Source organism: Phoca vitulina, unplaced genomic scaffold (genome assembly GCF_004348235.1).
Source record: "Phoca vitulina isolate PV1807 unplaced genomic scaffold, GSC_HSeal_1.0 scaffold3, whole genome shotgun sequence".
In the NCBI taxonomy this organism is placed as follows: Eukaryota; Metazoa; Chordata; class Mammalia; order Carnivora; family Phocidae; genus Phoca; species Phoca vitulina.
In genome coordinates, this window is record NW_022589706.1 from 38,431,058 (window position 1) to 38,503,146 (window position 72,089).

The 72,089-nt window shown below is 40.8% G+C and overlaps 1 protein-coding gene across 1 annotated transcript; it reads right to left on the reverse strand.

The window, feature by feature from the left end:
* Nucleotides 1–7,394: 7,394 nt before the first annotated feature.
* KDR (kinase insert domain receptor) lies at nucleotides 7,395–51,209 on the reverse strand. The gene is made up of 30 exons (XM_032400387.1): nucleotides 50,858–51,209; nucleotides 46,614–46,707; nucleotides 44,071–44,267; nucleotides 40,981–41,111; nucleotides 40,579–40,747; nucleotides 39,854–39,993; nucleotides 39,034–39,211; nucleotides 37,505–37,619; nucleotides 37,251–37,414; nucleotides 35,269–35,422; nucleotides 34,228–34,351; nucleotides 33,619–33,727; nucleotides 32,427–32,768; nucleotides 30,158–30,304; nucleotides 29,687–29,818; nucleotides 27,081–27,187; nucleotides 26,516–26,651; nucleotides 26,041–26,145; nucleotides 24,615–24,728; nucleotides 23,951–24,039; nucleotides 23,227–23,380; nucleotides 21,220–21,317; nucleotides 18,925–19,047; nucleotides 18,662–18,773; nucleotides 18,221–18,320; nucleotides 17,713–17,818; nucleotides 16,305–16,456; nucleotides 11,442–11,541; nucleotides 10,847–10,932; nucleotides 7,395–9,084 (listed from the first exon to the last, which is right to left on the reverse strand). Exons 1-30 carry the CDS (start codon nucleotides 50,922–50,924, stop codon nucleotides 8,862–8,864), a joined length of 4,068 nt encoding a protein of 1,355 aa, XP_032256278.1. The 5' UTR covers nucleotides 50,925–51,209; the 3' UTR covers nucleotides 7,395–8,861.
* Between the last annotated feature and the right edge of the window lie 20,880 nt (nucleotides 51,210–72,089).

The window sequence follows — 72,089 nt, forward strand, 5'->3', positions numbered from 1 at the left end:
GAAACCTTGGTTATCACCCCTTGAAAAAAGAAAGGTAGATATAGTACATTCATTTTCATTGATTCAGAACAATAGGTGAGGCATTTGTCTAGTGCTTATTATGTGCCAGGCACTGAACTAAGTGCTTTATGTCTATTATTTGATTCAATCTTTACAGTAAGCTTATGAGATACGCAGTGTTATTATCTCTATTTTATGAATGAAGAAACTAAGACTGTATTACTCGAGAGCGCAGCTTCTTGATCTCTGATGCGCTACGCTGAAACGGAAGTTGGAGGTCACCTTGTTCAACTGGTGTTCTGATTCCTTAACTCCTTACAACTTCTTAACCCCTCTCCAACAACCCTATAGCACAGAACACTCTCTACTTACTCCAAGGAAGGGAGAATCCATGAGGCACAAAGGAAAGGGCATGTGATTGGGAATCAGATAACACAGGGTCTGCTACTCTCATGGTTTCTGTCCACTGACTGAATTTTCCCTTTGGGAAGACAAAAGAAAGTCAGAGTACTTTCCATGGAAGCCCCTTCATATATTAAAAGAGAGCCCTTGCATATTCCTTAAATCTTTTCCAGTCTGTTTCCAGTTTCCCAACCATTCTTTATGTAAGATTATCCTGGTAACCTTCCTCTGGGTACGCTACCACTTGTCAAGTTACCCTTAAATGTGGTTACAAGAATGGAGAGTCAGAATCCAAGTGGGTCTGACCAGCGTGGAGACAGTAAAACAATTCCCCCCATTGGTATCTACATGTTTACCTAGTTACACAGCTTAAAATTTTCCTCACCTCTTTGGAAACCCCAACATACCCTGAAAACACAGTCAACAAAAACCCCTACATTTTTTTTGCCCCTGCTGGTGCCTAGCAGAGCAAACCAAAATGTCAAAAATCAATTTGCAGAGAGCCAGTTGGCTGAAATTCTATTCACCAAACGACTGATATAGTGAACCTACTATTGTCAGGCACTGTCGTAGGCATTGGACATAAACCAGTGAACCAAAGAGACAAAAATGTCTGTCCTGATGGAGCTAACATCCTTAATATAATGGAATTGTGCCAGCCGCTTTTGAGTTCTTCTGGTTCCTTTGAATGTCATTTCAACAATGCCTCAACTGGCATATAAGCCTAAATTTGGCATTTCTAGCAACTGGAAAGAAAAATTCATCATTTCATATTGATGTGATTAGCTTGGATCCCTTCACAGAATTTTCATATTAATGGCAATATATAATATAATCTTATGCTGAATTGATGAATGTGAATGAATCCTTGAAAACAATTAAATGTACAATACAAATTGTTGTAAACTTTATAAATAATGCTTAAAGATTTGCATTTATTGGTAAATTTAACTTGATGAGTTAATCATTGGGCAAATTGACTTTTAGCAAATTGGTCATTGTCCAACTGATTTTGGCAAACTGACACTTATTAACCAATTTAAAGCTGTTGACCAGCCACTGTGCCCCATCCCAAAATTGTGCAGAAAAATCAAATTGATTTATTTGACTCAGCATTTGAATTCTGACCAGTGAGGTCTTTCTGAATCCAGACTCTATCACATTACAGTCTTCCCAGGCACATGTCAACCAGCAATTTGTTCCTCATGCTATGAGAGTCCTTATGCAAGTTTTAAAATCTAAAGCACAATGTAGACCATTAAGTTCCATTGGAACTCCATCCAGTTTGTCAATGGTAAATTAAAAATCTTTGAGAAATGTCATTCAACAAGTTTTAAATCTAACTTACCTATCACCAGCATCATCATAAGAATGTAATAATGACTACCTTTATTGAATGCTTTCCACCTACCAGGTAGTATGGTAGGTGCTTTGCACACGTATCTCTTTTAATTCTCATCCAGATGAGGAAAGCAAGACTAAAGAGGTTAAGTAACTCACCCAAGACCATACAGCTAGTAAATAACACACTGTCTTTCCTCTGGTGGTTAGATGTTTATTGCACCACTAAGCTTGTATGTTTAGTCATTGTCTAGTGGATTTATCTTATAGATAAAGCTGCCTGAAAGATGGAAATATTGGAGCCAACACATATTAACTAAGACACTTAAAGGTACCAGGCCACCTTAATATGTACCTTTCATTTGGTTAGTTGATTTATCAGAGGATGAGTCAGCTCACTGCCTTCCATCAAGACAGAAGATTCCATCCTGGTTCCTATCTCAAGTATGAATATGTGCCCAAAGTGTAAGTAGACTGGATTTAATCCTGGCACCACTTTACCTGCTGGGGCTTCACATCTTAACTGCTGATTTTCAACTGTGACATGGTGTTAATGGCACCTAACACAAGGGTCCACGGCAAGAATTCAATGAGATGATATCTGAGGAATGCATAGCTCAATGCCTGGCATATGGTAGATGATCAAGGTTAGTCCTCTGCTCTTCCAGCTACTCAGGTCTGAGTGACGGCAGAGCTACTTGAAACATCTATCACCACGAAATAGAGAAACAGAGTGAAAGTTAAATCCATAATATATATTTATCTAAAAATTCTATTCTGTCATGATTAAACTTGCTCTAAGATACATGTCATCCAAAATTAATGCCCACTGGTACTTAAAGTTCACATTACTAACTAATTCTGTAAGATCTGACTCAGGAATGGTTGCTGGCATGACATCCTCGTGTCTTGCTCCTCAAAGAAGCAAAAGCTCTCCTCGGGTACAAACAACTTCAAGAATAAAAGGTGGGCAGAACACTGAAATTCACTGATGAATAAGGGTGATAAGAGAAGAATGGGGATTTTTTTTCTCTCTTCATGACAGATCCTCAAGGCAATTTGCCAACCATACTACACAGGAGAGAGGGGGGAAAGGCACAACAACATACCATGATCTATTCACGATGATTGAATAAAAGAAAGTTCACTTCTATTGACTTCAAGCACAGGCTACTTAAAAGATTCTCAGTGTAATTTATACAGGAGTACACTTTGATCTGTGAAACAGATGTACTTATGAAATGTTGCATGGTACCTGATAATATTTTGAAATACCCAAAAAGAAGTCATTATATAAAAAAATCCCTACTGAAGAATTCCTAATAAAACTAATAACAATGATGGAATTTATTCTTTCTGTACTTTGGATTTTCATCCTCTGGAAAAGTTTAAAATGTAGACCAGTAGTATAAAGGACAACACAATGTTACTTACAATAAAACCAAAGGTGCCCTCTGTGTTGGCATAGCAGGCCTGCCAACTTGGAATTCTGGAGCACTATCAGAATCTCATCTTGCTTTACGAGCCAAATGCAAATTTTGCAACATGAGGTGAACCAGACAAATATAAGCGTAATTTCATCAACCCTCTGTGAGATGGCTTCTTACCCGGTTTTTCTAATGAGCACCCTGACTCTAAAGTCAGGTTAAGTCCCCCCATGGTGAAATCTATGGGTTTTTGAACTCAGATCTTTGTTCAAGAATGACTGAATATACAATGAGCCAATAATGGGAACTATGAATCAATTTAAGGTGAGATCATAAGGATATACAGAGAGTTCTGGAATAAGATTGGAGTGCCTCCTCTCTATGGTTCTGTTGATAACTCTTAACCCGTGCGGCTAAGGGAATAGTTAGGACCACTGCCTGCCAAGGTGACCAGCACATCATAAATGCCTACCAAACACTCGTTGAAACCATCAGTGAGGATCTTTTTGTGAATCCTAGTCTGGCTTGCCACCTGGTCTACCTTGTGATGCCTACATCTTTCTTCAAGGTCCTTATTATTCATTACATGAATTAATATTAATAAACTTTTAAAAAGAGTATCTGGCACATTGTAAGTTTTTTATAAGTACAGTCAAATATAAACAAATAAAATATTACTTGCTTTAAAAGTTTTTTAGTTTTAAAAGTTTTAAAAGTTTTAGTAAGGGCTGAACCTTGATACCTGATTTCTGTGGAAGGCCTTGCTTTCCTCCAACACATGCTTCAGGATATTGTCTGCCAATTTTCTTGTCAATGAGGGGGATGAAGGTGAGATGTTGTTGCTCACCTTATATCTAGCCTGAATTCCCTACTTTGCATCTGGGTTTTCATTTCCATTCATGTTCTCTCTGTGGCAATGAATGGAATGTTTTCAATCCCCTTCATCAGGATAAGGCATTTCAGCCTAAGAGATGCCCTGTGCATAGTGGCAGGTAATAGTAGCTCAGAGGGCACTTGATGAGTCATTTCATGCCCCACATCCTGTGAGCTGCACTCGGGCTCAGTCAGGCAGTGAGAGTCCCTTTAACACTGAAGAACCCAACCCACGTTCCTAAAGTTATTCTCCCTAAATGTCACTTCCTGAAGAAGGGAGAGGACAAACACAGCAAAGAATAGAAAATACTGGAGCAAAGTCCAGTTTTCTTATTCCCTGCCCTTTTTCTACTGCAATATATCCAAAAGTGGAGCTTCAAACAAGTAAGGTATGAGGGTACGCTGTCACTGCTATTGGTAAGTACGTTTGTTATTGGTAAGCATACTGATCATAGGTTTTAAGTCCTTGGAATAAACCAGTGAAGCTGAAATAAAAAATTAAACCACAGATTTTCATTCTTTTATTTCTAAACAAAAACACTGGAGTGAAACTACTGAATTTAATGTTGTTTTTACAGGTGTCAAGATGATACATATAGGTCGTACATAGTGTTGTAAAGAAAATAAAATCCAAGGTGTAATTTGATTCTTCTCACTAACATTTGCTTGATATCAATCACAGTTTACTGTTATAGTTGCCTTACCCATAGTCTTCATTAGACTTTTTTTTTTTTTTCTCTCAGAGCCCTTATCTCTGAGCAGACCTCAGCTGGGGCTGGTATGTTCTACTATTTTAGCTCCAGAGCTTCAGGCCAACTTAGCTGTTGAATTTCTCTCTGGGTTGCTCGTCCTAGATTCCTCACTTCTCTCCATTCTCATCAAAATCAGAGTAAATAACTTTATTTTACCTTTTTAATTTCTTTATCACCTAGGAGCATTCTGTAATTTATCCCCCCAAAAATGGACTTCAAACTGCTTTCAGGGCACCTGAGTAGCTTAGTCGGTTAAGCGTCTGACTCTTGATCTCAGCTCAGGTCTTGATCTCACGGTTGTGAGTTCGAATTCCGCGTTGGGCTCCACACTGGGTATGGAGCCTGCTTTAAAAAAAAAAAAAAAAAAAAAAACTGCTTTCAAGAAGACTGCCCAGATTTTCACTTAGACGTAAGTGAAAATTTGGGCAGATTAGAGCCCCCTGTACCTGAGAAAGCATAGACATGGTATGCACTGCCCCTACAGGGAAAGAGAATGCAAATGTGCAAAGGTGTATATGAAAACCCAGTCTCTGAAAGGCTTTAGCCTCCGGAGTTTGCCTACATTTTATCATCTTAGAGGTTAATATGTGAGTGAGAGGTAGAAAGAAAGACATGGTAGGGGGAAATAGGAAAATAGGGTTAACTACAAAGTTGTGGGTTTGAGATTTTTTACTTTTCTACTTTTCTTTCATTGAAGAGGACAAATGAATGTGTCTTGGTAGGAAAACTTAGTGGGGTAATGAGTTTAAATCCCCCACAGCTCTCTCTGTCCCGTGATGATGGAGGAGAAAGGCTGCAGTGGGTGGGGTCGAAGGGTGCAGGGCAGAGGAAGGTTAGTGGAAAGAGAAATGGAAGGTGAAGGGCCAGAGGAGTTTGAAAGGAGGCAGAAGGACAAAGCAAGTAAAGGGAGAGAATGAGGGAGGCCAGGAGCCAAGGGGTGGGGGTGGCCGCACCTAAAATACACCAAATGTCTCCAATTAAAGCTCTGAAAATAAGACCATGCAGGAAGCACTTTCAAAAGCCACAAAGTTCTCTTCAATTCAAGGGCAAATGAAGAGAGAAAAGTAGTTAAGAACGAGGAGCACGGAAGACAGAAGAGAGAGGAAGGAGAGAGCCAAACCTCACCTCCTAATCATTCTGCCTGAGGTGCTAAAAGCATTTCTTTATGAAGTGTGAAGTTTCAGCTGAATCCAAATTCCCAGCATTGGAGACAGTGTCAGGGGCCGCTTATTAGAAACAAAATCTCTTTTTCCTAAACTGAAGAAAATTCTGTTTTTCTATGAGGGCGTCTCTATCTTGAACCACCTAGACTCTTCTTTCATTCATTTACTGGATGCCACCATCATAACAGGAAAAGACAAGGCCAGCCTGACAGATAGTGTTAACAACGTCTGTCAGAGACCCTAACCCACTAATCCTGGCCAAGAGCCCACATCTGTAAGCGCTGCCCCAGGAATCACACATGCCCATGGCTACCCTCTCCTCCATCATAAAATTGTACAGAATGTCTCAGTGAGATGATAGGGTTTGAAAATGGCACAATGCGTATTTCCCCAACCACGGAGGCAAAGAGGTATATTTCATCAAGAGTACTGCTGTGATCGACAACTAGTTGAAGAAAACAAAGCCGGATTCCTGCCTCACTCTGTATGCATTTAAGTGTAGCAGAAGAAGAACATTTAGAACTTATTTTAGAACTGAGAAGACCTTCTCCACTAAGATTTAAAAACCCAGAAGCCATCAAAAATGATAGGTACATTTGAGGGGTACTGGGGTGGCTTAGTTGGTTGAGCGTCCGACTCTTGATTTTGGCTCAGGTCATGATGTTGGGGTTGTGACGGATCAAACCCCATTTCGGGCTCCGCACTCAGCACGGAGATTCTCTCTCTCTCCCTCTCCTTTTGCCCCTCTCCCCTACTCACGAGCTCTAAAAATAAATAAATAAAATCTTTTAAAAAAATGATAGGTATATTTGACTGTATAAATATTGCAACACTTGTATAAAAAAATACCACAAAGAGTGGGGCCACTCATGGGTGCCAGTGATTTTTAGTAATCACTGAATTCGGGTAAAAGTAATCACTCAAAATGGCTGACATTGCAAGTATAGAGTTATCATTGAGAACTGCAAGTACGCTCCGGACTTCCCTGCGGTGCCTGGGTCTGGCCACCTGTCTGGGGATCTCTCACCCTCTGATTTTCATGGTTGGCAATGGTAACAGGCACAAATACTGTTAGAGTACTTCTGTGTCTCAGTCCATGGTTTAAGAATCTTAAAAGTGCACAGAATATAATGAGAGTTCACATGTGTATGAATTATTTGTGTAACAAAAAAAAAAAGGAAGGGGAGAAGCAACTACACCTCAAGCCAGAAGTACTTTCCATCGTAACAGTCGTGGTAATATTATACCGTTGTATTTTGTTTTTTTACTAAGCATACATGTACTGGTTTAAAAAGTATAAACTACTTTATGAAAATATCCTTTATAAGAAGAATAAGGAAACAATTAAAAATGAAAAACCACGTAGCAATTATGTCTGAATGCCCCTTCTCCACCTTAGGAGAGAAATGATAAGAACAGAAATGCAACCTTGCAAAGGGACTCGTTTAAGTTTTTCAATTTTTTTTTTAATAAAATGGCGTCAATTGCTGAAAGCATTATGGCCTTTGTTATGCTACATAATACTGGTATAAAATGTGAATAGTACAAAGTTCATCATATATAATATAAGGTTTTAATATATTACATTTGTTTCTACATAAACAGACTATAAATATATGTGCCATAGCATGTTTTACAGTCATGGTTCCCAGCATCTCACACTATGGTACCAAACGAAAAATACATTTTCTTTTTTAAAAAGGAAAGAACAAGGGCAGAAACCAGTAGAAATAGCTTGATGTGTTAAAAGTCTAAATAATACAATAGATGTTGTTAAAACTTTGGCTATACAATTTTGAAATCTGGCTAATAGTCATTCAGAGAGTGAACAAACCAAATCAGCTCTTACTAGAGTGTAGAGGCCAAATTACTAAAATACTGTCTGATTGGGGTGAAAAGAGGGTGAAGGTTCAGGGAGGGGAGAAGGAACAAAGGAGTCAAATCCTTCCTGAAGCTTTGACACCACAGCTTGATACGGAACCTACTGCATTCAGGCTCAGACATAGATCACATCAGGACAGATAAGGGGGTATTCATCCAGAAGAAACCAGAAGCTGGTTTATATAGTCAAAACTCTTCAACACGACAGGGAGCCTCCGTCTGAGTGTCCTTTCTTTATGGGGTTCTGAATAAAGGATCGGCCTGGGAGACTAGGAGCCAGAGCTGCAGCATTTCCTTCCTGGGGCTTGGCCAGGAGACACGTAAGAGTCCGGAAGGAACTCTCATTAGGTGTCGGAAACAGCCCAAGGAGCTCTCATTTAGCCCAACTGGGAAGAGCACGCAACCTTCTAAAACCAGTAACCTCATCTGAAGCCTTTACATTTCCTAACAGACCCCATGCCCACCTCCACCAGAGCCAACACAATGCATCTGCAGGCTCCAGAATGCTCTCAAAGCAAGCCAACATCTTCCTTTCTGTCAATCCAAACCCCACACATAAGACTTGGCTCAGGACCCATATCCCAAACCAAGCTTCTTAGATGGACTCAGCCCTACAGGTCTTTCCCGTCTTCAACACCTAAAGCACTTGCATTGCCTGGTTTATCTTCTGGTTTTACAGGGAGGTGTCAACTCCCCAGATGCTGCCACTGCATGGAGGATGCAGCCATTTCTTGAACTTCTTTTGTCATAACCCATGGGGAGCCCCACAATAAGGGGCATCATACATGCTTTCTAAATGCATAAACAGAAGGTCAACACCGGGACAAAACACAAACACATTCTTGAGTCACAAACATCTTCTCAGGAAATGCCTACGGGACTGGCTCCCTGCAGTCTGAGGTCCTTTTTTTGAAATGAAAATCAAATGTGGCTACTTCCTAGTGATGGAAAGAACAACACTTGAAAATCTGAGCAGCACCTCTCATGTGATTTCCAGGAGTGGGGGACGTGGGTGCCTCCTTTTAAACAGGAGGAGAGCTCAATGTGGGCCCAGAGTCAGGCTGGAGCATCTGGGCTGCACTGCCAACTTGTGGTCCAATCTCCACCAGCTTTAACAGTTCGGCCTCCTCGCTGGAGTACACAGTGGTGTCCGTGTCATCGGAGTGATACCCAGACTGGTAGCCACTCGTTTGGTTAGAGCCTTCGGATGCCACAGACTCCTTGCTTTTGCTGGGCATCAGTCCACTGTGGAAGAAATGGCAACCAAATGAGTTGGTGGAGAGAAAGCAGTTCTTTCCCCTCTTACCCTAACCCTGTTCCCGACCCCGTGTGGGCTGTAATCTCGCTGGAGACACCAGCCCCTATCTCTCCCACTTGTTAATCAACGTATCAGGTTTACTCAGACAATGTCTATTTTCAGGTACTAGCATGAGCTAGTGGTTTCAGATAAGTCCTCTTATTCAGGTCCAAGTCTTTCATGCCCGTGATGAGATGAAAGGCAGTTCTCCTGAGTTATGTAAAGGCTCCAACCAACGGAGCATTTTTATGGCATTGAAGATTGACAGGTTTGTATACAATGATATGGGGCTGTGACGATGTGAAAGGAAATTGGGATGTTCTGAGAGTCCACTTCTGCTTTCCTCCCAGTGTTGATTAGGGATTACAAGGCATCTGTACGGTGTTAATAAAGTTCTTGAGCAACTTTAAACTTGAATAAGTTGAAGCGTGTGTATGCCATCAAGCCAGAGTGTCAAAAACTGCTTTTTACTCATCAAAACCACATTCTTTGGAAGGACTGAGGACCTGGATCACTCAGCAGCAACTAGAAAATGTTTTCAGTGTTTCAATGGAATCATGACAGACCATAATCATGTCAAAGCCTAAAAGTGTAGGCTGTGTTGATCTAAAAGCTTCAGGATTTACATTTTCTCAAGCCACTCTGAGGTGTGGGTTTTCCCCCCTTAATACGTGTTTTACCAAATTATTTGTGTTAAAAACTACAAAAAGGATCTCATTGACTCTGTGTCCATATGTGGTTTAAAAGTTATTTCAAATGACTAGAAGTGCAATTTTTCTTTCAATCCAACAAATGAGTTGAGTGTCTCAAACAATAGCATGGTACCTGGCACATAGCCACCGCTGAACAAATATATTTTAAATCAATGAATGAAACATATAATTGACTCTAACAATTTCTCACTTTGGACCTAAAGCAAACAGTAAAATTGCACAATGGCTCGTTTCAATTTTCTTTTTCTTTACAGGAACATCCCTTAATAACCCATGGGTGTTCCCATTTTATACAACAGTTAGATTATAAGTACATCAAAGTCTTCTCAATTCTCACCTAGAGTGAGTTCACTAAGCAAATAAATAACTGCTCACTATCTCACTATTTTTATAGAGATTTTCATTTATATGTTAGGTTAAAAGCAGGTACATCTATTCAAAACAACTACAAATTCCTACAGAACCACATGGGGGAAATCATATTCAAAACCAAATTTAGTATTTTTCCCACAACTAAGCCAATAATAATAATAAGCCAAATAATTCAGCCAGTAATATTTAAGTATCTCAAACAAGTAGATATTGGTTTATTTATGCATCATACTTCTAAAGACAGATGTGCTCATTTATGTACAGGTTTGAAAATTCTTCAGAGTCCACAAAGATTTTAATCATCTCAATTTGAGGGATTACATCCAAAGAACTTTGTTATTTAGCCAGTACCATACAAACCACTGACCATATAAACATAAAAATTCCCGGGTATTCAAAAATTCTCATTAAAACTGACCAAATTCCCTAATTAATTTCAGATTCTTTTTCAGATGTGCCATATAATTTATTTGTTTGATTAGTTTCAGTTATCTATTAATTCAGTTGATGTGAATTTGCCTAAGCAACAGACACAAAAAGGGAAAACTGCATCTACATTGAAAGTCCTACGTTCCTTCCAAAAATTCCTGTTGAGATTTGTCTTTTCTCTTTGGCTGAGCCTTACCTAAAAGATGGCGCTAATTTGGTTCTGTCTTCCAAGGTTTTCAGCTCTTCTGATGCAAGGACCATACCACTGTCCGTCTGGTTGTCCTTTTTAAGAAATAAGGAGATGGCACTGTTGATTGAGTGTGCACACTGACCAACTATTCAATTAAATTGATTCCTTAACCCATCTATCAGACAATATGCTCCAGTGTTCCACAGAGGGAGGTAAAGATAGCAGAGCCAGAAACTGTACCAGCTACAAGAAGAAACAACTGCTTCCTAGTAGTAAACTCAGGCCTGGAAGAAAAGTATTTAGGAAGAAGCAGCTGAGGAGACCTGTTGCCATCCCTTTTTTCACAGTGATACTATTTACACTTGAGTGGAATTGGGCATGAAGCTAGACTATCTGGAACCTTGGACCAGGGGCTGTCTTTACGGAAAATCCAGTGGCGGGGGGGAGGGGAAGGGACTGATCAGTTCCATCTCCATAATGACCCCATGACACATACCTTTATAATGAGGCTCCAAGACTCTAATGCTTAGGCTAATATTTATCTAGCTAATGTTTCATCCTTTGTGTTATTTTTAAGACTATTTTTAAGAGATGTACTTACATCTGGGATTACTTTTACTTCTGGTTCTTCCAACGGGATATCTTCAAATGTTTTTACACTCACGGGCCGGCTCTTTCGCTTACTGTTCTGCAGATACTGGCTGCAAAAGAACCAATATTTATATTTGGGGGGTGGTATATTTGGCTGCAGAGACCAAAAGTGATACCTAAGTTCATTATCTTTCAACCACAAGTTTAATAGCAACCTTCAAAACATCCTTTGGAAAAGGAAAAACAAATCAAAACAAAAATCTTTCCCTGCTAGCACAGAGTGAAGGCTCCATTTCCTGTGAGGGCCTATTTAAAAGTATAATCTAAGTGAGGGGCCTCGATTAGCTCCTGTTCTTTTGAATCCTACTTCTGAGGGCCGGGGCTGGACTAAAGACAACAACAGCAAACTAAGTGATCAGCCGCCTTCTGCATGGTTTCCTGATTGCCTGAGATTCCTCCCCTGGGCTCTTGACATATTACAGAGCATTGAACATCTTTCTGGCCACCTCCAGAAAAGTTTTTCTAGATAATGCCCTCAGAGCAACCATTCAGTGAAAGATGGGCAGAGGAAGCACCTGGGGATCTCACTGGATCTCACCTGGGTTCTGTAAAAGACACTGAACTCAGCAGGATCTGGAGACAACCTCCTCCTTCTGCATGTAATAGAGGCTAAGGGTGTGTGTGTTGGGCCGGGGGGGGGGGGGGGGGGGGCGCGCTGAGTCTCACAATCCCCTATGTTCAGCCCACAGAATTGCTGGTCTTGGGAAAAGGCAGTGGTTCAAGAGTCATGAGATGTTTCATCTATTTCAAAGTCTACCGCTGACTACAAACTTGGGAAAGTCATGAATATTTCTATGCTTCTGTTGTCCTGTCTTTAAAATGTGTTGGCAATAACTTTCCCTCCCTCACTCACAGAGCTATGTGGAGGATGAATGAGGTGGGTGGCAAGTGTTCTTAGAAAGAATGATTCTCTATCAGCCAAAGCTTGTTTTCCTCCTTTGAATTCCAAAGGGTACCATTTTCCTTCAGGAGTTCAAAGAATAGGACTTGTCAGACAACATATCACCTGTTTCCTGGGGGCGCTCCTTCCCTGCCATGTGGCTTTGGGTGAGTCTGATTCTGTTAAAAGCACCAACAGCCCAAGTGGAAAGAAAGGAAGTCCTTTTCACAGCAAGGGACAGCAAATTCACTCTCCACGCTTATCCCAGCATACTTCCCCCAATAGGCAGGCTTCTGGACATGTTACATATTCCTGTGTTTTCTATGACCAAGTGGAGTGAAGACACACTTGAGCCAGAGGAGAAAGGAAATCGAGTCTCCTTCCCCTGGACCCAGGAGGCTGGTTCCTCTCCGTACAGAGAGGAGAGAACGAGGCTCACCAGTGACATCCTCACTCAGGAAGCTCCACAAGAAAGAGGACAGGATATATAAGGAGACAGAGAAAAACCCACTTCTCCTGAGTCCGGTCCCTAATGGTACGACAGTTAATCATTCATTGATTCACTCACTCACTCAGGAACCCTTTCCTGAGACTCCACGCCATGCCAAGCACTGTGCTAAATGTTCCTCAACTGCTCTCTCACAGCATCTTCATAAATGGTATCTGTGAGGGGTGGGTGCTATTATCCCAACTTCAGAAGAGGAACTTGTCCAAAATCACAGAACTAGACTATCTGGGTTATGAGCAGCCACGGAAGGATTTGAAGCATGAGATTGACAAAGTCAGATGAACCCTTTAGAAAGATGGCTCTGGTAGAGGAAGGTGAAAACAGGCAGTGAGACCAATTAGGGGGCTCTTTTCCATGTCTCTAGAAGAAAGAAGGGCAGCCTGCCCAAGAGAAGTGATGCCCACAGAGGGTGCAGAAGTAGATCGATTCCAGAGATATGTGGCATATAGAATCAACTAGAGGGGATGAGCTTGGGCAATAATACAGCTGCCTCAGAAAAAAACAGTTGAGGAAGCTAAGACTTAAGGAGGAAATGGCTAGGACTGTGATTCGAAATTGGCCTTCAGATTTAAAGCCCATTGTTTTGCTTTGTTTTGCTACCCTACTCCACACTGACTCCCTTGGAAAAGTATCAGGAAGGAAAACGTAGAAGAGAACAATGGATATGATAGTTCAAGTCTTTATGAAGGACCTACTATGTGCACAGCACTGCTCTCTCCCACACAGGCACTGACCGTGTGGTGGGACCAGTGCGGGGGAGAAGACGGACAGGTGGAGAAAGGACAGTTTCACTTCAAGCATTCTGATATCACAGCCAAATTCAGGAACATCTAGCCAGGAGGCTGTCCCAGACATCAATCCACAAGGAGCACTTCATCATCACCAGCAATTAACCAAAATGAAGAAAAATGGTATGTGCCAAAACCTTTCTCTGGGAGAGAAAAGAAATCTTTGATAAGCTGCTTGGAGTGGGAGGTGAAACTCCCCAGGGGCAAATGATGGAGCAACCACAGATGGTCCCCAAACTGCCCTCAAAGAAAGATGAGTCCAATTAATATGTGTTTTCTTGCAGAAAGCATGCAAACTTGGGGCCAGAGCTGACCCACAGGGGAAATTAGAGACAAAGCGAAGTCTAGACACTAGTGGTCCATCCTGTTCACCCTTCCCCCACACACCTCTCGGCCTCTTTGCTAAATAAATGTTGAAGAAATATTTTTCAATAATTTAAAGGGGCAACAAATCATGAGGTTGGTACCCACAGTGATGTCTCTGTCCAGCTCTATTTATAATGCGATGAGACTGAAAACTATAAAGACGAAGCAAATGAGAAAGCCTCCTCAGCTTTTCTACCTGACTGGAAATGGGAAAAAGAATAGAACAAGTCTGCTGAAAAGTACCCCAGCCTCATCTCTGGTCTCCCCAGGGAAGCAGAACCAAACGAGAGCCTCAAAACCAGGTGTGCCGTGTGCAGATGCCTCAACGCTGCGCTTCTTTCAACCCAGATGATTAAAATGTGACTGCGGAGTCTTGTTTTGATAAAAGGAAAAAGGGTGGCAGAGGTGAAAAGGGGGGTGCAGACAAAAGATTCCGATTTCCATTTTATTTTTCAAATGATGGCTGGATAAAAGAGAAACTGGACTGGAAAGACCAATTCGAAAATCGCAGACAGAAAATAGGAGCCAGGCCTATGTTCAGAGTGTGGTATCACATTTGTCCATGCTTCTGGGGATAAATGTTAGCAGCCCTGATTTAGATCCAGCATCGCATTTGGCACTTCCATTACACAAACATGACTTCATCGACTCTCAGCACCATATGCAAAGCGTCCAAGCAAGCCAAGAGGCTGCCGCTCGGGTCCTCACTCCACCTGGTCACACAAAACCCAAGGAATAGAGTTCACGATCAAATGGCTTTCTGATAAAGAAGGCAGCGCTGTTGTAGGAATAATTACCACACCAGAAGGCCAGCCGAGCTTGAACTAGAGGTTTTTAAACATGAGAGTGGCACTTTGGGCTTCCAGTTCATTCACCTTTCTCTTTGAGGGTCCCTCTTTGCTGGGGCAGAAAACAGGACATAGAGAGAGAGATCGGAGAAACTGGATTCATCCTAGGGATGTGATTTTAAGCAGCTTGCTTAGTAGCTATCACATATCGAGGGCTCCCTAAGTGCCCGGCACATAGAAATATGTTACACCATGCAATTCTCAAAAGAATCATTTTTGAACACCAGTGTCTTCACCTGGGTCAGGATGAAGATGCGCGCCAGGTCACTAAGAGGGAGACTTAGTGGCCCAGCCCATTCTATCTGACTCTAAAATCTGGATCTTTAACCATAGTTGTTTATTTCCACCAGGTGACTGCTCTGAGCCTCACGTTCAACATCCCCATCAAGAAGGATAAGAGTTTCTCCCTTGCGTAACTCTGCGAGGTATCATGTAGGCAAAATCTGATAACAGGAGGAAAAGTTCTTTGAAAAAATGCTAAAAGTTCTCAACACAAATGTAACCGGCAGCTTACGCGTTGGCTTCTACCCACTCCGGCAGTGTTGCTGCCACCCCATGTGATTCCCCAGAACAAGCTGTCCAGGGGGCCTCCTTGCCCACGACCTGGCGGCCGGGCTAACCTAGAGCCCCATGCCCCCCCTTCAGTCACGGCACACTCACGAGTGCAGGCTGGACCCTGCAGTCGGGCGGCGGGGGGGGGGGGGGGAGGGGGGGCAGTCACAGGAGGAAAACACCCGAAAGAGTGGGGGGAGGGGAACAAAGGCTTAGTAAAAGGCAATTTTAATATCATATTGTAGACACTGTATCAACTCTTTCCTCAGGCACAGGTGCTGGGAGAGAGAAAAAAGAAAGCTGCCTTCAGAACCCCTTTACAAATCAGGAGAGGACCGCAGCGCATGTGTTTTAAGTAAGTCCAGAAGTCCCATTATGCAAATGAAATGCTGAAAATCAGACTAGGGAGGGGCTTCTGAAGATGTGCTGCCCAGTCCAATTCAGGACACATCCCCATGGCACACTGCATCCTGGCCAGGGACACATGTGTGTTCTCATATATGCATAAAACTCTTCCTTCCTGAATCTTTCCTAAGCCATTTAATTCACATTAATAAAAGAGTACATGGGGATAATTTAAATACAGATGTCTATATAAAATTGGTCTCTTTTTCTGGAGATTAACAAACTGCGGCATTCCAGCTATTTGCAGCTGCAGGGCTTAGAATTCTAAAGAAACAGCTATGGCAGCAATGTGGAGCACAGATGGGAACAGCTCACCTACCCCAGCCCTCTTCAGGGAGCGCTTCCCTTGACAGCAGTCTCCGGGCTAAGGTTCAATGTGGAAGTGAGATGCAGCCTTCCTTCCACCCCCTCCCCAAATGACCTTGAAGTGCCCCCGTCCCCTGGGGATGCTGACCATATACAGTACCTGATCCCTGCTGTGTTGTCGTAATGGAATTTGGGGTCACACACTTCCTCTTCCTCCATACAGGAAACAGGTGAGGTAGGCAGGGAGAGTCCAGAGTCCTCTTCCATGCTCAAAGTCTCTGATATCGGGAGAACAATGTAGTCTTTGCCATCCTGAAACAACAAACACGGAGTTCTATTGCTATGGCTCCGGCCCCTCAAGAGCCTTTTCATGAGAAACAAAGGCCATGGGGTCTGTCGCTTTCATATCTGAGTGCAGAACTTAAACACAACATTAAAAATGGTTTGTCAAAAACAAAAGGGCCCTTGAGAGGGATATGTATGTATGAAAGTAAGTTAAAGGAGTTAATATAAAAACCAGAGGAGTAAGGGGACCGCAGGGAACTGTGGTCACGAGGAAGACAAAGCAGGCTGTGGCCCGTGATGTGGCAACAGAACACGGACGGCTGAGGAATCATTTCTTCACAAAGCCCCACCTACAAGAGCCAGGTCTTTTAAAGGGTACGTCACCCAGTGTCAGCTTCTACACGTCCAGGCAATGGAAAAGCTGATGCCAGTCTAGAGAAAAGCAATAAATGTGCAGGAAAATGGGTCTTCTGAGAAAAGGTCGCACAATTTAACATTACTTCATCAAGAGAAAGAGAGAAAGGGCAATGTGATACCTTTAAATGTTTGAAAGGCTTACTGATAAAAACAGATTTGACCCATTGTTCCCCACCTGTTCCAAAGAAAAGCAGGAGGAAATTGGCTTCCATTCATGGTATTAAGAGGCGCTTGACTGGAGATTAAATAACTTTCTAATGGTAAAGGTTACAATTCTAAAATCCTCCAGTGGAAGTTATGGGGGTCTGGGATTTTACTGAGGAAAAAGCCATCTATTTTGCAGGGTTCAGATATGGTTTTGCCTATACAGTGTATTAAAAATTCCTTGAAATTCTGTTCATTGTTGATATTCTGTGGACCAACTCAGTTTTATTTTTTTATTTTTTTAAAGATTTTATTTATTTCTTTGAGAGAGAGAGAGATAGCGAGAGAGGGAATACAAGCAGAGGGACTGGGAGAGGGAGAAGCAGGCCTCTCACCGAGCAGGGAGCCCGAAGCGGGGCTGGATCCCAGGACCCTGGGACCATGACCTGAGCCGAAGGCAGACGCTTAATGACTGAGCCACCCAGGCGCCCCCCAACTCATTTTTATTGATCAATTGATTAATTTCACTTCAGAAGAGTATCTGAAGACAAGAAAAAGATATTATCAGGAGGAATGAGTGGTTAGGATCTCATCTGTCTAAACAGGGAGTTATAGCTTTTAAAAAAGCATTATTGCTCAGATCTGTAAGAATATGGTGGCTATGAGAAGGTCTAAGGAAGAGAGGAGGCCTTGGATATACTTCTTGGATGGAGGTCACAAACCTGCTGAGCATTAGCTTGTAACAGATTTCCCAAGTGTTCCACCAGCTCTGAAAACGTGGGTCTCTGATTGGGCTCCCCATGCCAGCAGTCAAGCATGGTCTGGTATCTAGAGAAGCAAAACACTAATGTCATTAACTGTCTCCTTCTTCCTCATCTGATGCTGAAAACAAGCACTTGAGTGAGTAAACATTTATGAAAAGTCCACCATGAGCCCAGACACTAAATAGTAATACAACACCGTATAAAACACAGAGCCCTACACTTGGAGCATCAAGTATGTACAGGAAATGTTATAAATTGATATCTAATAAAAACTAACTCGTGAGTATAGATAAAGTGCTGTTGTTTCCAGAAGAGATGACTCTCTGCTTGAGATTATCAAGGAAGACTTCCAGGGAGAAGCAGCATACAGATGGGGCCGTGAAAGAGGTCTGTATCATGGAAAGTCTTCTGGGCAGGGGGAGTTTTTGTGAGCAAAGAAAGGATAGGAAGATGTTTTCAGTCTTACATTTCTGGTGTGGCATAATCAGGGGCCCTCATTCTAGTGCCTTCTTTTAATCGCCTACAGAATTCCTCATCAATCTTTACTCCAGGATATGGAGAAGCACCTAGAATAAAACAGGAATGGGACATAATTTGATTTGATTTTTTTCTTATAGAAAACCGTGATTCTTGAACATCTTCCCAAATACATTCATACATACATATATATGTATATTTATATATTTTTTGTATATTCGTATATGTATGTGTGTGTATATATATGTGTGTGTGTATATATATATATATATATATTTTTTTTTTTTTTTTTTTTTAAACTATCCAAAGCTTCCAAGTAACTTTCACCAGATCAAGGTGGAACACAGGAGAGGAAAAGGTGCACTGGGGCCACTGACTTCTATCATCCTCTTTGGAGTATGGATGGAGGAACAGAAAGCAAGTGACTTACCTAAGGAAAATATTTCCCAGAGCAAGACACCGAAAGACCACACATCACTCTGAATTGTGTACACTCTGTCAAAAATTGTTTCTGGGGCCATCCATTTCAAAGGGAGGCGAGCCTAAGAGGGTAGAAGACGAGGAATCAGAACCCAACTTAGCACATATCTGAAGAAAACATTTCCTTTGTTCCCAAAGAAGGTCCCGAAGCTTGCAAAGAGGAATTTGGATCCTGCAACTTAACAGAGCACTGGGCTCATCTTTGAAACTTACATCTCCTTTTCTGACATAATCTGGGTCTTTATAAATATCCCGGGCCAAGCCAAAGTCACAGATTTTAACCACGTTCTTCTCCGACAAGAGGATGTTGCGTGCGGCCAGGTCCCTGTGGATACACTGCAAAAAGAACCGTGTGTGCGTTAGGTGACGGCGCAGCTGATGTCTTCTGCATCTGTTGTGACCTCATGCTTAAAAAAGCCCCACATCAGAAAACCAACTGATTAACAAGCACTGGGCTAATATCTTTCATCAACACTTCAAGAAAGAAGTCTGACTTTTGTTGAGACACACATCTGCTTATCCCATAAAGAGTCCCAGATTTTGGAGTTAAATAATTAAGTTATAGTATGATGATGGAGTCATAAATAGACTTCTCTTGGACACAATTAAGAATGTGTTTCTGGTCACATCCACATATCCCTTTCGCCTGGCACCATATACGGTTAAAACCTGTTATTCTAAGGAGGCCCTAGATAGAATGCCCTCCTATTCTGAATGAATGCTCAGAAATCAGGAACAAGGGGCTCTCCTTGGTTTGGTGCCTTTGGTTGGTTTCTCCGTTCCATATGGAACTGAAAATGACCGGCTCTGATAAACCATCCCCCGTGGGGCTCATCCTGTTTGAAAGTGTTAGATTATCATAAAGGTCTATGAAAGAGATTTCAGCTTCTCATGGGTCAAGTTGATTCTCTGGTGCCCTAAAAAAGGAAAACCTAATTCCCCCTGCTTTCTCTCCACTCTTTTCTGGTCCTCAGTTTCTCTCGTCTAGATATTCCCCATCCTCATTTAACTTCCTACTACTGAGCAGCTTTAGCTTCACCTGGTAGATTTGTAAGGGAATAAAAGTCTGGGGAACATTTATAAATGAATGAAGGGCTCAGAGGAGAATTCTGAAGCCAGGGCAGGAGTGATCCCGGGAACCGGGCATGGCTGACCACCCCACACCCTTGTCTCTGTGCAGCACTTCCTTCTGAAAGAGGCCTATTCAAAAGCATTCTGTCAAGCATGACTGAGCAAGACAGGAGACTCCAAAAACTAGAGAGTCCTCTCTACTTTTCCCCCAATCAAAGAGCTTCCTTTTTCAGCCCAACAACCAGGTAGTCTTCAAGACACCAGCTGGTAGATGCAAGGGAACTTAACGGTCCCCACCCCAGTCCCTTCCCAGTCGAAAGATACCCGGATGAAACAGCAGCCTCTGGCCTTTAAAAATAATAATAAAATATTATTCTCTCCTTGGGAGAAAGGAGACAAGAGCTCCCGGACAGAAACTTTTGAGATCCTGAGGCTCTGAAAGCTGTGACAAGGTTTAAGCTTCAGAAAAATAAATGGGTTTGAGATTTCACTCTAATTTAGAAAAGCAAAAATGTTAAGTCTTTCTTCCCCACCCCACCCCGGGAGGGTGCAGCCAATGCATTCTGTCAACTGATCATTTTTCCTAAAACTTAATTTGAATTTTCCTTGTTTAATATAAAACCATCCATTCTACCCTTTCCAGAGGGGTGACTTCAACCGACCCCGCTCCCGCCGTGGTGTTTACAGCCTCTGGAATATTTGTAACTTGTCACGTCCCCACCTCAGCCTTTGTTTGGCCTACTTTTCTAATTTTAGCTTTTATAATCGCTCTCATCTGAAGCCTGTCCTTCCTGCTTTCTAATTATACCATTAACAAATACTTTTTGATGGATGGTGATGAATGTAAAATAAATTAAAAATAGACTCTCTCACGCCAAGATATCTGCAAGGCTCAGTCCCTCACCTTTTCCAGGTCGCTGCTCAGATGTCACATTCTTATAAAGCCTTCCCTGTTCATTCTGTTTAAAATTGCTGTACACAAACACAGAAGCATATGCACACACAAACACAGCACTCTTGTATACTCTCTAACCCTTTCCTGCTTATTTTTCCCCATAGTGCTTACTTCCCTTCCAACCTACTATGTATTTGACCTGTTTTTATTGTTCACCACTTGTTTCATCCAATAGGATGTAAACTCCATGAAGGAGGAGAGTTTTGCCTGTTGGTTCACACAGTATCCTTAGTGCTTAGAAGACTGCCTGCACTTCATAGATGGTCGATAAATATTTATCACATGAGTTAGTTAATTTCATGAAATCCTTACACCTCCTTAAATTAGCAGACACGGGGTCTCTCCAACAGAACTCTTTGAATAGTCCCAGCAGTGGAGAACAAATTACAGTCCCTAACAAACTCCAGTGGCTGGCACTGGAAATCTTACTTCCAGATCTGTGATCTGAAGAGATACTTCAGGTCCCCCCTGAGCTGTCTTACCTTCCGTGATGCCAAAAACTCCATGCCCTTAGCCACTTGGAAGCTGTAACAGATGAGATGCTCCAAGGTCAGGAAGTTCTTGTACAGATCTTCAGAAACTGTCAGAAGATGTAGGAGGACAGAGATCAGTATTGCCACCAAAAACTATTTGTTCCTAAGTTTGTTAGAGTAATCTTCATCTTAACACTTGGGAGTTAAACTTCTGGAAATAGAAGCAGAGAGAAAAATGCCTGTATCTTCTGTAAATTTGCTGAATCCCGGTATTATTAGCTTTCATCATACCCCTTAGCAGAAAAAAAAAAAAATGTTGGTTTTTTTTTTTCCATCTTAGTCAAATTGAACTAGCAAATCCAGGAGGCAGAAGGGAGCTACATTTGGCAGAGATGGCAAGGAGAGAAAGAGGACTTTTTTAAGTTTGCTGTTTTAAACTGTTGTTTTTTTGTCCATGTACCCAGAGGGATAAACAATAGTTTCATATCAAGAAGTCTAAAAATAAAACAACAATATTCAGGGTCATTGAATCATTTCTCTCCAGGCTTTGTCCTGGGACAAAGGCCAAAGGTCAAATTATAATCTACAACAGATAACTAAAAATACCAGAAATATATTTACTTCTCTCACTTTCAAGCTGAGAAAGTGCTGTAAACACATTAAAACAGGCCTGCGAGGATGCTTTTTTCCCTTCAAGGATATGAATGAGAGGTGACAGGAACATTGAGAGAAAGATGGTTTTACGTAAATTGGTGGTATTTATTTCCGCGCAACTGGTACAAATAAACACTAAGACATTAATGGGTGTTTCAACATGATCTCTTAACTTTGGTCAGATAAGATAAGACATGGCTTCTCTCCTAGAGACAAATACCAGAGTAAATGAAAACTCACTTGTAATAATAACCTTGTAAGTATTAAAAAGACTGAGAACCTTTTTCTCAATGATTTTTTTATGCTTAGGGCTAGAGGGCTCTCAGTTAACAATTAGTGAAAGACAAATTCCAGGCCAACACCCTTTCTACTCCAACTGAGTATCCCAGTCCTTCGGGTTTCCAGTGCACTGGCCACCGTTTTGTGAGAGAGAAGGATGGGACAGAGAGGGCGCCACTCAGTGTGGGCCCAGTTACGTGAGGTCTAGATGGCCTCTCCACACTCTTCTAGACCAAGTTCCAGCTTTGCACACCCTGCTCGGCTTCTAAGAGAAAGAAGCCAGATTTAAGTTCTATCTGTAGCCTCATGTCTAGGGAAAGGGAAGCAAGTTTCTCTCACTATTTCATGACTGGATTCCTCTAAGCTCATGCCTCAAGAGGAGCCAGCTGTCAGGAAGCTCCATCTCTACATCCATGGAGCTGTCTCTGCTCCTTCTAAGGGAAGCAGAAAGACAGTGTATCCTGGAGCTGGAAGAAATCCTGGAAGTTAAGACTGCGAACACAGCTCTACTCAGAGAAAACACTAAAATATCACTGGAAGCATAACTGGATAAAGAAAAATATGCTTACCAAGACTCTTCTGAGGAAGTATGGTTGCAAGAAAGACTTGAGAAGCCACTTGAAATCGGGTAGAAGCAGCAGGTGATCCCTACGCTGCCTTGGAGAGGTCCAGTGACTCAGGGAGTGTGGGGCTGAACTGCTTAGGGCAATGGGGAGGCTAATCAACCACTGGAGAGCCTCCTTTGTCCTCCGGGAATAAAGTGCTGAGTCTCTCCTGCTACTAAATGCTGAACCAATAGTCTCAAAGCATTGGTTTGGTTGTTGCTGACTGCTTGGCCCTCCTGGGATACTGAGATTTCTCAGGCTCGCCCCATGCTTTGCCTCACAACTTAGCCAGCTGCTTAGTTAGGGCTTCCACAACTCTCTTTTGGGAAAACTGAATGGAGGAGTCTAGAAATTTAGGTCTCTTCCAAATACGAGGGAGTATTGAACTTTTCCCATGACAAAATTCCTCGTAACACTCTATCACTTTCTCTTTCCTGCAAGAGCACGCATTAAGTGTGGAGAAAGCAATGGCAGGTACCTTCCTCTTCCTCCACGTCACTGAGGGACTTCTCCTCAACAAATCCAGAGCTGGCTGAGCTCTGACTACTGGTGATACTGTCCAAGCGGCGTTTCGGATCCATAGTGATTTCCCCAACGTATTCTTTCCCTTGACGGAATCGTGCCCCTTTGGTCTATAAAGAAGCAAATGCACAAACTCCTTGAATACAAAAGAGGTCTCTAGACAATTATAGCTATTAAAAGCAGATAAGAAGGACATCAGTTTCAGGAATATGGAATCTTTAGGCTGGAATTTGGGGTAAGTGTTCTACATAATAGATTTTCTTCCATAAAGCCTCGTTTCTTCTTTAGCTTAAAGAGATAAACGCATTGTTTCAAGTGTATTTCAGACACACTTCCAACATTAGGGTGCTCTTTATGGAGGGACTGACACTCCATGGGGCCAAATACTGCTAGGAGAGAGAGAGAAAATAATCCAGAGATATCCTTCCCTTTCCTTAATCATGCCCACCTTCTCCCCTCCTCAGGCACCATCTCTAATGGGTCAGTAGATTAGAGTCACAAAACAAAAACAAAAACAAAAACCAACCACGAGAAGATATGTCCCCCAGCAGGTAAAAGAGGAAATTAAAACAGCCAAAAGAAGACTCCTCACAAGTTCTTCACCGCATTTTAACAGAGAAAGATTAACCTATATCTTCCTCCATTTTACAATGCAGCCAGAGCTGAGTTAAATGACATACCTTGTAGGGGACAAATTCATTTCTCTTGTTCCTTAAGTAAGTTGACAGGTTTCCAAACTTGCAAAACTCCACAATCACCATGAGTGGCCCTGCAGACAGCACAGCATGTTAAGAAAGGAAAACGTTTCCATTCATGTATCTCATCAAGTGTTTAATTCATGGATGAACCAGAAGATATCATCGAAGGACACTACAAACTTTCACTGGGCCAGGATCATTGAAATCAGCTGGTCACAATGCCCTTATAACGTAGCTTTTCTTTTACCAACTGGCAATTCCACAGCAAGATGAACCAAATTTTTGGAAGAAAATCCACCCATTTGCTTTTCAACACAATCACCTAAGATGATTCCATTTTAGGGGGAACTACTCTTAAGGTCTTTGCTTTCAAGTTTTTTGAGAGGTTTACTTTTCTCATCTGAACCTCTTACACAAGCAGCAAACTGCAGTATAGTAAGATGGCATTTTCTAATTCACAGGAAGTTCTGGAATAATTTATAGTGTCCATTAAACCTCCATGAAATATATCTATATCTAGGAATCTGGCAAAGCATCCTAAGTTAAGGAAATCAAGGCCATGGGAGCTGAGGGGTTTCCCTGAAATACCAGCAGAAAATTATATGCCAAAATCATCAGGCAACCAGAACCATCCGCAGATACTCACCTCCTGGCTTGGTACAGGCACCTAGAAGATTGACCACATTGAGATGGTGGCCAATATGAATGAGGATCTTGAGTTCAGACATGAGGGCTCGGTGTTCACTGTGTGTTGCTCCTTCTACAAATATATGGCAAAGAGGGAAATCATAAATGTGGGCATTAGCTGAGGACAATCTGTGCCCCACTGCACTCATGTGTACCAACTACCCTCTAGGGATAATACAACTGTGATCCAATTTACAGACTAGGTGCCTTGAAAGTCAAGTGTAAATTATATTTTCCAGTTCTTACTTTAAGTGCACCCAGAACGTTTGATATTTAAAGGAATCCATTGTGAAGTCTCTTGCAAAGTGGAGAATACATCTGCAAATGGAATCATGCCCAGATTTTCTTCTCTTACAAAATTGGATTTTCATATATCAGGTTGACTATGCTTCTTAGGGCCTGATTATTTCAGTCCTTCCCCGTAAGGAAGCAACACCATGTATTAAATATCCTTATGTGTTAGGGGCTATGCTGAAGTTCCCGCCAATCAGTGCCAAGCAGGAAACTTAACAGGGGCCAGCTGGCAAGGCCAGTTGGCACAAGAGGCCGATGAGGCTAAAACTGCAAGTGTGATCCTGTACACACCGGTACACTTCCCTCTAATTCACACACACGGTCTACACCTCAGACCCTGATGAGCCACCTCGAAATTGCACACACCCTTAGCCGCAAGGGAGAATAGGTTAAAGGAGAGAGATGGCTTTGAAATGCATAGGACCTACTGGCCAAGGGTCCGCAGCCCTGCGTCCATCAGCGGAAGCACATCACGACTGGAGCTAACAGCTGTGTATGCACCACCTCCCCAAATTAAAATAACAAGACCAGAATTCCATTCCTATTAGGATTAAGCATTGTTTATAAAGCTTTTAATTTTTAACATGTCACCTGTGGTCCTTTTTTTCCTAGTGCAACCGTTATCTTTATAGGAGAAAATCTTTCACATATTCCAAATCTAGGAAACATGCTGTTTTTGCACTCTACTATTTTTACTGATTATATTAAATTTCTTTCCATGTGTCTACATGGTCCATAATTACCTCACTAATGCACCATAATACATTAAGAAACAATTTTTACATCACCGAGGTATTATTTTCCTCTAGCCAGGCCACTAAGTACAGGTGTATAGGCTATATGCCCTGCACAAGGGGAAGTGGGGGAAGCCGCAGCCCATCCTCAACTTGGCCTGCCAGGGCACGCACCCTCACATGAGGCTATGAAAGAGGAACCTTTTCCCAATCTGTACAAAGGTATCACCTAAGCCAGCCACAAGCTTGGCTAGTGGGCTCACCTAACCACAGAGCTGCCGATACAAGTCTTTCATCATGTTTACAGACCGGATGAAACAGATAGAGGGATATATCGCCATATAATTTTGCTTTTACCTTTTAACATTTTGACGGCCACCGTCCTGCAAGTTGCTGTCTTGTCGATTCCAAAGGCATCCGCTTCAATCACTTGGCCAAAGGCACCACGGCCGAGAGGCTTACCTACAGTCAACGATGACAGCAAACAAAACAGACTTAGACTCTGACAGCACCAAAGTGACACGCAGAGATTCCGGCTAGATTGGGTCACCAAACATCCCAGTTTAACTCGGAGAAGCCAGCTCGACTCCCTTATCTTGGCTTCATTATTTAATACCCCTCCCCCTTTGCTCTCCAAATGTCCTGCTTTGGATAATTGTACACGGACCCTAATTCTAGGTGACTAAAAGGATGATTACTCAAATTCAAGAGACAGAATGAATATTCTGAACCTGGATCCAACATGTGAATAAACTAGATTTGTCATCATCCTAAAGGAGGAAGAGATGTCCTGGTAAACCCAACATCAACTTAATACCACTTGAAAACACACCTAGTTTCAGCCGCTCTCTGGGGAACTCCCATTTGCTAGCATCATAAGGCAGGCGTTCACAGTGCTCATCCAAGGGGAGTTCATCTGGATCCATGACGATGGACAAGTAGCCTGTCTTCAGTTCCCCTCCATTGGCCTGGAAAGCATTATTCCTTCCAGTCACATACGCTCTGTTGTCTGGCTGTTGTTTTTTGTGTGCTTATTATTGTTTATAGAAGCCCCATTCCTGATGTCTCATTTTCAAATAAAACTCATGAAGTTTGAGAGTGAGTCCTATTATAATCCTGCATCCAGTGTCCCCTCAGCCCCCAAATGAGCTTGGAATGAAGTACTTAAATCTTAATTACACTAGACAGTCCAAGCCCTTTTCTCCTCTAGTGGCTTCCATCAATTAAAGCCCAGTGGTCCAGCCAAAAGAAAGTGGGAAAGAATGTTATTGTATTGAAATAAAACTGTGCCCATTGAGCCAATAACAATGGGAAGAAACAACTCAAAGAGCCCCAGTCAGCTTTCATTAATCATGAAAACCAACGTACATGGGATGGAAGGGAAATGATTTTGTTACCCGCTTAACGGTCCGTAGAACGATGACAAGTAATAACCAGAAGAACATGGCAATCACTGCCGTGCCTACTAGAATAATGACTTCCAGGTTCGTCTTCTCCTGGGCACCTGGAAAGACGAAATTGAATGAGCATCGACAGTTGAAAACCCGTACCTTTTTATATAAGACGACAAAGTTCAACACTAAAGCAAGATCTCAGGTTTACCAACTTGGAAAAAGTCCTAGACAATAATAGTCACAAGCCTCTAAGTAGGAGGGAGTCTATAACATTCTTAATGGATAATTTAAAGTTTGCAAAACACTGCCCATGAAAACCTCCAATGATAAAATTCCAAAGTTAAGGATAGAAATTAAGGATATCAAGGATAGAAATGCTGATGTCTTACAAGAAAAACATATGAAGTGTTTGGAGGAAAAGCAGTCTTTGATGGAAAGAAAACAGATCACATTCTACAGGGAAGAAAAGAAGCATGTTTTAATTCACAGTAAGTTCTAGAATAATTTATAGTGGCCTCTTTCTAGGGAAAATAAATGTCTCATTTTGCATGGATAGTCTGTTTTCATCTGTATAGAGTTTGAGAAAGGATTATATAAGAAAACAAGTGGTTGAGTGATTGGTTACCATGCACCCCCTAGGTGCTCATTACTTTAAATACGTCATCCCACTTAATCTTCTCAACAACGCTCAGTTTTCAGATGGAGAAACAAGCTCAGAGAGGTTAAGCTCTTTCATAAAGGGCACACAGCAAGTTGGGGGAGTGGTCAAGAGTAAAGACTAAACAAAGTCTGTCCAACACCAGTTAGCCATCACACTACCTTGCCCTTGTGTGGCAGGAGCCTGAGTTAGGAAAAGAGAGAAAGCCAAGATGAGAGCATCCCGCGTGGCCTGGCAATAAAATGAGTTTAAACCACCCATGAAAGGTAAGGTAGAGGTCGGCAGGGAAAGCTGCAGATGCTCAGGGCTCCAGAGGACAGCTCTGAGTGGGAGAAATTAAATGCCAGAGGAGGCTTTCAACTAGGAGTGATTAGCAAAGAGGCGATAAGGAGACAATTATCACCTAGGGCCTCCCATCGGATGAGTGCAGCGTGAATCGAATAAGCTGTCCAAGTGGCCCAAGGCAGCCTCAAAAAGGCAGAAGAACAAGGAATTAACTAGTTAGCCAAGTAAGATCTAACAGTGGAGAACCAAGTACCAAGCACGGCTTGGAAGTCAATTCTGTTTCCCTGGTGGTCCTATTAAAATAAATTTCATTACACAGAGGTCTAAAAGTCCATTATACATAGTAAAAAGTTCAAAGATTCAATTGTCTATATAAGTTAGTGTGTTAATATTCCCATACTAAGATTTGGGAACCTAAGAGAAGAATTAAATATCTACCTTTCTTCTTCTTAGTACTCCCTTTTGGGTACAAGTAAATACAAGCTCTGTGGGTAGCCCGATGTAAACACCCCAACAGAGGTGAGGCAGAGCATGGGAGAGAGCTGGAAGTCCCTGCTAGGATCTGCCCTCAACATGAAGCCCTTTGGAAGTGACAAAAGCACCATGTCACTTGACATTTTTATTTATTTCACACACTTGAAATCTTTTTTGCAAGTACAGTTCATGAAATGGTAATAAGCCTACAGATTGGAAAACAAGTCATCAAGATGTAACTGATTTGACAGATGAAGGGAACTAAAATCTAGACATTGAGAGACAAGTTAGGATGAGTTCATAAAAATTCATCAGTTATTCCTTCTGTCACCATCCTTCTTTCTTCCCCTTGTATACCATTCCTTCACCCACGTAATAGAGTTTCTTTTTTTTTTTTAAAGATTTTATTTATTCATTTATTTGAGAGAGTGAGAGAGAGAGCACAGGAGAGGGGGGAAGGTCAGAGGGAGAAGCAGACTCCCTGCCGAGCAGGGAGCCCGATGTGGGACTCGATCCCAGGACTCCAGGATCATGACCGGAGCCGAAGGCAGTCGCTTAACCAACTGAGCCACCCAGGCGCCCCCATAATAGAGTTTCATTGCTCCCCCAATAGATTATTTTTTAAAATTGGAATACACTTCTGAAGAGAAAATATCCTGTCACAAATTACCTTTCCCATCTGGGAAAATGCCAGATTTCACCTCACTCCTCCATCCACACAGGAGTTTCCTTTAACATTTAGACACCCTAAAACTTCCACATCAGAGAAGCAAGGGTCTATTGTTCACAAATAAATTTTAATTGTCTGTAGTCCAGTGAAAACTGTGAACCCTTGTGATTATCTGGATAGCATGGATTTTGATGGTTGAACAGTAATTCTAATGTTTTTTCAAGTAAATATAGGGGTATCACTTGGTTAACCAAGCCATTCAAATGAAGAAAAAAATAAGGGCAAGGAGGGTATTTCACCTGTCTGGCTAAGAAATTTTCCAAAGCGAGAACTGCAAGGATAGGAAATATGATACAAGCAAAATTAAAATAACATTGATTATGGTTTCTGGTTAAAATAATATGTACTTAGAGTAGAACATATACAAAGTACAAACATTATCAAAAATCACCCGAAGTGTGTGAGTATATATACAAGCTAAGTTTTTAAAACCACCTGATGTGTCCATGCATCTCCACTGACCTTCTACTATGAAAAATGCCTCCACTTTTGCACAACCAAGAACACTGCATGCCTGGCAGGTATAGAGGCCTTCATCCTCCTTCCTCACCCTGCGGATGGTTAGGTTCCGGTTCCCATCTTTCAGTACAATACCTAAGAGAAAAGAAAAATGATGTTTCTATTTGTGATGTGATCTGGTGGAGTTTTTCAGGAAAAAAATCTAAAAATATAAATGGTGTCCTTTTCTTGGACTAGTATCTCATTCCAAAGAGTGGTACAGGATGCACTGCTGACTCATCACCCCCATGCTTCCATGAGAGCTCAACAAGGCTCTGAATACTTTAATTCTGAATCGAGGAAATGAGCCAGACCATGGACACTAATATTGCCTTTTTTTTTTCTACCTAAAACAAATCAAGACGTAATGTGGGGTTTAGAGCATGTCTCCAGGAGAATTCTGCAACCAATGAGAGATAGACATATTCTATTCACCTGAGTCTTCTACAAGTGTCTCATTGTCTTTAAACCACGTAACTTGTGGAGCGGGATTCCCAGACGTGGTGCATGAAACTTCAATGGTTTCACCAATGCTTGTAGTCTGATTCTCCAGGTTTCCAGTGATCATGGGTGCCACACGCTCTATGCACACACAAAAATCACACAACGTTTAGTTATAACTTTTGAAATGGTTTTAACATCAGTAAACTAATAAGTAGTTTAAACTTCACAAACAGTAAGCTGTTGATTTACTAAACTGCAAATACATAGAAGTTGATGACAATACCGTTGCTCACTGAGTAAAGTTAAATAAAACAAGTCAGTTCAGTTGAGATAGATCACTACACCTCTTTGAACATTCCTATTAGTGATTCTAGCTGGTTGTCACATCACAAAATAAAGGTTGTCACTTTTATGGGTTTTTCCTCTAATTAGACACAGCTTCCCCAAGGGGAAATGTTCCCTCCCATGAAAGTTCTAGCCAGTGACACCCATGAATTCCACCATATTTCTTTTGAAAAGTGTGAAACTTCGCTGTAATTTAACAAAGAATGCCTTCTATTTATTTGACACTTTTTACAAAACTCACTTATACTATTTCTGTTGCTCACTATCAATCCTAGGATGGACAAGAATATTAACCTTATTTCACAGATGAAAGAACTGCAGTTCAGAGGGGTAAACAACTTGTCCAAGTCCTTATAACTGAGTAAGCGTTTGAACTAATGATAGAATCTGGTGAACCTAAAGGACTAGTCCAGTGTCATTTCCACTAAAACACAAATGAACAAGACAACAATTCCTAAAGAAAGTCAGAGATTTCAAGAAAATTAAGCCCATGGGTATTTCTTTCAATGTATAGCAAAACTTCAGATTTGCCATACCATCAAAGGGTTATAGAAGTATCTTTTCCAAAGCAATCAAAAAGAATCTTGCTGAAATGATCCGCTTCAACATTTAACAAAATGAGATTACCTCAGTGGTGAACCACATTGGGGTTTAAGCAAATGTCCTGGGCTCTAGTCTATTCTAAGAATAATTTTAGGAAAACAACTTAGGAGTCCTTAGAGAAGCAAACCAGCTCATTGTGAGCACAGATTTCCTGGGCATGGCCTCCTTCACATCTCTCTCTAAATTCTTCCATTAATTTGAAGCCAGACTGGTCACTAAGGTGAACAGAAAACACATGGTCATATATGTGATAGGATATGAAGGGCCCGGGGAATGACTTCACCCAAAAATACTCCTTCTTTTGACACCTAAGTCTTAACACCAACAAACACTACCCTAGTGTCTGTCTGACGATACCTCTTAAAATATGCCAAGACCTCCGAAGAAAATATTATTCCTCTAAAACCATGGTATAGCTTCATTCATCTGGGCGGTTTGTTTCCCTTCTTAAGAGTAAAGTCAGACAACACATGTCTCCCAGAAACTGGGAAGGGACACTAAAGAGAGGAGAAAATGGAGAGAGTGGACACAAAGAGAACTTCCCAAATTTGTCTGATTTCCCCAGAGACAGAGGCATGGCTGCACAGCTTTTGTGCAAGACACAGGTTAGAAGAGGTGTGGAGAGTGGCTCCCTGGGGAATTTACAAAGCTATGTGCTCATTAAAATTATCATCCCTTTGATCTTTATGCTGGCCTACATGGGATGACCCAGAGGTACAGGCAGTGAGTGTAGCAGCCCTCCCAGGGGCTCTCCCAGGTCCTGAACAACCCCATGATCACACTCTTCATGCTGCAGACACCTTACTGAGCACTTAGCATGTGCCACTATGTTCTATGATGTGAGCTACAGCAAAGAGTAAGACAGAAAACAATCCCTGTCCTCATGGACACAGAGACCTCAACGTGCCATGACCACCCAGTGGTTGCCTGTGTCCTCATCTCGTCTACCTACTCACCACTGTGAACCTCTGAAACCTTCTTGGCTCGTAGTAGGCATTCCATGAATACGTGTCTACTAAAATATATGAATGTCAAGAATAAAGGAGGAATTTTCCCAGTTTAAGCTAATCCCTTGGTGGTGCTAGTGAAATCCTATCATCAGAGCTGGAAAGAAACATGTTATTTTCTCTTTTTAATGCATCATTCCATCACTCTTCACCTCTTTCTGCCTCAAGAACGTTCAGTGAATAAGGTAAGTGTGCACCAGTCTACTTCATATGCTCCTATAGGACAATAATCTTTTTACAGTCCCTAAAAGCACTACACTGAAGGCATTCCAACTGTCTTTGATGACCCAGAATTGCCTCCCTACCTAAAACTGTGAGCTGTCTGACCACACAATGTTTTTTCTTTGTCTTCCTGTCCTGGGCAAAGCACACATAGTCTCCTTGGTCCTGCAAGGATGCGTTCTGGAGCTCCATGATCAAAATGTCACTTGTGCCATTAGAGATCTTGGTGGAGTTCATTTTCCAAAGAGCATCCAAGTTCTTGCAAACAGGTGTGGGCAACTCTCCCGAACGGACTGGCAGAGCCTGTGGGCTAAACTTGTACCACATGAGGTCCTCAAACATAGTTCTGTCTGCAGAGCACCACAAAGACACGCTCTCCTGTTCAGTTGGCTGGGTGTGAGGTTGCAAAGTGATTTTAGGGCCCCCTGAAATATAAAACCCAAGGTTAGAAAATGATGATTTAATTTGGGCAGCACACAATTCTCTTCTTGTCGCCTTCGGACTGCTATAAAGTACCAAGAAAATTGAAGCTCTAGCAATCCCAGACAATGTAATACAAGAAGACAACCAAACTAGACAGTTCGGGCCCCCAAATGTACTATTTTACCAAGATGCATTCCGCAGATACATATCAAATCTCCACTTTGAGCTCTAAACACAGTTTTTGAGATTTTAAAAAAATCCAAAACATATTCAAAGCAGATAATTACAACATGGAACTTTATAAATTAGTTCCTTGTTGACATATCACACTCAATGACATTAAAGCTATATTTATGACAACAAATTAGCCCAGACTGAACTCTTTCACCTAGTCCAGTCAGCTAAAGCTTATCCATAAAACTAAGATGAACAGGCAGAATCAGCAGCATTGGGAGGAAACTGCCCCTATGTCATTACAATTCCCTCCAGAAAACTCAATGCTGTCAACTGTTCAGCAGCAGGCCCACCAATACTGAAGGAACCCCAAGAAGCCAAGCGCTGTGTTACACTCGGGTGGTGGAGACATAACTATGAGGCAGGATTTGTGGCTAAAAACTATATGAAATAGTTTTTTCATAGTTCTGAGGGAATGGGAGAGTCAGTTGTACTGACTTCACATGAGCCCAGAAGCTAGCTGAGGAGTCTTCATTTATGAACGAAAGCACCCAGATTCAGTCCAAGTCCTCTCCTGAAACACCATGCCACTCAGGAATGGCAAGGACCACAGAGCATCAGACAGCTTAGCACCCACCTGGCAAGAGACCCAACGCCCCCTCGCAGAGTGGTACTCACTGGTCACGTGGAAGGAGATCACCCTCTCTCCTCTCCCAACTTTGTTGATGGCTTCACATTTGTACAAAGCTGACACGTTTGCTGCTTGGATAACAAGGGTACTTACAGTCTATGGAAAAAACAAAACAAAACACAAATCCCGGGCCATAAACAATGGAGGCGGTGTGAGACCTGTGAGACCTGCCTACTCCATTCATATTACTGCACTGACCTTCTCAAATCCACACAATTATAATTATGCTGGTGTGGCTCATGCATTACACAAAACGAGCATTGGAAACCAAAAGGAAAATAAAGTGTTTTAACATGTACACATTTTCTCATTTCCGTATTTGTAAAATCAGAATCACCTTACAACAGATGTACAGATTTAACGGCATACTTGTTTTACCTTTCTCTGATAAGATATTAATAAGTCAGTGGTGCTTCTAAAAGTCATTGGTGTTTTCAAACTAACTTAATATGTTAAGTGTTTTATTGTACAATTAATGTGACTATCAATCTCCAATATCCCTCACATATGATTGACCCCATGCTTTCACTCCATCCTTCTATCCTTCCAGAAAAGAGAGAGAGACAGATTTTTAAATTAAAGAACTTCAAACTCACTTTGTTTTTTCCTTCAATTATGGCAAATTGGTTTTTGTTGACTTCAATTTTATTTCCCCCCTGGAAGTCATCCACATTTCTCCATTCTTTACAAGTATATGGGTTTGTCATTAAGACAGCTTGGCTATAAGAAAGAAATAACAGCTCTTATTATGACTTAATTTTTCTTTAGTTCAAGTCCATAGCAAGGAAAGGAGTCTGACTTTGGTTATTATGTTCTTAGAAATAACTTTCAACGCACACTACCACGTTACATGATTTGGCGCCAATTAAAAATAGGCCTCAGAAAAAAAGGAAGAGGTTCTAGGTAGATTCATTCAGGATACAGGAGGGAAACAGCTATTCTGGGAACAAACCTCCATTCATAAATTGAATCGACAAGACAATTCAAGCTAATTTAGTTCAAAGGAAGACAAGGAAACTAAGAAGTCATTGGGCTTCTTAAAGCAATCTCCCTGGGACTGTGGCCTCTGTGTAGGAAATGGTCAGCATCTGAGGAAGAAACTAGTAGTGGCCATCTCAAAAACAACAACAGGAAGTGAACTGCTTGGGGTGGTAGTGGGTGGCCTGTTGTTTTGTCTTCCTAAGGATGTCTGGATTTATGTGAGAACCTGATAAGCTGGGCCTGAGAATCCAAAGGCTGCAGCCAGGCCTGTGGCTCCCTCATATCCATCAGCTCTTCCTCTGAGATGGACCTTCTCCCAGATAAGAAGGAAAGAGGGTGGTATTCACCAGTTGATTGGAATAAGGAGAAACACCAAAGATTAGCAATTGGCAAAGTGATCGAAGAGCCTGCGTTTGGAGAGGTGTGCACACCGGGGCTAAGCTAGGAAGAGAGCGCTAGCTAATCTCAAGGTGGGGCACCCCAAGGAAAGACATGTCCTAAAACATAAGACATAGAGAAAGATGGAAGGATAGCAAAAGGACCACTTGGGGCATAACTTTCTTAGGAATGGCCTTCTCGGGGTGGAATGGAGTCATACCACAGCATACTGTAAGAAATGCACAAGAACAGGCAAGAAGAGGCCATGGGCTACTCACGTGGGCTTGTAGGCGCACTCCTCCAGCTGCCAATACCAGCGAATGTGATGCGGGGGCGGGACGGAGTAGACCGTGCACGTCAGCATCTGTGTGGTGCCGTACTGGTAAGAATCCACCAGAGAGATCAGGGACTTCTCACCGATCTGGGGTGGGACTGGAGATGGGAAAAGCCACGTTTTAATTGTCAATCCGCTTTGAGGAACAGAAAGTGGAAGTTTTCATCAACTGAAGCCTATGCTTCTATAAGCATATGATTTTGCCCTCCTTTTGTTTTTCAAAGAACATCTAGACTTGGACACGGGAGATGTGACTTCTAGTGATAACCATCATCCTCATAAGTGGAGGACTGTGTGCAAGTCTGGCCACCCTCTGCCTCAGTTTTTCTTGGTCTACATGATAAGGATAACTCTCCCTGTGCTCCCAATCTCAAAAGATCAGAAAGAAAGAAAATCATCGTGACTAGCACAGCAAATACATTCATGATGTGCAAGCCATTGTTCTAAGTGCTCTGCATAGATTAATTCACTTAATCACACATGAGAAAAATGAAACAGAAACATTAAATGACTTGCCCAAGGTAACCCACCTCTCTTCCTTCTCCCTCCACTTCCTCCACTCCCGTCCTTCCTTCCTCCCTCCCTCTCTCCCTACCTCCCTTCCGTTTCTTTCTTCCCCCTCCCCCTCGTCCTCACCCTTTTATTCTCGCTTTCCTTTTTTGGTTCCAAAGTCATTAATGCAAAACTATTCCCCCATCACTATCAACTTAAAGCCTCAAATTATACTCTCAAATTTAGACTTTTTTATGTTTATTTTATATAGCAGGGTAAATGTTAGGGTGAATCAAATGTTTAGTAACTTCATGAATTCTTGAGATGGGGTTATACACTGTCCATTTTTACATCTTTATTTTGTGTTCATTTTCTTCTCCCTACCCTACTTATTAGCTTTCCAGCTTCTCGCCATTCCCCAAGGCCCTACTCCTGAGTGGCTTCTGAGTGACACTTTAAAATACTCCCTGAAGCTGATGTCCCAGAAAAGAAATGAAGCAGAGCTCAGCAGACATACAGAGTGGTGGCAGGATATATGGGGAAACACCGTAATTTACAGAAGATCCCAAAGTTTTCCTATGCCATGCCGATAGGGAGAACGAAGAATTCCAACAGAAAAGCATTTCCCAAACTGTGTTTGGGACAAGAGATTAGATGGATTTCCAGGGTCGGAGGGGGATGCTCTGGTCAAATAACTTTGTCAAACCCTCCATACTCTATGTCTCTTCCCCTGGAGAATGGCAATATACATGAACACATTAAATAAAGGTCCTGATAAGTCCTGCTATAAAGACACATGTTGTACATCGATTTTCCACGTTCCATGATACCATTTTATTCCCCACCCAGAACACTTTCAGTTTGGAAAAACAACGTTCAAATCATCCTTAAATCATAAACTTAGTATCTTCTCTTTATAGCCTCAGAGTCAGATAGATCCTAGACTCCTGTTTTTAAAAAAAGAATTTTTTTTTAAGTTCCAAGAAGCCAACAGTGTCAACCTGCAAAAGCCTTCTGAGTTGGAACCTGCCTGTGTATCAAACTAGCAGCTTCCCACAGAATCAAAAAGACACTTGCACATTTGCATGCCAGGTGCGCAATTTCGTGAGACAAGAGCAAAGGTAGTATGGCAACTGTCCCTGTAGGCATTCTTATTTCACAGCATAGAGCCATCAAGTGTATCATCTATGTCAATACTGCATTTGACACCAAACAGTCCATTTACATGGCCCCTGAAGCAAACATGTCCGGAGCGCTCTGCCCTATACCTCATTTCAACTCCACTGATCTGGATCATTTTTATAAATAGAAGCCCATTCATGATGTGAGTGAAGCAACAGGTGACAAAGGAATGGTGGCCTGGCTGTTTAAGAAGATATAATCATACTCTTTATAATCAGTTTTGGGCAGAGAAGGAAAACTGAATAAACTCACCATTCACAACCAGAGATACCACGTGGCTCTGTTTCTCCTTTGACATGGGATTGGTGAGGACAACAGTATAATTTCCTGTATCTTTTTCACTCACTTCCATAATAATCAGTTCCTTCTCCCCTTTTATTGTGTGATTGGACTCAATGGGTCTTCCATTTTTATACCTTGGGGGGAAAAAAAATCCCAGGAATTAGTATAATTTAAGGGTTTTCTTTCAGATGGAACAACACTTTGCATTTATTTGCAATACTTACCATTTTATTTCAGGGGTAGGGTAAGCAAGGTACTTCACGGGGACTTTAACACGGTCTCCCACTGTGGCTTCCACCAAAGATTCCATGCTACTATCAAAAGCAACAAAAGGTTTTTCTGGAAGAAAATAAAAATAATTATTCTCATAAATGTCAACTTATTATAAATGGTCATTTGGTTTAGTTTTTCATTTCAAGGGAAGAGACAAAGATCTGGGGAGTCTGAGTTGCCCCAGTGTAGGGATTTCCCCACACTTCCTTTCCTTGTTCACAGTCCAGCTTCTCCCACACAACTGGCCTCTGCATTTGCTTTTCTCTCTCTCCAGGTGCACACTGCAAGCCTACTGACTGCTCAAGTCTCAGTTCAAGCATTTGGTCCTCTGTGAAGCTTTCTCCAAATCCTCCAGGGACCTTAGGGTGCTCCTTCTCTGCTCCTATGGCGCCCTATCCCTATCCGCTATATGCCCCAGGACTCAGTCCTCAGACCACTTCTCTTTAGCTACACCTTCCTCCAGGCTCAGCCATAAAGTGCCGCCCACATTCCTACTAAATTTGTATTTCTTCCCCTGACTTCTCTGGGTTCCAGGTTTATATATTAAATATCTCCATTTGGGTGTTTAGTGGGCATGTCCACATAAACAGACCCAACCCTGTTTCTCCAAATCTTACTTCCTGTCAGTCTTCCCTATCTAAGTAAATAAAATCACCATTCACTCATTTGCTCACACTAAAAATTCAAATCATCTTCCATTCTTTTTCTCTTACCCCTTACAGCCATTGAGTCAAAAGGCAGATCCTGCTGGCTCTATCTTCAAAAATGTATCCAGAATCAGATCATTTCTCTAAGCCACTCACCATCTCTCACCTGGATAACTGCAACAAGCCCCCCACTGGTCTCCCTACTTCTGCCCTTACTTCCCAAAAGTATTTCTCAAAAAATACATAGTAATCCTACAAAAACATAAACTGGAGCATGTCTCTCTGCTCAAACCCTTCTATGAATTCCCATATTATAAAATCCAAAATCATTACCAAGGCCTATAAGTTGGGTACCATATGAATTATCACCTAAACTGAGACATTTATGTGTTATTATGTGACATTAATGGAAGAGAATAAATAAGAAATTAGGTTATTTGTTCAAAGCCCCACAGATAGTAATTAAATCCAGGCCTCTCCAAATACAAAGCCCATGCTTATTCACACAGGCCTCTCAGCCTTGCAATAAAATGAAAATTTAAAGACTATCTTAGATAATAATACTCTGCTTATTATACTATTAGTAATAGCATTAACAACAAACGCAACAAATAAAATTTAGTGAGCGCTTACTGTATTAGCTCGTCTCATTATTAAAGTTGGGATTTGAACCCAAGTTGTGCTCTTGACCTCTGGGTCATATGGCCTCCCTAGCAGGAGCTCAAAAAATGTCTTCTGAATGAACAAAATAGGAATCACTAGCTGACTTAAATTTATTTAAATGATCTCACTTTTCAAGGCACAGCATAATCCCAAAGGAGATCTTAGCTTACCATGGACCCTGACTGATGTGTTGCTCTTCATGGTCATCATCCCACTGGAAGCCTCACAGATATACTGCCCTTGGTCACTCCGGGTTACACCATCTATAGTCAAGGTGCTCAAAAATTTCTTCATCTCACTCCCAGACTGGGTTTTTAGGTCCCGGATAACAAGTTTTTTATGCCGATGCTGAAAAAGAGTTCACTGAACTTTCAAAGTCCAGCATAACATTACCTGGTAGCTTCTAGATACCCACAAGATCAAGTCTTGGCCCTTGGCGAACACTATTCATGCTAAAAATAAGGGACTTCAGAACATTTCATATCACCTAAGCAACCAATATATTTGGTTTCAGGAGAAATAAATGGAACCAACTGAATTAAGGTTTTTAAAGCCTCACGTAGCGGGAATGAGATGGATATGTCTACAGGAACACAAGCAAATATGACCACTGCTTAAGGAGAAGTATGTTTTATGCCACCTCTTGAAGACAAATTCCCTTAAAGGGGAAATATAACAAAGACTTTGGAGCACAGAGAAATAACACAACCCGACAAGATGTAATCACCTAGAGAAAATTCATCTTCACAGCCTGAAAGTAGCAGAGTGGGACCGAGTTCTTGGCATTGCATCTGTTTTCCATGGATGTTATATGTTCTGCAGTTCTTTTAAACTGTGTGCGTGTGTGTGTGTGTCTGTGTGTGTGTGTGAGAGAGAGAGTTAAGGCCCTTATATTTTATCTGGCCAGAGAGGTCCCTATCTCTTAAGCCAATTCCATTGGGGCTTATTATCAAAGTATTGAGAGGTCTGGCTTTGAATTGTTAGTGTTACCTTCGAAGAAGGATATTCCCAGTTGAAGTCAATCCCCACATTTAGTTCAGTCCTTGCTGTACAATTTAAGACAAGCCTCTCTCCAACAGACAGCTCAACTTCGAGAGGGGGGCTGACAACCACATCATAAATCTTGTACCCTGGAGCAAGTAAATTGAAAATACAGAGAAAGAGAGAGAAAACAAATCTATAACTTAGCATGGATTTTTTTGAAAATGATGCAATTTCAAAATGTGCCACATCATTTTTCCCTGAGGGCCTCACCAATACTTGGTACCTTCCAGCAAAATGGCCTACAAAGACTTACAAAGCAAACCTGCAGGAATCTCGAAGATGTAGCCCAGTGGATAGAAAAGCAGTAAAATTTGAACAGTCAATAGCCAGCGAAGCCAGCCTTAGTAAATTACTGAACTTTCCATAAAATAGGTATAATTAAAAGAATTGATGCCAAGCAATGTTCTGAACATTGAACTTTCCATAAAATATGCTCCGATAATAACACTCTTTTCTGTCCTTGGTTTTGGCAAGAAAAGAGAAAAACTGAATTGCACATAGGTTTATTTGGTAGAGAAGAGCAGATGTAATGAATTGCCCCACACCAGATCTTGAATTAATATATTTTTCAATATCCTTTGTCCTTCCCCCAATACCTTAATCTCCAGGATCTTAATGTAGCAAACCAATCTTTAATGTCTGATTTAATGATAAGAAAACTGTCCACTTACCTACAACCACAACTATGTACATAATAGACTGGTAACTTTCATCATTAATTTTTGCTTCACAGAAGACCATGCCAGCATAGCTGATCATGTAGCTGGGGATAGTGAAGCCTTTCTTACTGTCCCAGGAAATTCTGTTACCATCAGGAACAAACCTCTTTTCTGGATACCTCTGGGTAGAAAAAGAAATATCAAATATTGAATAAAGTGCTATCCAAAAGTGAAAACCATGTAAAATGATCACTAAAGAATTTATCACTAAAGAATATAAATTGGTTTTATTTGTTGTCATTTTGACCCTTTCCTGAGGATCTTTAAAACACGTGCTTGATAATATATTACATAGAGGCTACCCATCTTAACATTATGAAAACATGAGAGATGATTGAAAAAGATGTAACTTACTGCACAAAGTGACACATTGAGGTTGGAAACGGATCCAAGACATGGAATCACCACAGTTTTGTTTTTCTTCTCAGTGATGTACACAACTTCATGTTGGTCACTAACAGAAGCAATAAATGGAGATCTGTAATCTAGAAGAAAAATTAATTCCCTTAGTTAATGGCATTTACTAGAAAAGTTGATCTTGTTTCCAGTTCATAAACTCTAACCAGAGAAGCAAATGATTGAGAATGACATTTCACACCAGGCAAAGGGATCCACAGGTTGGTCTGCTGGTAGATATCTGACTCCAAAGATATGCTGCAGAAAGAGTGTGTGTGTGTGTATGTGTGTAAAAATCTGAAAGAAAATTCCTAGAGTGAAATCGACTCCTTTCACTAGGATCATCAACAAGTAGAGTATATTTTACAGGTTCCACATTTAAACAGATGGATCATTATAATTTTTTTCAAAATGAAGGAGCATACTTCATTTTTCATATACACTTTCATATACACATATACATTCTTCATAGATACTAAATACTTTTCAAGTACATAAATCTTAAAATAATTTTTTTAATTTTAAATTAATTTTAAAGTTAAATCTGTACTTTACCTACTGAATTTTATTGATGCTTAAAAAAAAGTATATTCTCTCTTTAAGCAAATCATGTCCAAGGGCCATGAAAATAAACTAATGGATTCCAAAGGATCTTTAAAATAAGCAGAAAATAACAACTTTTTGATTTAATTATTCAAGAGAAAAATTGACATGGGTATTTTAAGATTGTGAACACTAGATATGAGATTCTTTATAAAATAATGTTCAGTGGTTATTGAATTCAGTTTAAAATTCATCAATCATTAATATCTTCAATGATAAAAACTCAAAAAACCACCATGGCAAAAAGTGAGAAGAACAAAAAAGAGATTTTAATGTCATCCTAACATTGTTCCTACAATGTGAATACACCGCTGGGAAAAGAGTCTACTGCCCAGAGATAGAGTCACCATAGTGTGAGGTTGTACTTGAATCTCACAGAGATAATGGCTCAGCCTGCTATGCCCAACACACCTGATCCAGCATTTCCAGAGCTCTTCAGGATGGCTGGTCCAAGTAAAGAAAGAGTTAATTAAACCAAGGGGAGAAAGGCAGATAATTCCCTGCAACAGCAGAAGTTTGATTTCCTTCCCAGCTGGAAAGCACAGAAAGGCAGCCAATCCAGCCCACCACATGCCATAGCCATTATCTTATGAGGCCAAGACCCACTTCCTGGCTCCATCCATTGCTGGACGGAATGGGGTCAGAAGCCTAAGGAAGCAAGGTAGGGACCAGAGGGGACATTAAAGGGCCGCCCATAGGGAATACTTCAGTGCTTTCTTTCTCAGTGTTAAAATCTTGGACAGCTCACCTCCTAGAACATTAGGCTTAGACAAGAAGCAGAATTTAATGGTATACCCAAAGACAGGCAATGTACAAATAAACAGTGCCTGGGATTGCTACTTCTGAATATTACCTACCTTTCATCCACGTACTGTGAAATATTACCAAGCTTGCTTCCAACAAGTCTTTGGAAGCTAAGTTAACCCCTTACGTAAGACTAAAGCTATTCAGTAAATCAATTCTATTTCAGTCTTCCAAAAAAAGGAAATAAACAAAAGAAACCCAAACAACCACCCATCCTCTCAAAATAAAATATTTACTGTAACTCATGAAATGGATTTTCACATGTCTCCAGGTTTCCTGACTTGGGGAGAAGGAAATAACGAGATATTACGGGAGAGGTTCATCTTGTAGTATTTCCAGACAGGCTAAAAGCAGGAAATCCTTGCAATCTTCTGAGAAAGCCTGATCTCCCAAGACTGCCAGATCAAAAGGAGCCAGAAATTCTCCAAGATCTGAGCCTTGTCTCTTTCAAATTCTGCAGAGGAAGGAGAAGGGCACAGAACTCTATCTTGGACTGTGCTCACCCTGGGCAAAAATAATTCTCAATATTGTGCAGTCCAGGAATGACATACGTTATTTTGATGTAATCTCCATTTTCCCACTGCACTGGCCATATTGCACCATTGAAATGTAAATGGAGATATGCAAGTGTGTTTCCCAAAGCTAATGAAATTCCCATTCTATAAAAGATGCTCCTGGAAAAAAGTCTAAGCCATCTTCCCCTGCCTCAAATCCTCTGGGATGCAAAAAATATATATACAAATGTATAAATAAAATGTCTAAACAGCTCAATTTCACTGAAAAGAAAAATATTTAGATTATCCAAAAAAAGTACTATACAACACTAACATTCCCCAAAATTGTCTGACAGAATTATAACTATCATCAGTTAGGTCAGGTTTCCACATGAAAATTAAGGTAGTATAAGATTTTTGAAACACAAAAGAAAAAATAATTTATATTATAAATACTAAATACATGTAACATTGTGTTTTATTCTACATGGATGTTAAATTGACCTCCATGGTGTCAATCCCAAATTGCAAACTCTGGAAAGATGTTGCATATCATCCAAGATCTTGGACCACACAAGCAAAGGAGAGAAATACTGTCCTCAAAAAGCCCTTTGAGGTAGTATCTTCATTTGCACAAGAAGATGGAAATTGTTTTTCACAAAGTATAAGTCGGAAAAGAAAAGTTCTCACGTACATAAAAGCTCCAGAGCCCTTGGCTGTTTCCCTGCGCATTCTTGAGAAAATCTCCTACCCTGTTGTAGATAACCTATCTCTCCACAGAAACTTCTCCATAACGCACCCCTGAACCCTCCTTTTCAAGGATTTCAGGTTCTTTTTCTCAAACATCAGAAGGCTCTTTATAAATCCCTATAGCCAATTGTGAACACAGATTTCCCTTAGAAACAAAGAGCAAAACCCCACTAACTGGGCAAAAGAGATGTAACGGGGCCCAAGTTCCAGAACAAATCAGTGAGTCTTATTCTCAGAGGAAACCTTGAGAGAGAAGAATTTTGTGTATGCCTGTTAGCAAACAGCCTTTGGAGCGAGCCTTTTGTCGTACTCCATTGTACTCGATTCTTCTCTGCTTATCTAAGTGTTTTATACCTGGTAAATCAGCTTGGGAAATGAATTCCATGTAACTACTTACCTTGAACGTAGACATAAATGACCGAGGCCATTTCAGTGTCCCGGTAGAAGCACTTGTAGGCTCCAGTATCATTTCCAATCACTTTTGGAATCATAAGCATCTTACAGAAGAGGCTGTCCCTGCACTCAGTCACCTCCACTCTTTTCTCAGAGCCACTCTGATTATTGGGCCAGAGCCAGTCCAAGTCCCTCTGTCCCCTGAAAAATTAATTCCAGGGAAGTGATCATGGGAAATGCGACACTATGAGGCTGTTTCTAAGAAAACAGAAGGTTTGTTTCTCAAACTTATATAAACTCAACAGACAGATTCCCAGCCTTCTACCAACAATGACAGGCTGAATGGACAAATGACGAAAAGCCATAAACTCAGCTTCGGACACCACTTATAAGGATTCCTGAGTTTTCTATTAATTAACTCGTTCACTCAACAAATGTTTCTTAAGCAGGTGCTATATGCCAAGTGTTGTTAAAGTCTGGGGATACAGCAGTGAACAAATCAGACAAAAATCAATGCCTTTATGGAACTTCAGTCTAGTTAGAGGAAACAGGCAATGAAATAGTAAGTAAACCTCAATAAAGCTGAATTTTTTTTAAAAGTAAGTAAAATATATAGTGTAAGTAAAATGTAAGGTAGTGATAAGTACTGTGGAGAAAATATAGAATATACACAGAGTAAAGAGTTCTGGTGGGAGGGGCTTGATGAAGCCATATGAATATAAGGAGGAACAGTGTTCCAGGCAGAGGGAACAGAAAATTTAAAGGCCTTGGGGCAGGAGTATTTGGAGTATCAGGGGAATGGCAAGGAAGCCAGAGCAGTCAGGTAGCAGTGGGCAGGCAGGACAATAAGAAGTGAGGTTCAGAAGGAAGAGGGTGCAACTGTCTAAGAGCCTCATAGGACCTTATACAGACTGCATTCAAACAAAGATTACTTTCATTGCAGCCTTTTCCTGCAAAGCCCTAAGAAAGATAGTCCACATCAAAAAGCATGTAACATCATTGATTCTTCTTTCAAAGAATTTGAAATTTTCATGAAGTTGCAGGTACATTAGTGAAGTTACTTTAACATACTCCATGGCTTTTTCAGGACATAAAAAATTCTTTTGAATGAGTTTTAAAAGGGAGTACGGAATCTTTGAGGATTTTAAATAGCCTCTGTTATTGAGGATGGGTAAGAGGAAAATCCACTAAGAAATGTGTCTTCTGATAGCAAAACTGGAGAAATAGCACGGTTACTATGTCTTCTCCCAAGGGCTGGATATTGGTTACCTACCCTTGATAAGGGGATGAGAGTATCCTTCACAGTCTGCAGTCTAAAATAGATCTGTGTTGTGATGAACATTGGTGTTCATCAAGTGTAAGCAATGGCAGTAAGCTGCCCAAGGTTCTCTGTGGACCCCTGGTTCTCTTCTCAGAGGGCAACATCACCTCCACCCATCTCTCCATATCTCTGCCAAAGACACACTGAGAGGTTCCTGAGAAGCCTCCGGGTCACTGCATTAAACCCTAAGGTCTTCTGCCTTTCCTTTTGTGGTCGGAGCTATGAGACAAAAACTAAATACATCTTCTTCCTTTCAAAGAACCCAGCTTCCCCAGTTAGCAAAAAACAGTAGCATGACTTCTTGCTAGCAAATGAGAAGAGAGGCATTCCAGAACATCAAGCCAAAGCATGAAGTCCATTACCTGTGCAGAACATGTACTCAGTAATATTAATGGCTGAATATTAAACTGCTACTACAGTCATAATTGTATCATAAAATAAAATTCCTGGCAAGGGCTAAACAAATGTCCAAGAGCCATTCTGAATATAATAAATATGGCCCCAAACTCCTTCAACTCCATCCCTTAAGGGTAAGAGGGTAAGTCCTTAATTTCACTTATTTATTCAATATTTATTGAATGTCTACTATTTACTATGTGCCAGGTGCTGTACTGTGTGCATGTGTGCGTGTGCATGTGCGTGTGTGCATGTGTACGTGTGCGTGTGTGCATGTGTGCGTGTGCATGTGTACGTGTGTGTGCGTGTGTGAGTGTGCATATGCATGTGTGCGTGTGTGCGCATGTGTGTGCGCGCGTGTGTGCATGTGCATGTGTGCATGCATGTGTGCGTGTGCATATGCGTGTGGGCATGTGTACGTGTGTGTGCATGTGTGTGTGCATGCGTGTGTGTGCGTGTGTGCATGTGTGCGTGTGCATATGTGTGTGCATGTGTATGTGTGCGCGTGCGTGTGTGCGCGTGTGTGTGCATGTGTACGTGTGTGTGTGCGTGTGCATGTGTGCATGTGCATATGCGTGTGTGCATGTGTACGTGTGTGTGTGCGCGTGTGTGTGTGTTGGCAGAGAATAGCAGGAAAAAAATTCCAGAAAAATCATACAAAATTTTTGGGAGAAGAGCGTTCTAATTTTTCATTATTAAATCATTTATTAGAAACCTCACTACTTACAATTACTACAACTCTGTTACAATTCTGCTTATGTAAATTATTTTCCCCTCAATAACAATGAGTTACTTAACATAGGAAATCTGAATCTAAAATGAATCCTTACCTGCAAGTAATCTGAAGAGTTGTATTAGCCATAATTGTAAGTATGTCTTTTTGTATGCTGAGTCTGGGTGGATCAAGGGAAACACTAGGCAAACCTAGAAACAAATGAAATAAATGAATATAGTTGCCACTGAGTCAGACCCAATAGGAAACACCTTCCATAAACAATGCACACTCTATACTTTAAAAGGCCTCTTCAGCAATTCATTGTGTAAAACTGTGAATTTACTTTTCACCATTCCCAGTAAAAGTTCACAAACTGTGTCATAACAGGAAGAATGGGCAGATGGTCATAAACCAACACAAAAGTTCTGCAATTCATGGAGCTAGGGTGGAGTTCCTGTTTTCCTGCATTGCCAACTTCAAGGTCTTACAAAAGGATATAGGACATTGAAACCAAATGAACCTTCATCTGATGATCTCACTCCCTTGGGAAAGGACCCACTGACATTTCTTATAAAGCATAGGATGTACACAGTTGACTAAATTGCTGATTAATGAATACTACTAAGAGAGATTTCTATACAGTTCATCTATGTACCCTGAAGGGGAGAGGAGTGCCCATGACATTGTCTCATTTTCCTTTATCAATTTTCTAGTGCACTTCCTGTGGTAACTGAACTGCCAAAGTTGGAAGACTGTACATTAAAACTAGGTGAGAGGAATTGAGGGAAAAAAAAAAAAAAACATTTGCCAGTGTCCATATAATACACCTATTAATACACTTTTTCTTAGAGAATGTAACTAAAAAAGTGTAGTGTTAATGAATTACAATTCGGGAAATCTCAACTTATTAATCAAAGCTCTGAGCTCATCCTGATACCAAGTTTACAATACAAGAAAGCTGTATTTACCTAAAAATACCACTGGACAGATTCTTCACCATGGATCACTCCACAGCAAGAAAACAGAGTTCTCTGTGAACTAAATGCAAAGAGCTAGTAAGTGATGGAAAACTATCAAAGAAAGAAAAACTGTCCACCATGCTAGGGCCTTAACTAATATCCAGATTCCAAAACATCACCTTAAAAAGTGATGGATGCTGGGTAATCACCCAAGCTTAATATGATCTTTAACTCACCTCAACTAAGAACAAAAGACTCTCTACCCAAAGAAAATGAAAACACTAATTCAAAAAGATACATGCACCGCTGTGTTTATTGCAGCATTATTTACATTAGCCAAGATATGGAAGTAACCCAGTGTCCATCAATAGATGAGTGGATAAAGAAGATGCAGATGCTATGGAGTATTACTCAGCCATAAAAAAGAAGGAAACCTTGCCATTTTGCAACTACATGGATGGAGCTAGAGAGTATTATTCTAAACAAAGTCAGAGAAAAACAAATACCAAAGATTTCACTCATTTGTGGAATTTAAGAAACAAAACAAATAAAAAAATAGACTCTTAAATATAGAGAACAAGCTGATGGTTACCAGGGGGAGGTGGGTGGGGGGATGGGTGATATAGGTGATGGGGATTAAGAGTACACTTATCATGATGAGCACTGAGTCATGTACAGAACTGATGAATCACTATATTGTAGACCTGAAACTAATATAACACTGTATGTTAATTATACTAGAATTTTAAAGATAAGTAAATAATTTTTTTTTAAAAAAGAACCACCGACTCTCAAGGCCTAAACTGGCACTAATCTTGTTGGGTAAATAAGACAGTATTAACAAATATGAAAAAGTATGAGTAAAGAGAGTGAGCAAATATCCAGTGCAAATATCCAGTACACTGAATCTGTGGACCTCAATGTGAACAGCTGCAGGCAAAAATGAACAGCTAATCACCCATATTTCTACACACTCACCCAGATGTGCAAAATAGGTTGCTGACACAACTGTAAATTTGTTGATCAATACAGTTTTTTTAAAAAATTTAGAACTTAAGTTATATCAATAAATCTCAGAAATTAATTGGTATACTGATTTGTGTTTGGGCTAGTAATTCTTAAACTTTAAGATGTGTAAGATATCCCTAGCCCTACAAATCTGCATTTTCACGAGCATTTCAGATGACTCGATCACACATGGCCTATGGGACACTCTTGGACAGCTATTGATCTGGCTTACCATGTTCAGTTAATTACCATAGCCCTTTTCAATACGGAAGGAAATAACTGCCCCCAAAGTAGACAAACAATGAAGCAAAGTTTTTAAAAACAATAGAAAATCCTTCCAACAATGGAGTCTCACTTTAAGAAAAGGAAAATGAAAACAACTCGTTTGGATGAGTATAAGTATCAAACTTGGCTGGGAAACACTAGGTTGAGAAATATGTTGAAAACAGTAACTTAATACAATGTGTACAGTGATCCAAATGAGAAAGAACCCATTATCTGGGCACATTTATGTGAGAAAAAAAAACGGTAGTAAAGGCAAAGCTCTAAATAAGCCATGTTCGTTCTGCCACTGAACTAAGAGGTTCTTGAAGATCTCTCATAAATTATTGTCACAGATTATCTCACACTCTAGACACACTTTCTTATGTTAAAAAATTAATTAAAGATATGTTCTCCATTCATAGGAAGCTAAGACAATACCATACTATTCAACAAAAATCTTTTCAACAAGGCTATATCAATAATGATAACTTCAAATTCATATCTGTAGACCAACCAACGTTCAATTTTGTTTTGCTCCATTAAGCTTCATTCATTTTCATTGGCAAGTTTAAGTTCTGCTCTTCAGAAAATTCTAAAGAAATAACTATAAGAAGTACATATGCTGCTACTAAATAAAAAGCCCTTCTATGTTCAAATCCCCTAACCAAAATTAATTAATTTGTGCGCTATTACCCTTCCAGCTCAAAGACAGGAAGGAAAAACAACAGTGCCTCTGTCTCTAGAATTTGATGGCACCAATTACAGCCCAATCCAATTAAGCAAGTCACACACTCCGAAAGGGCAACCTCATCATTATATTCAGGACAACCCGATTACAGTTACTACTGCTGCGCGATGAAACACCCCAGGCTTAGAAGCAACTCACTTCTTTGTGGGATACAGAACAACCACATGTTCCAGACCATAAAGGGGGAAAGAGAGGTCTTGTCAGGGACAAATGAGTGTCCATGGTGGAGCTGGCCCTGATGAACCAAGTCATTATTAAGAAAATTTAATAACTATACCCAGATGATCTTGTTACTGTATACGAGTGTCTTTTTTTTAAAGACATGTGATTCTTTTATTTCAATATAAGGAATTTTTCCCTGAATTATTTGATTTTTTTTCCCCTCCACCCTCTTCCCTTTCTCACCCTCCAAAGAGTGGAAATCTGGAAATCAGCAAACTGTGGCTACAGAAAAGAGATATGAGAAGGGCGTTGTGGGGGCGGGTAAAGCGAAGAAAGACAGACATTTATTGCATCAAGCGCATGTGTGTTCCTAATCCTGAAGAAGACTGAAATTTTAGGTGGCAAGGAAAGTGCGGAGCGGCGCTAAATCTAGCTACCGAGTCCCGCAGAGTAAGTTTTCAGAACTTGAGCTTCTGACCATGCGCTTATCCCAAGGACCAAAGCTTTGAAAGATGTGATTGTTTTACATAAGAAGGTGACTGTTACTTGGAAACATTTTGGGAAGCTGTCACAACCCCGGCTCGGAGCTCAATTTCACCTTCTCTCTGCAAGGACAGCAGCATCCTGCACCAAGGAAGGGAAAAAAGTTTCCCTCCCTGAACTGCACCGCATACAGTGGATGTGTCTGTGGGTTCCAGCCAGAAGGGAACCGCACACCGGCGTCCGCCTGACTCCTGCAGAGGCAGAGCTGAGTGCACAATGCAGGCGATCGCAGCGAACTGGCTGGCTCTCCCTGCAAGGCTTCCTTCCCCGCGCCCGGGCTAAGGACTGTGCGCCCAGCCGGACAACGTTCCACAGCCTGTTCCCGCCTGCGGGGGCACCTCTTGCCTGCCAGCCCCGGCGCCTGCCTTCCCACCCCCGCCTCCCCGAGGGTGTGTCGGCTCCGCAGGACTCGCTCCAGCCGAGGCCCGGGTCGGAGACCAGAGTCGTGGAAAAGGAACTGGGCTCGGGAGACCACCAACTCTCTGGATAATCTTGGGCCAATCAAAGAGCCTCGGTTTCCTCACTGGTAAATGAAAAAACACGAAGTGTCAAGTCACTTTTCATCTTTCCAGCTGACTCCGAGTTAGATCCGGCCTCCAGGACCTCGCCGCATCGCCCCATCTCTCCGCCCGCACCCGACCTCTCCGCCTTCCTTCTAGGGAGTGGGCTCCTTACCCACTGAGGCAGCCCTGGTCTCCACGCAGAGCCACAGAGCGATGGCCAGCAGCGCCTTGCTCTCCATCCCGCACCTCGCGCCGGGCGCGGTGCCCAGGACTCGGGCGCCGGTTCTTTCTCCCTGGGCCTGCCCCGCGAAGAAGGCGCGGAGGTGGAACGAGTGCCGCAGCGCAGGACTGTGGGGCGCAAAGGGGAGGGTGCCCTGGCTCCGGCCACGGCTTGCAGGGGCGTCAGCGGGTGCCGGGAGGAGAGGAAATCCCCGCTGCGCGACAGCTCTGGGCTAGCCGTAGCGCGCAAGTGATGCTCCGCGCGGGCAGAAGAAACCCAACCGTCCACCGCCAGCTCTCCCGGGGTCCCGGGACTCAGTGCGGGGTGGGAGCTAGAGGTCGAAACTCTAGAGCTTGGGGGCGGGGCTACGAGGGGCGGGGCCGGGGCGGGGTTCCCCTCTGCCGCCGGCCCCGCCTCTCAGCCGGTTACCAGGCCGGGACCCGCTGCTTCCCCAGCGCACTACATCTCCCGGTCTCCCCGCTTGCCTGGGACCGCATCTGGCCCCGAGTGTCCGGAGGGGGAACGTCCCAGGCGCAACAACCCCATTTCTGGTAGAGATGAAATGTAGCCCGTAAGGGCTTCTGAGACACTCCAAGCTTCAGTAGGTTGGGGCCCTCCGAGATGCGGGTGGGGGCTGGGTGGTGCCGAAGGAGGGGACAGCGCGGCGAGCGCAGGCGAAGGACACTGAGCCTTCAGGAGGCGCGCCAAAATTTGCGACCGTCTTCGGCGTCCGCGCTTTCCCGGTGGATCAGCCGCAGGTTGAAGCAACCAGAGAAAAGCGGATACTGAGCACAGGCGAATGCAGGATCGCAAACCGGCAGTGACTCCAGCCAGTGTTTTGCTTGGCTAGCAAAACTGTAGTTTAAAAATCTGAATCTGAATGCCTTTAGTCAGAATATACACATGCTCAGTTCTCCAAAGTTCCCCCTATTTCCTCTTATATCTGGCAGCTTCAAATGTTTTTAGGTTACCAGCCTAGCCCCCAAAGGCTCTTAAATTTGAGACCCTTTACCGGGCTTTCACCAAAAACCTCCATCAAGGACTCCAGGGAGCTGTAGGTACCCAGGGCTCTAGTGTACCCGCAGCGTGAGAGTCACCTATCCCTGAGTGAGGCTCTCTCCTTGAGAAGGGGCTTTTGTCCACCGTGTTACCTGACAAGGAGCCCCTCCCTGACTCTTCTTGGGCTTTTGACCAGGCCCCTTTTCAGAACAGAGCTCCCAGCCAAGATACCCTTAGGCTAGGAGAAGGAGGCCAGCTTCGCTGGAGAAGCAATGAAGCGAATGCTCCCAGACCCCGGGCACCCAGAACACTCCGTACCAAACCTCACAACTATCTCTGCATGTGTAGACTCCTCATGGAGCTGTTTGGAGAATTCAGATTCCTTTAGACATTTTTTTTTTCCTTCTTTTCTCTCCATTTCTCCCCACACCTAGAGAGCGACACCAAAAGTCCCTTAATTTCTTTAAATAAGGATCTTGCAGATCTCTCTGTCTTAAAGGACCACCACCTTCAGGGAGATGAAGAAGTAGAATTATTATTTCTGCATCTAGGCCAAACCCCCCTTCCTGAAACACCCAGTGTAAAGTGATGCTTTTCTTCTATGTTTAAAATGTTTGCTGTATTTATTCTTCTACTTTGCCAGGTTGACAACTGAAATACTTTAACTCTGAAAAACAATGAATATATGTGCTTAAAACTTTTTTTATAATATGAAAAAGTTTTGAATGAAAAGCCCTTCTTCAGCAGAGGCAAGCGTTTTCACCTTTCCTCTTTTTTTCCAAGCAAAATTTATGCACATAGAGGTATAGGAGTATCAGCAAGGGTGGCCTGGGTATAAATACTGTGTGTTGGCTTTTTTCACTTTAAAATATAACTTGAGGGGCTCCTGGGTGGCTCAGTCGGTTAAGCGTCTGCCTTCGACTCAGGTCATGATCCCAGGGGGAGCCTGCTTCTCCCTCTCTCTCTGTCCCTCTCCCTGCTCTTTCTCTCTCTCTCTCAAATAAATAAAATCTTTTAGAAAATAAAATATAATATAACTTGAAGATCATTCTACATCAACCTATAAGGCTCCATCTCATTCTTCTAATAGTGGCATGATGTTCTACGGTAGAGATGTGCTGATATTTGACCTAGGAGATAATTATTTGTAAGAGGCACGGGAATCCTTAAAGAAACTCCTCTCTTCCTGCTAGTAAACTTAGCAAGTAAAACAGGACAGGCTCTGGCAAAGCTGGACACGGGGGAGGGGGATGGAACCTGGTTTGGAAAGGCCATTTTTCTCCATTTCCATCTCCAAACAGTTCTTTTCTCTCAGGCTTATTTACAATTCATGACACTTCCTCTTCCAGGTCTCACTTAGGAAGATAGTGTCTCCTCCGAATGCAAACCAGAACTTGCAGGCCCGTGGTAATAGCCCCCTTTAGAAGTCTTGGAGGAAATGATGCGTCTTTGATGGCCACAAGACCAGAATTTGGCAGGGGCTCAATGAAATCAGTCTACCACATTCCCTCCCACACAGTACTTAGAAGTAGCCTTATGTTCATGAAAAACGACAAAGCCTGTTTTTTGAAAAACGTCTGGTCTAGGGGCAACACCCCCCCATTATCTGGCACCGTTGGAGTGATTTTGTGAGTTAATCCTGCAGTATAGGTACAACCACGACCTACCAAAGTGCTCAAGTATGTTTAGTGCTCCAGAGATGGGATTCAGACACATTTGGGGTGAAGCAGCAAAGAGTGTCGCTAAGTGCACAGACTTTGGGGCCGCACTAACTGGGCTCAACCCCCAGATCTACCCCTTACTATTCATGTGATCTTGACCCACTTACTGGTTGCATACCTATAAGACACAAAAGGTGACAATAGTACCTTCTTCCTAGGGTGTTTTTGCAAGAATTAAATGAGTTACTGCATGTAAGGCATTTAGAACAGGACCCAACAGCTGGTGAGCACGGGCAGCTAGCACGTAGTAAGCACCTGATACATTGGGAAGCATTCTGCGAGGGTTAGTCACGCCACAGTGTGTGGCCTCCTTTGTACTACAGAGATCTACACTGCAAATAGGGCTCCTTCAGTTTTTGAGCACCTACTATGTGCTAGGCACAATAATAGAGACTACAGTTACAATGGTGAAAATAAAGGCAGTATGAGCATAAATGAGCAGTCATCATGTAGCTCCATCTAGGGCAACTTTAACCAATCGTAGACTGCTCTGTATTCCAGCAACTTCTTTGGCTCTTGTGCACACAGAATATACATTGTTCATATCATCAAAGCACACTACATAAATTATACTCCGTGATGCCAAATTTGGCTCCATCACCACAAGCATGTTGGACTTCGTATGTTAAAAAGTAAAAATGAAGACTAGCAAAAATTTAATAATTGTGGAAGTTGGTTGCTGAGTATATATGGGTTCATTTTACTATTCTTTACTTTTACATGTTTAAAATTTTCCACGCTAAAAAAATTTTAAGTAACTATAACCAAAGTGATGCCTGATCTAGATACCATCACTAACTTTTCCACTGTCAGTATCTTGACATAACCTCTGGGAAACGGTTGAAGCAAAGAGGCAGATGGATGAGAATTTGCACGTTTTATTTCATATATTTCTATAAGACTTAATCAAAAGAAGAAAGTGTTGCTTTTACAAATAAAAAATATAAAGATCAACTCTTCTAGTGGCTGTTATATTTTCAAATACTGCCATTTGTTGATTACATATTTGCATACTTTCTCATGTTTACTCCTTTTGTTTCCAGTATTTGTTTATGCTGTAACTTACAAGAGCCTGTGACTTGCCAGATGTTGGCTTGATTTCATAGCACATCTGTACTCACGACTATCATGCCATGGGAAATTATGAGCATACCCTTCATCTCTCATTCACCTTCCTTCCACACCCACATTTATTTCACTGTCTGTGTGATTTATTTTTTCAACTTAAACTCAAAATATATTTGTATATTCAAGGGAAAAAAAGGCTAGGTCACCACAAAGCCAGGCTTGACTTGCATGTTTCTATTAGTGGTTGGTTTTATTCATAAAATCTTACATTCTAATAAATACAAAAAAACTCCTCATCCTTTTTGTGAAACAGATGAAACAGAATTTCATCACTTGTCACCCACAAAGGAAAAATCCCAGTTACTTTAAATAGGTATGTCTATGTGCCCTCCCTAAACTATCCCATATAGTTTCTTGTTATAGCTCACATAGGATAAATACAACAATTTTTAAATGTGGAAAGCAAGCAGGGAATTTAAATAATCAACTGAAAATTCACACAGCTCCAGAAAAGGATGTTAGAAAATAATAAAAGTAGCCAACACTCATCGAGCACATCCTTTGGGCAGACACTGTTCTGAATACTTCACTTCATCCCTTGCTTTATCCTTACAACCTCCCATGAGGGCAGTGAGCACTATTAGCAATTCTTAGTAAAGAAGAGAAGTAAAAACAAGAAATTATTTTTAACTTTCGTAGTATTCCTTTGCCTTCCTAAAAGTCTTACCAAAAAAGTTGCTTTATCTGTTTGCAAACAATTGATACATAGTTTTCTCACCGTTAGTTAATGACATAATAGAAGTCAAGACACTCTTTATTTTTTAAAGAAGGAGGAGGAGCGTTGGGGAACACTTATTATATGCCAGGTAGTTTCCTTGGATTATCTTATTTTAATGTTCACAATAACCCAATGTAGAAGATACTCATAGTGGCTTGTGGCAAGGGCGGGGGGCGGGGTGAGATTTAGAAGGTTTAACTTTTCCAAAATCCCACAACAAGTGGTGGAATCAGAATTGGAAGGCAAAGAGGTATTAAACATCTAAGAGAGACCCCCTCCAACCATATAGAGACAGTTTCTTATTGAGGGCTGGTCTCTTTCAAGGGATGAGACTGAGTCAGTCAATGCCACCGGCTTCCTTAGCCTCTCTATGATGATCACTTCCATTTTCCCAAGTAGATAGAAGGCCAAGGGTGACTTAAGAGAATCACTGTGGGACAAACAACCAAGAAAGAGGAAACACACTGAGGGTTGCTGGAGGGGAGGTGGGTGGAGAGATGGGGTAACTGGGTGATGGGCATTAAGGAGGGCATGTGATGTAATGAGCACTGGCTGTTATATACAATTGATGAATAACTGAACTCTGCATCTGAAACTAATGATACATTATATGTTAAGTAATTGAATTTAAATAAAATAAGATAAAAAAAAAAAGGAAGATACTTTCTACACAGGGAAAAAAAAAATGAGTGAAAGGCAGGTAATAAGATCTCCTCTTCACCCACACCAAGAATCCCAACCCGACTGGATCTTCACCTTCCACCCAACCTCTGTACCACTGATCTTTTCCTTTAAAGAAAGGTAGTTGTTACTATATACATAATCATTTGTACATTTGGGACATTTCTTTTCCACCATGGATTTTTTTTTTTGTCCTGGTCTCCTGGAAAACTTTTAGTCATCCTTCAATACTCAGTTCAAATGTCCTTCCCAAGTGGTATGTTTTACTTTTTTGTTCCAAGTCTTCTTCAGTTGAAATCTTCCCAGAAGAAACAGTCAGGGGTTAAGTCTTACCTGAGCAGGTAGTTGAGTTTAAAAGGATGGTTGTTAAGTTTTAATAAGAATTATTAATAAGAATTGTTAAGTTTTAATAAGAATGGTGAAGTGCATAATGATGATGCTTATTTAGTAAAATGTATCTTGTATACTATAGACTTCGGGTGACATGTCTAATTAAATAGAACTATTGTCAAAGATACCATGGAGTGCAAATTATAGATGCTAGCTATTTATCATGTACATTACATGATCATTCTTAAATTCATATTTTAATAGTCATACATTTAATAAATATATCCAGAGCTATACTGAATTTATACTTTATCCTAGACAAATTAATACGAACTACTATGTTATTCACAGAGCTCGGAAATTGCTTTCCTTTTCCTATATACACACAGCACTTATATAATATGATATATCACATATAATATAGTCATATAGTCATATGTTTATGTGAATGATTCTCCCTCAAAAGCAAATATTGGGTCAAATTCATTTTGTATCCTCCGTGCCTAACATTCCGTGCATACTCACCTCTCAATACATTGATGAATTTCAAATGATTTTTGTCATTTTCCTTTCTGCTGGTCTTTATTTCTCCTTCACCTTTTCCCCCCAGAATCACATGTCTCTTGGGTATCCATCACAGTTATCTTTACAGAGAGCAACTTGTTGAAATAAAGAGAACTATACAATGGCAACAGAGACACAGACAGAATGAAAGGGTTCTTAATTTATTAGGCAGGGGCGATTGGAGTTTTGTTTTTGATTTTAAGTAATGAAGAAAAAGAAAAAAGCATTTATTAGATTTGCATGTGCTATACAAGAAATGTGTGACTTGAATTTCATGTCTGTGCCTTTTGTAGATTGTAACCATTTTCCAGTGAATTAAGACCATCTCCCCTCTTAAAAGCTTATCAAAATTTTTCAAGAACTGAATAGTGCATTTAAAAAAAAAAAGCCTTTGTTTCCCAGAGAATAGTTACAAGTCACTCATCCTTCACAGGAAAAATATATACACTTCCAGCTTAGTTGTACCAGTTTTCAGTGTTGTTCACATTTTTACAGAATAAAGAGTGTTTCCCAGTAATGTTGCTTCACCAACATTAAGACCTAGTCAATGACAGCAGAAAAGTTTTATGTTCTTTGTATATAAATATAGTCTCCAAAGTTTCCAAAACATTAATGAGTAGTCCCTTGAGGCACAAATAAAAATTCTCTCTCTGAGCTGTGTTTCTGAATGTTCACTTCTAATACTTCACTACCTTGATGCACATAAAAAAAAAAAAAAAAACAAACACCAAATGAAACTACTCACCAAGGAAAACTCCACACAGAGGGAAATTTTTAAATAGGATAAAAAATACAACTTCAGATCTAACTGATAATCATCTAAAAATTGGTCAGGCTGGTTATAGGCACATGAAAGGCCATAAGGGAGTCATTTCATGCATCTGACCACATAATATAAATAGAAGTTCCAGATGTGGAGAAAATGAGTCTAGCAACAAAGCAACACATCAAAAATATTAGACATTAGAATGGTCTTTGGATTGTGTACAAAACACTTACATTTCCTTATCCTAAGAAAACTTGACCTTGCTTTTCCCTAAAGCTACTTCCTTGTCTGTGACTTTTACCTTTCCTTCATCATAGAGGTTCTTGAAAGAGCAGAGGCCATCTTTCACCTTCTCTCTTCAAGGACAATAGCTTCTTCTCAGTCTTGACTCTGCCCAGCATCTCCACAATATCCATCCTGTTGTCCATCCCCTTTTGAAGCTCTGCCTTTGTTTGATGCTCCTAATACTGTACATACCTACTTCTCCAGCCAACACCCTTCAGAGGCTTGAGCTCCTTTGCTCAACCCTAAACATAGGGAATCTCCGCATCCATGTCTGGTCATCATCCTATGTACTTTTCTACAACTTTCTCAGGGATCTCATTCCCCTTCATGCCATCAATTATCTTCTTTGTAGGAATCACTTGCAAAATTGTGTTTTCCAGCTCTGACTTCCTGCGGTAGCTCCAGACTCTAATCTCCAACCCTTCCTACACATCTCTATGTGTATGTTCCACTGATGTCTTAAATTCGAAGTGTCCAAAAACTGAACTCTTCATCACTTCACTCCTACACTGCCTCCTCCAGCCTTCCCAAGGACAAAGTCCTTCTAGACACTTATACTCCATACCTGGTAGGCATGACATTCCCCTACCTTTTCCTTTCCACCCAAATCCAATCTGGTCTACAGTCTTTACATCTTTCATATTATCCACCCCCTATTTTTGTTCATCAGACTGCCCTGATTCATGACCATTTTGCCTTTGTCCTGGAATATTCCAATCCATCCATCACTCTGCTGCCAGAGTTATCTTTCTAAAACACAAGGGTCAGCTGTCTTTTATCTTTGACAGTTGGCATTTACACACAGCATAAAGCCCCAAATCCTAAGCCTGGTGTTCAAAGGCTTCATTCTTTGCCTGCTTCCTGTTTTTCTAGGTTACCTTTCAATGTACCACATACATACTGTATATTCCAGCCAGACAGGGTCCACTGACCACTTCCAGAAAATGCCTCATATTTTCTTGTTTCCAGGCTTATGCTCAAGGTGTTTTCTTTGCTTGGTATGTACTTTATTCTACTATCTGCCTGTAGGAGGCTGGCATCTCTTCAAAACCAGGCCCCAAGAAGTTTCTTCCATCCCTACCCTTCCTGCCCTGCCCACGTGAATTACTGTCTCCCAGACTACAACAGTCAGGATTTCTTGGGTTTTAAGCAACAGAAAAGCCAACTTGAGCTGGCTTAATGTATAGGATCATGTTGCTTTAAGTTATAGACTGGCTTCAGATAGTTTTGTCAAGAGTCTCAGTGTGTCATCCTGCCATTTTTCTGTGATTTCTCAATTCTGCTCTCAGGATTTCTTCATAGTTGAAAAAAAAAATGGTTGTACATCCTCACAATACACTGTCCACAGAAAGAGAAAATTCTTTGCTGGAAGCACTTGAGAAATACTGAGGAAGACTCTTTGTCTTCAGCAAAATTCTCCTTGTATCTTATTTGCCTACATCCCTATACCAATTACAGGGGCAGTGTCTTAGCCCATTTAGATTATTATAACAAGAAACCACAGACTGGGTGACTCATAATCAACAGAAATTTATTTCTCCAAGTTCTGGAGGTGGGGAAGTCTGAGATCAAGGTGCCAGCAGGTTTGGTGTCTAGTGAGGTCCACTTCCTGCTTCATAAAAAGCCATCTTCTTGCTATGTCTTCACACAGTGGAAGAGGTTGAGAGGGTCCTCTGTGGTCTTTTTTATAAAAACACTAATCCCATTCATGAGGACTCCACCCTCATGACCTAATAAATCTCCCAGAGACCCCACCTACCAATACCATCAACTTTGGAAGTGAGAATTTCAACCTATGGATTGGAGTGGGGGGCGGGGAGGAAATAAACCATTTAGATCATAACAGGGAGGAAGGATGCCAATAGGCTTAGATCAATCAGAGTCCATCCTTGCAATTCAGAGTGGGGTTGATAACATCAAAAACATATCATTGAAATGGGGAAAGGATTATTTCTCAAAGAAAAATCTGGAGGATTTTTTTTAAGTAGGCTCCACACCCAGTTTGGAGCCCAACCGGGGGCCTGAATTCACAACCCTGAGATCAAGACCTGAGCTGATATCAAGAGTCAGATGCTTAACAAACTGAACCACCCAGGTGCTCCCTGGAAGATTTTAAGAAAGCAAGGGGAAACGGTTGTTAAGGAGACAACCAATCAATGATCACAATATTCCTCATACTCCAAAAACCCATTATTCAATATCTGTTGTAGCATATATGATACTCTGCCTTACATCAGATTTATTGGGGTTATGTGTGTCTTTCTTCCCCAACATATTGTGAGATAGAGGACAGGCTTTGTGCAGTTTTCATAATTGCTTTCTCTAAACTTCTAATTAATTGAAGACATGACTTTTTGTTCTTCCTGTGAAATACTTCCCCTTCATCCAATGTTATTATCATAGCAATAACTAACATTTATTGAGTTACCATGTGTCAGGCCCTGTTGTAAACACTTTACATGTGTTAACTCCTTTAATCCTCACCAGCAACCTGCAAGGTAGGTACTATTATTATCTTTATTTCATAGATGTGGAAAGTAAGACTCAGAGAGGTTAAGTAACTTGCCCAATGCCGTACAGCTTGTGTGTGGTAGAGCCAGGATTTGAGCCAGGGCAGAATGAATCCAAAGTTACACTTGAAAGAAGACTCTTAATGCTGGTTCATCGCTTACTAAAATGTACCTCCTGGTAAAACAGTCACAAAGCTACTTCTTATCTTTCAGCTCTCCCATTCGGAGCATCTCACAATCTTGCCAATTACTCTTTCCTAACATATCTGTTCTTGCTAGTTTGTTCTTATTTTAAATCAACCATCCAAGTTTTGACCATCTCTTGACGAGGCTCCTAGGATGATATATTTGAGGATCAATCAATTTCATATTTTCACCCAAAACTATCCTCTGTGCCTCGATATCTTCTTCCTGATCTGATGTCCAATATCAAATGCTTCATGTCTTTCAGCTCATGATCATAAGAGAATAAACCCATGAGGGACTAATCCTGGGTCATATTTGGAGTTACTCCTGACAATAATTCTTAGGGGACAGTGTGTCAGTTGACTCCTTAGTGCTGTTGATTCTGTGAGATGAAACTCCTAGTACTATGGGGGCCCTCAAGAGATTATACGACCCAGTCTCCTGTCTTCAGTCAACGAGTCATTACCTTCTAAAGACAGATCTTGATTATGTGCATCTTAAGGAAGTATTGAAAAGATCCTCCACAGCCACATTTGGCAACACAAAATTTCTTCCAGCATGTGACTGTGACAGAGTCTTCCTGATATGTCAAAACCATGAGGTTTTGCGCCATGCTCTGTACCCAGTATTCTGCTGTAGTGTCAGAAGCCTGCTCCTTGAGTACAAGTGGCAGACTGTCCAGCAATCTCAATTCACTCAGCAAATTATTAATTTACTTTTTAATGGCAAGGTTATTATGACATATTGATGCAAGCACCAGAATTTTAGACTTTTTGAAAGTATTGCCCATGAATTAGATATATTGCTCTTGTTTTGTGTTAAAGAATTTATCTTTATTTCTATTTCTATTTATTATATAGTTATATTTATCTTATATTTATGTAATATATATATATAATATATAATATAAATTATACTATGTATATGTATTATATACCTACATAATATATTTTATTTTTATTTTAAAATTTTGTTTGTTTAGTAATTAATTTATTTGAGTATTTATTAAGGTTAATCTGGGGGTTCTCAATCCTGACTACACGTTAGAATCTCCTGAGTCTGGAGAGCTTCGAAAAAATCCTGGTACCTGCCACCATCCTACATCAAATGAATCAGAATCTCTGGGAGGAAGACCTGAACAACAGATTATTCTGTGTGTTCTAATGTGATTCTAATCATTCTAATCTCGTTAAACCCTTGTTCGTGAGAACAGAAAAGAGTCTTCCAAAACTTAGAAACAAAAACATTATAGCTACTTTACCCCTTGAATACTATAGTCGCAGTGAGCTTTCTAAAGAGTACCAAAAATATACGAGAAATTTTAAAAGTATGACTCATTAGAGCAAAATAACTTAATCTTAGCAAACTCAAAATTATTTTTAAAAATACTTAGCAAAAAAAACAGCTACAATAAATAGCTAAAATAACCAAAAAAAATCTATTTAATGTGAATGCATTTTAATGTGTTTGCCATGATTCAGCATAAATTTTCCAAAAGTAAGAACATCCACAACATTAAAAAGTCTTAAAACACCCTTGAATACTTCAAATGACAATTCAATATTTACCACGTGTAATGTTCCTATCTAGGGCTGAGAAAATACCAAGAAAGTAAGGGTCTGAAGTCAACAGTCTGGTAACAACAATTCATTTTGATGAAAGAATTACAACTTTCCAGGTCTTAGCTTCAAACAGAAGATAAGGCTTTTATGTTTACTGAAGAAACTCTCCCATTTTTTTTTTTCTGAGTTATGCTTTTTGTTAAATGCTATTCTGAATGAAAGAACTGCTTGGGGGAGGTCAGGAGGGAGGCAGACACCAAAATTGAGTTTCAACAAAGATGAATCATCCAAATCAGTTTCTCTGATCTAAAAACACTGCTGAATGCAATGTAGTAGGTGATGCTGTCTTTCACCCTTCCTAGCAACTCAAGTCAAAAGCTAAATTCCAACGAATGGGAGCAATCTGTAGTGCTAGCTAGCTCTTACATTCAGTTACAAGAATTCTTCGGGGTCTAAAATGAGGACCCCAGGCTACAACAATCCTTAAAATTCTTTATGAGCTTGTGTTTCAAAAAGTTTTAAAATCTCGGTATGCGTGTGCTTGTATACAGCAACAGACTAGAAGTGTACACATCAGAATTTTTTTAAGGACTGTTTATTTATTTGAGAGCAAGAGAGAACACAAGCAGTGGGGAGGAGCAGAGGCAGAGGGAGAAACAGACTCCCCACTGAGGGTAGAGCCCGATGTGGGGCTGGATCCCAGGACCCCAGGATCATGACCTGAGCAGAACGCAGAAACTTAACCGACTGAGCCACCCAGGTGCCCCCACATCAGAATTTAACAGTGATTATTCCTCAGTAAGAAAAATATGGATGACTTAAATTTTCTTCAAGAACCACATAATATTTTTCATACGTATATGCATAGGAGAAGTCCTGAAGGACACACATGAACCTTGAAAATAATTACCCCTGAGGACCAAGATAGGGATGGGAGCAGAGAAGAGATTTCATTTATTACACTAAACTCTTTTATATTTTTGAATCTTTTCATTGATAAATTATAACTTTACATTATAATTTAAATAATAATAAACATGATAATAAACTCTGAATTTTAAAAAAGCTGCTGTAAGACCACATTCATCTTCTCTAATGTGGAGGTGTCTTTATTAACATGGCATTTGCCCAGGTGGGTAAGAGAATGTGAACAGAAGTGCTTGCCCTTCTGCCTGCAGAGGATGGAATATTTCTGTCTCCTCGTGTGTTCCATGGTAATGCCAAAGCAAAATCTTGACCTCAGAGAAATCATAAGTTATCAGTAGCAATTCATTTTGTTTATTTTTTTTAATTTTTTTATTGTTATGTTAATTCCCATACATTACATCATTAGTTTTAGATATAGTGTTCCATGATTCATTGTGCATAACACCCAGTGCTCCATGCAGAACGTGCCCTCCTCAATACCCATCACCAGGCTAACCCATCCTCCCACCCCCTCCCCTCTAGAACCCTCAGTTTGTTTCTCAGAGTCCATCGTCTCTCATGGTTCGTCTACCCCTCCGATTTCCCCCCCTTCATTCTTCCCCTCCTGCTATCTTCTGAGTGGGAGAGGGAGAAGCAGGCTTCCCGAGGAGCAGGGAGCCCGATGCGGGGCTCGATCCCAGGACCCTGGGATCATGACCTGAGCCGAAGGCAGGCGCTTAACGACTGAGCCACCCAGGCGCCCCAGTAGCAATTCATTTTAAAAACTAAAATGTATTAAGCTCCTGCTATACAAAATGTTTTTTTATATATATTATTGTATTTTCTCTTTAAAACAACCCTATGAGGCTCAGAAAATTTAAGCATCTTTGACAGCCAACACCACTGGTAAATGGAACTACAAGGATTTAAAACTAGATCTTCTGGCTTCACAAATCAGTGTCCTTAAATGGAAAGAAATTAAAATTATGAAACAAGAATTTTGAATAGTAACTGGGTATCAGTCTAAGATGGTAATATTTCTGCTGACATAATTTTCTTAAACATTTTGTAGTTCTACAACTCTTCTTTTTTAGGGCAGGGGGGCAGAAGGAAAGGGAGAGAGAGAACCTTTTTTTTTTTTTTTAAAGATTTTATTTATTTATTTGACTGACAGAGACACTGTGGGAGAGGGAACACAAGCAGGGGGAGTGGGAGAGGGAGAAGCATGCTCCCTGCTGAGTAGGGAGCCCGATGCGGGACTCGATCCCAGGACTCCGGGACCATGACCTGAGCCGAAGGCAGACGCCTAATGACTGAGCCACCCAGGTGCCCCTGAGAGAGAGAATCTTAAGCAGACTCCGTGCCCAGCGTGGATCCCAACACAGGGCTCAATCTCACAACCCTGAGATCATGACCTGAGCCGAAATCAAGAGTCGGATGCTTAACCAACTGAGCCACCCAGACACCCCTTTCCTACAACTCTATTTAGAGATTCACTCTATTAGTCAAAATCCACATCCATAAGTCTCTTTGAGATGAGTGTTCCTCTACCTGGGGCTTCTGCTGACACTGCTGGGAAATAATAGTCTTAAAGTTTCTCAGAAGCCCAGTTGTTTGACTGAATAAGCTCTGAGACAGCATCTTAGATCTTTCTGCTAAACTTTCTGCCCCCAGGGTCTGGCAGCTTTCTCAAATGCCATTCTGCTTTTGCCACTAATCTCATCAATTTTCTTTTTTAAAAAACTACAATTCCTTCTACACATACATATTTTAATGGTTTAACAAAAACTTTATGTGGGAAAGCTTCAATATACAGGGCTTGGTCCATTTTATATTTTAACCTTATATTGATTTATTATATTTTTTAAATTGATGCCTGTTCAATTCTTCAGCATAGGTCCTTTCTTCATTATTAGCTCCTAAGTAACTATCCCCATGACTGGAAAGGGGGAAATCCCTTAAAATATCCTCTACATGACTTTGAAGGGAGAAGAATCCTCAAAATATACAGGGGATTCACATTACCTTACATATATAAGCTGTCATTATTATTTTAAAAATTAATTTCCTATGGAATAACATACAGTAATATTTAGTCTCACATAACTAGTCCTGAAGACATTTTTCTCTTCCCAGTCTTCCACATTTGTTTGAAAGGGAAGTATAGTACCACAGTGGAGGGGTGGGAGCTTTGGTGCCAGATGAACCAAGATTAGATTCTCAAAGCCAGACGAAGACACCCCAAGAAAAGACAGCTACAGCCCAGTATCCCTGATGAGCACTGATGCACAAATCCTCAACAGAATACTAGCAAACTGAATTCAACAGCACATTAAAAGGATTAAACACCATGACCAAGCGGGATTTATCCCTGGGATACAAGGATGGTTCAACGTACAAAAGTCAATTAATATGACACACCACATTAACAGAATGAAGGATAAAAATCACATGATCATCTCTTCAGTATTCTTCAGGCTTTCACTAACATGCTTCTCAAAGTCCTGACAGGCTCTTCTGACCATCCTGATATTCAAAGCCACTCTCACATTTTTTTGAAGATTTTATTTATTTATTTGACAGAGAGATACACAGCGAGAGAGGGAACACAAGCAGGGGGAGTTGGGAGAGGGAGAAGCAGGCTTCCCGTGGAGCAGGGAGCCCGATGCGGGGCTCGATCCCAGGACCCTGGGATCATGACCTGAGCCGAAGGCAGATGCTTAATGACTGAGCCACCCAGGTGCCCCTCACATTTTTAAATATTTATTATGACAGCACCTCAGTTCTAGGCACCAAAACTTGTGTTAGTGTCTATTCCTGCATAAAAAAATTACTCCAAAACCTAGTGACTTCAAACAGTAAGCATTCATTATTGCAAAGTTTCTGTTGTTCATGAGTGTGGTTAAGGGGCTGGGGAGTAATTTAGCTGATTCTAGTTCTGGGTCTTTTTAGAGGTTGCAGTCAAGATGTCAGCCACGGATGCAGTCCTGGGAAGTTTGATTGGGGCTGAGGAATCCATTTCTAGTGTGACTGACTCACATGACTATTGAAGAATAATTCAGATCCCCCACTGAATATCGGGGATCCCTTAGGGCTACAGCTACTCAAGTGTCCTCGTGACATGGATATCGGCTTCCCTAGAGCAAGGGATCCAAGACAGCAAGGTGGAAACCAATGTGTGCTTTAGGACTTAGAACTGGACGTCATACGCAGTCGTGTGCACAATATCTTATTAGTTATATAGTTTAGCCCTATTCACTGTGGGAGGACATTAACACCAGGGCTTGAATATCAGGAGATAGAGGTCATTGGGGATCATCACGGACTTGACTATAGTTTCTCTCATTAGTGCTTTATAGTTTTCAGCATCCAAATCTTGACCATTTTGATAGATTTAACCCAAAGTATTTTATGTTCTTTGATATCATTATAAATGGTACTATTTTTTAAGTTCTAATATCTAATTATCTTATGCTACTATATAAAAGTACAATTAATTTTTATATTGTCCTTGTAACCTGTGCCCTTCTAGACTCACAAATTAGTTCTCATAACTTTTTGGTTGATTCTTTGGGATTTTCTATGATAATCATGTTTCTGTGAATAAAGACAGTTTTATTTCTTCTTTTCCAATCTGTGTGCTTTTATTTGTTGGCTTATTACCTGGGCTAGTATCTCCTATATAATGTCAAATAGAAATGATGAAAGAGGACATCCTTACCTCATATCCATACATGAGGGGAAAAAAGCACACAGTCTTTTACTATAATGTTATAGATTTTTCATAGATTCTTTTTATTGAGCTGAGGAAGTTCCCTTCTATTCCTAATTTATTAGAAGTTATTATGAATGGGGGCACCTGGGTGGTTCAGTTGGTTAAGCGACCGACTGCCTTCGGCTCAGGTCATGATCCCGGAGCCCCAGGATCGAGTCCCGCATCGGGCTCCCTGCTCAGCGGGGAGTCTGCCTCTCCCTCTGACCCTACCCCCTCTTGGGCTCTCTCTCTCTCTCACTCTCTCTCTCTCTCAAATAAATAAATAAAAAATAAAAAAAAAAGAAGTTATTGTGAATGGATATTGAATTTTGTCAAATGCTTTTTCTGACTCTATTAGGATAATCATATGGTTGTACTGGCAAATTGCATTGATTGATTTTTGAATGTCGAACCAAACTTGCATTTCACTTGAACATGATGTGCTAAATTTTTTTTTACGTTTGGCTAGCTATGATTTGAAAATATTTTGTTAAAGATTTTTTAATCCATGTTCAGGAGGAACATTGGCCTATAGTTTACTTTCCTTGTAATATCTCTCTCTGGTTTGGTTATCATGGTAATGGTAGTCTCATAAAATTAGTTGGGAAGTGTTCCCTTTTCTTCCATTTTTCTGGACCATATATATTTACAAGAAAAATGATATTATCGTGGATTTGCTCAGAAATAATTTGAGGATGGGGGAGGGATGAATGTGAATATAGATAAAACAAGATAGGCCATGAGTTAATATTAAAGTTTAACAATAGGTATATGGGGATTTGTTATACTTTTCTCTGCCCTTCAGGATATGTTTGAAATTTTCAATAATACAATATTTTCTCTTAAAAATAAATCAGTGTCCTTTCCACAGCTCTATCCTACTTACCAGTTAGGATGCTGAGAGATGAGAGTGTCCTAAAATTTCATCAAAGAGGGAAGCAGAGGCTTAGACAGAGTTCCCGAATCCTTTTAAAGAGTGGACTAGTCATGAGTATCCAAATGTATATTGAGAGGACAGTAGGATAACAAATCAATTACAGCTTCAATTTAGATGTGCGATTTAAGACAGTCTTAATTTTTTGGCTATTTCTTCAACTTAGCTTTAACAAATTCTATCCTATAATGCAATGGTTGTCAAACACTAACATGCATGAGAACCCCTCAGAGGGCCTCTTAAAACAGAGATTGTTTAGGGCAGTGAAACAATTCTGTATGATAATCTTGGATATATGTCATACATTTGTCCAAATGTTTGGGTAATAATGATGTGTCAATATCCTTTCGTCAGTTGTAACAAATGTCCCACTCTGGTGTGAGATGTTGATAGACAGGAAAGCTGTGCACGGAGGCAGGGGTTATATGGAAACTCTCTATTTTCTGTTTAATTTTGTGTGAACCTAAAACTCTAAAAAAGAATCTTTTTTTTTAGGATAGTTACACACACTGTTTCACTACTTTCAGTTGTACAACGTAATGATTCAACAACTCTATACATTACGCTCTGCTCATCACAAGTGCAGCTGCCATCTGTCCCCATCCTTTATTATTACAATAGAACTGACCACACTTCCTATGCTGTAGCTTCCAGCCCCATGACTTATTCATTTCACAACTGGAGGCCTGTATCTCCCACTCCCTTTCACCCGTTTTGTTCATACCCCCACCCACCTCCCGTCTGGCAATCATCATCTTGTTCTCTATATTTATAGGTCTGATTCTGCTTTTTGTTTGCTTACTCATTTGTAAAAAATAAAATCTATTTAAAAACTGACAATGAAAGCACAGGTTGTCAAACTCCATCTTAGAGTTTCTCATGCAGTAAGTTTGAGGTAGAGCCAAAGAATCTGCATTTCCAACAAGCTCATAGGTGATCATGATGATGTTGGTCCAGCAACAGCAAGAGAATTACTGCTTTAATGTAAAGCCTCTGATTTTAGAAATTTCAAGATTTCTTCAATTTAAGTCCTGTGTTCCATTCAAATAGAATATTATTTAGTTCGCAAGCCACATTGACTCTAAATTCTGTTTGATTCATTTTGGCAAACTTTGTTTGGACATCTACCAGGTACCAAGCACTCTGTTACCCTCTAGAGATACAAGAATATATATTAATTGCATTTTCCCTGCCCTGAAGATTTTATAGTTTGATCTCCTTATTTTTAGTCCTGTTTATTAATTTTAGAAAATATTTTGTTCAATTCTAAGCTCTTTCATTTGTAATAGATTATTTTTAACTTTCCTTCTGCAAAATAAATTAACAGTTGAGTTCAGCTTGTAGTATTAGATATCACAATGTTTTTCTACATCTTGGTCTTATAACATAGTCCAAGCCTACCTGGTTTCTTTCAGAAGGGACCTCAGAGATCATCTCATTCGTTCACCCACCCCCATTTTACAATTGAGGGAGCAGAAGCCTAGAAAAATGAGGCAACTTTCCCAGGGTGACTCAGCTAGTAAGTAGCAGGGCTAGAACTAAATCCATAATTCACTGGGCTCCTAAAATAGTGATCTTTCCATGATCTCTGGCCTCATGATTTAAATTCCAACATCAAAAAGAATTATGGATTCCCGTATTTGGGAAATATTTCACGAAATTTCAGTGGAATATCAAAATTAAATTAAATTATTGAAGATCTTTGTGAATTAAAGGAGAAAAGGTACAGAGAAAAAGACAAAGAGATGGAGTGGTGGTGGTGGTGGTCATAGTAATGGCAATGATAGTAGTACTAGTAAACTAGCAGTAGGAATAGATAACCTCCTATGTGCTACACGCTGTGACTTTCTTAGAACATTCACTCTTCTCAGTAATCCTATGAGTTATGTACAATTATTATACCCATTTTACAAATGGGGAAATTGAGGCACAAAGAAGTTTAGTAACTTATCCAGAGAGACATGGCTTTTGCACTAAACTCCATCTAATGGTCTTGGGTATAATTAATCTCCCCAAATGTAACCTAATTCTGCTAGGAGAAAGAAATAAGTAATAGTTCATCACTCTGTAGAGTTGCATAGTTCTTCAAAGCCCCAAGTCCTTTTTGGAAAGCCTGGCGACTCTCAGTGAGATAGTTGAAAACCAAAGGAAATTTCAAATTCTTCCTTCTAGGACTTTCTTCTAGGTTATAACAAATATAACAGCTCTATTCTTCTGAACAGAACACATATTACATTTTAAAAGTTCTTCTGCACTTGGGATTCATAAATAGGTCAATAGGTTTCATTGGAGTGGAGCATGTACCAGGTACACACACAGAAAGAGACACGTACACACACACGCACCCTCATTCAATTTCATGGGTAAACAAATATTACCTTATACCCTTGGGAAGTATTTTTAGCTCTCTCAGCCAAACTGGTTTCACTTGGCAGACGACAGCCCCTGTGGGTGGCACCTACTCTCTGTGAAGTGCTTCCTTTTCCCAGAATTGGGACATTGGCACCACATACCTCCTTACCCTTCGCAACATCTGTTTCTACTTGTGTGCCAGCTAAGGCCGCCTGACCTGGGAAAGGAAACAAAACAAAGTTTCGTGGTCATTGTCTACCAAAATGTCATGTTTTGGTCTACCCAGACCCTGGAAACACAGGTTGAGAGTCTCAAATGGGATGTCAAGCATTGGTCTTCCTTAAGAAGGGGTTATGGGAGAAAAAAAAAAAATACTTCCCTTATTCATCTGTTGGTATTGAATAGAAAATAAGGTAGAACTGGAGTCCAGATAAATCAATTGGTAAAGTGACTAAGTAGTCACTATCCTTTCCAAAGCACTGAATGTTGCTACAGAGGCGCTACAAAGTATTTAGAGAGATAGAAAGCTTGCCATGAAGAGGTTTCTAAGATAAGCAAGGCAGAATACCTAACATCAGAAAATAAATACGTAAGGCTAAACACACAGCATGTCAAATTTGTAGGACAAGCAGTAAGTATCATTGGCATTCCTTAGGAGCAAAAATCCAGGGCTGGGATGACAGGTAAACCTTCAGTGGCGATACTTGAAGAAGAAAAAATAATAATAACTTATTTTGTGACAAATGAAATCATTTCTTTCAGTTTACCAGAACTAAGTCACATATCTCCTAAGAGCTGATCCTCATGGCATCCAAGAAAATCTTTGTTCATATTCCCTAAATATATTTCTTTTCTGCTTCTCTTCTTTTCCTATAGTTGGCTTTTAATTACCTGTAGCAGTTAAGGAGAGAGACTAAAGAGGATAATTCTAGACATATGTCATACCCTTTATTTTTGCCTTCAGGCTCTGTTTCTAGTTTTTGAAACTATTACCAGGGTTGCATAACAAACACCAGAATGTAGTGATTTAAAGATGTACATGTGGGGCGCCTGGGTGGCTCAGTTGGTTAGGCATCTGCCTTTGGCTCAGGTCATGGTCCCGGGGTCCTGGGATCGAGCCCTGCATTGGGCTCCCTGCTTGGCCGTGAGTCTGCTTCTCCCTCTGCCCTTCCCTTCCCCCGCTCGTGCATGCTTGCTCTCTCTCTCTCTCTCTCTCGCAAAAATAAATAAATAAAATACTTTATAAAAAAAAGATGTACATGTACAAGCCTACAAAGTTCCCATAACAAGGATATTCATTACAGTATTAGATTATTTGAAGGCTTAAAAAGTGGAAACAACCTCAATATCTATCAATAGGAAGGAGTTAAATATATTGCTGATGGAAAAAGCAAACTGCCAAGCAGGTGTGTTCTCATGTGATGCCATTTAGTTGAAACAAAAAAAGACATCTGCACCTCGTGAATGCACCTCATGCACACACCAAGTCCAGGAGGCAATATAAGAAATTGTTAACAATGTTGATATCTGTGAATTTGAAAGATGACTTCTATTTTTTATTATTGTCTGTGCTGATGGAGATTTTAAAAACTATATTACATTTATACTTTTAAAAAATAGTTATTAATACACATGTATGTATATCTATAATATTTACATTTTTGCTTTTCAGATACTCTGCTTTACTAACAAATGACCTAGAACTGTCCACTTAGAGTGAGGCAGAATAGTAACAAAAGGGCCATAAAAATAAGCCATTATGCATGAGGAATCGTCATTACACACAGA

What these genes read in the sequence shown, in the direction of transcription:
- KDR (XM_032400387.1), bottom strand. Translation starts at nt 50,924, where the DNA reads ATGGAGAGCAAGGCGCTGCTGGCCATCGCTCTGTGGCTCTGCGTGGAG. An exon ending in GAGTGCGCCTACAAGCCCAC is followed by an intron (nt 34,352 to 35,268) that starts GTGAGTAGCCCA and finishes TCTTTCTTATAG; the next exon opens with CCAAGCTGTCTTAATGACAA. An exon ending in CAGACAGCTCACAGTTTTAG is followed by an intron (nt 30,305 to 32,426) that starts GTAGGGAGGCAA and finishes GTGTGTGCATAG; the next exon opens with AGCGTGTGGCACCCATGATC.